The sequence below is a fragment of the Helianthus annuus genome, chromosome 11 (genome assembly GCF_002127325.2).
Source record: "Helianthus annuus cultivar XRQ/B chromosome 11, HanXRQr2.0-SUNRISE, whole genome shotgun sequence".
NCBI lineage: Eukaryota > Viridiplantae > Streptophyta > Magnoliopsida > Asterales > Asteraceae > Helianthus > Helianthus annuus.
Window position 1 is genome coordinate 98989603 of NC_035443.2, and position 72089 is coordinate 99061691.

The 72089-nt window shown below is 39.0% G+C and overlaps 2 protein-coding genes across 3 annotated transcripts; both read right to left on the bottom strand.

Moving 5' to 3' along the window:
- Positions 1–10362: 10362 nt before the first annotated feature.
- LOC110939968 (TLC domain-containing protein 4) lies at positions 10363–26145 on the bottom strand. Of its 2 annotated transcripts, XM_022181534.2 has the most exons (9): positions 25986–26145; positions 25793–25914; positions 12493–12581; positions 12267–12405; positions 11680–11754; positions 11177–11298; positions 11028–11103; positions 10716–10775; positions 10363–10596 (listed from the first exon to the last, which is right to left on the bottom strand). In XM_022181534.2, the coding sequence occupies exons 2-9, from the start codon at positions 25892–25894 to the stop codon at positions 10450–10452; spliced, it is 810 nt and encodes a 269-aa protein (XP_022037226.1). In that variant the 5' UTR covers positions 25895–25914; positions 25986–26145; the 3' UTR covers positions 10363–10449. The 2 variants fall into 2 exon arrangements, with proteins under 2 accessions (XP_022037226.1, XP_022037227.1); XM_022181535.2 differs by lacking the exon at positions 11028–11103 and having other exon boundaries at positions 25986–26144.
- A 2134-nt stretch (positions 26146–28279) lies between these two features.
- Positions 28280–29440, bottom strand: LOC110942675 (uncharacterized mitochondrial protein AtMg00810-like). The gene has a single exon (XM_022184446.1). The coding sequence runs from the start codon at positions 29438–29440 to the stop codon at positions 28280–28282; it is 1161 nt and encodes a 386-aa protein (XP_022040138.1).
- Positions 29441–72089: the final 42649 nt, after the last annotated feature.

Consider the following 72089-nt stretch of genomic DNA (forward strand, 5'->3'; position numbering starts at 1 on the left):
AAAGAAGAACACTTGAGAGCTCTTAGAATGATCAGAGAAGGTGTTTTGAGTTGTGATGTAACTTATGAACAAAGGAGGCCTATTTATAGTCAAAGACAAGGTCCAAGATCATCACACATTGGTCTACAAGTGACCATGGATGAATGGCAGGTGTCACTAGGTGTTATGGGTCGAGTAGGGGGCGTCCATACCTCTGAGAAACCCATTCCCACATGTTTGGCCGTTTAAATCAGCCAACAGCCACATTTCTGTCGCTGGGCATCGCTTACGGACCGTATGGCTTCGGCCTTGCGGTCCGTAAGCCATAGGCGGATCACCAGCAATCATTCCCCTCCTTACGGTCCGTAAGGCATACCCTTTACGGTTCGTAAGGGGTTAAAATTGTATCTTTTTGAAATGATTACTAAATCTTAGTAATTAATATCGAATCTTTGGTAATTAATAACCTGACCTTTCGGGTTTGAAGGGGTAACTTTGCGATATGGTCCTCGATTAATTACAACTAAGGACCTCGCGTTATTTACCCGTATCGTTAAGCCCCCGGTTAATTTATTTATTATTCGGAAAGCCTTAAATTATATTATTGATGCTTTTAACCCTTCTCATACGAATTCGATCGTAACTTTCTCGTTTTAAAACGGAACTTCGCGAAACTTATATATTGCATTCTAGTGAGTGTATTATACTGTTACAAAGCCTTGGGTACGTCAAAGGGTCACTCAGAGGTATAATTAAACATGTTGACACAATTAACCCCTATAGCTTGTAATCTCCCACTCTCTTCCGCGTTTCGCTTCCGTACGATCCATGATTTATTCGTTTGAAGGTACGAGCATCATTCAGGGTTACTATACAGTATATTTACCCTTGGTTGACATTTATAACCCTCAAATTTACATACTTTCAAGGCTTGTCAAAATTAGTCCTTTATTTAATATCAATGCCACGTGTAATCAAATGACACGTGTTAACACATCATTGGACACAAAAATTCGAGGTGTTACATATGGTTATTTTCTGGGTGATCGAGTGGCTTACCCGGTAGTAGAGTATTTTGTTCGGATTGATTGGAAGAAGTTTGGGCTCCAGAAATCCATGATGAACACTAATGGATTTTTCTTTTTCAAATTTGGTGATGAATCGGGTATGATGAATGCCCTGAAAGCTGGCCTATGGATTATCCGTTCTCAACCATTATTTTTAAATGTTTGGTCGGCTTCTACTAAGCTTGAGAAAAAGGAAGTGAAACAATTACAACTCTGGGTAAAGATTCATGATGTACCGATTGCTGCTTATACGGAAGATGGCTTAAGTCTTATTGCAACTTCGATTGGGGAACCAATAATGCTAGATTCGTTTACCACAACTATGTGTATGGATGCTTGGGGGAGGAGTAGTTATGCTCGGGCACTTATTGAGATTTCTGCTGAAAAAGATTTTAAAGAAGAATTAGTCATTGTGGTTCCAGATCTCAATGGAGATGGGTTCATTAAGGAGAAGTTATATGTCGAGTATGAGTGGAGTCCGCACAGATGTAGCCACTGTCGTGTTTTTGGTCACTCTGATGAAGGGTGTCCGAAACAAGTTAGATCTAATCTGAAGCAAGGGAACATGGGAAACAATGGGAAGCAACATAAGGAGGTTATGAATGATCGTGGAAAGGGTAAGAATAAGGTTGATGAAGATGGGTTTTCGATAGTTGATGATAGAAAGACTGCAAAAAGAGCGGGGTTTCCAGTCAAGAAGCAACCACCAAAGTTTGAATATAGGCCAATTGGAAGTAAGACGGCTAGAGGTACCAAAAAACCTGATAAACTGATTAATATAGTGTCTTCTAACCCTTTTGATGTTCTAAGGGATGAGGTGGGGGAATCTAGTAGATCTGGTCGTGATATGGAAGATGAATTCGAAAACTCTGATGATGAGGAGGTGGTTGAAGTGTATAATGAGACAAATGATTTTCTAAAAGCTGACTCGGGCCGTGATGTTCATAAAAAAGGGGCAAGAACTCCTTCTCCCAAGGTTTTAAATGATTAGTCTGGCTATTTGGAATGTTCGGGGCTTGAACCGGCCTCTTAAACAGAATGAGGTTCGTCAGGTTGTTAAAAACAATAAGCTTAGTTTGTGTGCTATTTTAGAATCTCATGTTGACATGGATAATCTTCGTAAAGTCTGTAATGTTGTCTTTAGAAGGTGGGACTGGACTTCTAATGGGAGTTGTTGTAATAAGGGTGCTCGTATTATCTTGGGTTGGGATCCGGTGGAGGTGGATGTTATGGTTCTTGCTCAGTCGGCTCAAGTTTTACACGTCCAAATTAATTGTAAAGACAATAAGAGAATTTTTTTCTGTTCGCTGGTTTATGCAGTAAATTATTATGTTCACCGTCGAGAACTTTGGCAGAATCTTCGTGTGCACAAGGCTTTCATTCATGACAAACCATGGGTCATAATGGGAGACTTCAATTCTGCACTCAATCTTGAAGATAGGTCGATTGGTAGCTCCTCTGTCTCTCCTGGTATGCGTGATTTCAATAATTGTGTTGAGGATATTGAGGTTTTTGATATTAAGCGAATGGGTTTTCAATACACATGGACTCAAAAACCTAAAAAGGGTGTCGGGTTACTAAAGAAGATTGATAGAATTATGGGTAATGTTCCTTTCGTTACTTCTTTTCCTTAATCGGTTGCTGAATTTAAACCGTATGGAGTTTCGGACCATTGTCCGTGTGTTTTGAAATTGTTCTCGGCTGAGAAGCCCAAACCGAGACCATTCAAGTTTGCAAATTTTTTGGTGCTCAAGCCGGGTTTTTTGGATATTGTTATGGCGAAGTGGAATATTAACGTTGAGGGGGTTCACCAGTTCCGAGTTGTTAAGAAACTGTCACTTATGAAGTCTTCTCTTCGTGCTCTTTTATATAAGCAAGGGAACCTACATGAAAAAGTTGTGAATGCTAGAGGTAAGCTTGAGGATATTCAGCGTGCTATAGACAGGGACCCGTTAAATGAGTCGTTACGTTCTCAAGAGGCATCGGTGCTTCGTGATTTTCAGGAGGCGTCGCTTGATGAGGAGAGGTTCCTAAAGCAGAAGTCTAAAGTAGAATGGCTTCGTGCAGGTGATGCTAATACGGCATACTTTCACACGTCGCTAAAGTGTAGAATCACATTAACCGTATTGAGATTATTTCTGATTCGAGTGGTCACGTTTTTGAAGGTGACAAGGTGGCGGAGGCATTTGTTACCCATTATGAACGATTTCTGGGTTGTCAGGGCCAAGTTTCTCTGGTTCCTTCTCCTGATCTATTTTCCAATATGTTGAATCCGGATAGTGCTAATCATATGGTTCGCCCGGTTACTTTGGAGGAAATTAAAGCCGCTATGTTTTCTATTGGGAATAATAAAGCTCCGGGGCCGGATGGTTATACGGCTGCGTTTTTTAAGAGTACTTGGCATATTGTGGGAGGTGATGTTTCGAACGCTATTCTTGATTTTTTTAATACCGGCAACCTGCTTCAACAACTTAATCACACGTTAGTTGTTTTGGTGCCTAAGATGTCGACTCCTTCATGTTTTACTGATTATCGCCCTATTTCATGCTGTAATGTTATTTTTAAGTGCATCAGTAAGTTGTTGGCGGATCGATTGAAGGGTTTTTTGAGTGAGATTGTTAGCGTTAACCAATCAGCTTTTGTTCCTGGTCGGAAAATTTCAGATAATATTCTTCTTACACAGGAATTAATGCATAACTATCATCGTGATTTTGGTCCTCCGAGGTGTGCTTTTAAGGTGGATATCCAAAAAGCTTACGATACGGTAGAGTGGAGTTTTCTTAAAACTGTGTTACTTGGGTTTGGTTTTAATGGTATCATGGTAGACTGGATTATGCTATGTGTTTCTACCGCCTCTTATTCGGTTTGCATAAATGGGAATATTCATGGGTTTTTTAAAGGCAAAAGGGGTTTAAGACAGGGTGACCCCTTATCCCCTTATCTTTTTACTCTAGTCATGGAAATTTTGACCTGCATTCTCAACCATTCTACGAGAATTGATACGTCATTTCGGTTTCATAATAAATGTGAGAAGCAGAAAATCGTCAACCTGTGTTTTGCGGATGATCTATTCCTTTTTGCTAGGGGAGATGTGGCTTCAGCTAGGTGTGTTATGGCTTCTCTCACTAATTTTACGAAGATGTCGGGGTTAGTTCCTAGTGTTCAGAAGAGTACAAGTTTTTTCTGTAATGTCCCAAATCATGTTAAACGAGAAATTTTGACTATTATGTCGTTTGTTGAGGGTACATTGCCTGTCAGATACTTGGGGGTTCCTCTTATTTCTTCTAGATTGCTTTACAAAGATTGTAGCATTCTAGTCGAGCGCCTCGAACGGCGGATTGATAATTGGAAGAATAAAATGCTGTCATTTGCGGGTAGACTTCAGCTAATTATCTCGGTTCTTTCGTCACTCCATGTGTATTGGTCTTCGGTTTTTATTTTACCAGCTAGGGTGGTTAAGGATTTGGAAGCTAAAATGCGGAATTTTCTGTGGGCTCAGTCTTCTTCTAAGCAGGGTAGAGCGAAAGTTTCTTGGAAGTCTGTTTGTGTATCGAAGTGTGAAGGGGGCTTGGGTATCCGCCGGGTCTCTGATTTTAATAAAGCTCTAATGGTTTCGCATGTTTGGAGTATTCTCAGTAACCGTCATTCATTATGGGTTGCTTGGATACACTCTTATCGTTTAAAAGGGCGGAGTTTTTGGGATCATAAGGTGCCGGTTAGTTGTAGTTGGAGCTGGAGGAAGATGGTTCAGATTCGTCCCATGATTCGTCAACACGTCTGGTCTTTGCTTGGAGATGGCAGAAATACTTCAGCTTGGTTTGACACATGGGAGCAACATTGGTCCGCTTTGTTCGTTTTTATCTCCGAGAACCATAACCCGAGAGGGTTTTTCTCTCAAGGCTACAGTTGCAGATATCTATTTGAATGGCTCTTGGATTTGGCCGGATGCATGGAGAGATATGTTCCCAATTCTTATTCAGCTCGACCACATGCAACGGAATTTAAATGCCCAAGATCGTCTTATGTGGAAACATGGAAATAATGTGGCCGAACACTCTTCTTCTAGAGTGTGGGAATCCATTCGAGCAAGGGATCAGGAAGTGGATTGGGCTAATCTCATTTGGTTCTCTCAATGTATCCCACGACATGCTTTTCTGATGTGGCTTATTGTTAGACGAAAGTTGCTAACTCAGGATAAAATCTTGCAATGGAACCATACACTGTCTAACAACATGAACATGATGTGCTGCTTATTGTGTTATGAAGATGTTGACTCGCATGAGCATTTATTTTTTGAGTGCAAGTGTGCCACGCAAGTTTGGGAGGCGATTCGTTCAAAAGCTGGTATGGAAAATCTGGAACCTAAGTGGTGTGATATTCTCGACTGGCTTGGCAGTCATTCGCGTTCAAAACCAGCAAAAAATTTGGTTTGCAGATTGTTAGTTGCGGCCATGGCTTACACTATTTGGCAGGAAAGGAATAACCGGTTGTTCAGAAATCATGCCAGGCCGCCGGATACTTTATGTAAGGTGGTGTTTGAAAGTGTCAGATATATATATCTGATGGGGCTTAGATTCAAGAATACCGCGAGGGTTCGGGAGCTACTTGAGAAGTGGGATGTTCACGGAGCTGATTTGGTCATGGAAAATGGATGAGGCTCGCTTCTCGTGTATCGTTCTAGATTTTTAGTCTAGTGGGTGTTTATTTTGTTTCACTTTTAGTTGTTTTTCTTGTTCTACTTTTATGGGGGTATGTCCCATGTTTGAACTAGTAAGGACTTTACCTTACTACTTGTTTTGATTTTTGTGAATATATAGAATCACCGGGGTAACCCTTTACCCAAAAAATATTTTTATGTTTAGGATAATTTTATCATTTATTATGTGTATTTTTATGATTACATACATGTTAAGAGTAATTTTATCAATTTTTATATGTAATTTTATAATTACACATATGTAAACTAGTTTTTTTTTACATATATGTAATTAGTTATTACACATATATATAATTTGGCTATTAAACATATGTAAACTATTTTTAACATGTATGTAATCATAAAAATACATATAATAGAAGATAAAAAGATCCTAAATACAAAAAAAAAATATGTATAAAATGATTTTTTATTAGGAGAGTTCTGCAATTATTTAGAGTTCTGAAATGAATATATATATATATATATATATATATATATATATTTCGGTTTTAAGAATTTATTATTTTAAAAAGTATAGAGTTAATTCAAAGATAATAATTAAGACATTATATAACAAAAAAACATGCATACTAATTTAAAATTCAATAGTAGATATATAAAACTAGGCTTGAAGTGTCGAAACATGTTCCATCAAATCTACATGAAGTATACTAGTACATGCTAAGCCGTATTTATTTTAAAACCTAATCGGTATTCAAGTACATGCTAAATTCGTACACCAGACTAAAATACTGTATTTTGAAACCTACTCGGTTTACAATGAAATTTATATCGAATTGTTCATAAATAAAGATAAACCACATTATGTAATTAGTTTTTGTTAATTAACGAGCACACGTTATCATCATATAATCAATTGATGTGATTAAGTGATTGTTGTTATTTTTCTCTATGTATATTTACACAAATTGTATAAACGAAATTTTGTACTATCAATATATATGTTGAATAAACAACCAAAGATACATAAACACTTATAGTTAGAGTATTGTACTAAACTAGAAGATCACCCGCGGCGGTGCGGCGTGGTGTTTTGTTTTTATTATGGTCGTCCGACCCGTTGTCGAAAATATAGTCAAAATATATATAGATGATTCGAAATATAATTCACTACCATTATCATTCAACATTCAAGACCATTCTATCACCAATCCTTATAAGTTTACCAGTTATTACTTTTTTTTCTTATATGTATGTATATGACCCCGTACTGATTGTCATTTCATACATAACTACTTTTTACCCATTTAGTAACAAATCGCAGCAACTTTCGACAAAATTTCACAGCAAACACAACAATTTTCAGCACAGTTTCACAACTAATCGCAGCATTATTCTCTTTTGTAACATCTACCTAAATATGTATGCAAAAGAAATGGCATGTGTTTATCTATTAGTGTTGGATTGGTGTGCTCCAGTAAGATAAAGATAATAATGGACGTAACAAATATATCAAGATATATGGATATCTAATAATGTGTTTTTCCACCGATAACAATAAGTTTGAAATAAGCATCCTGAATCTCTTATTAAATATGGTTTATTTCACCATATAATAAACCAATAAACAAAAGTATTTTTCTTCATCCAGACACTAAAAGCGTTTCATTGCTTTCAAAAAATAAGCAGATTGAGATAACTTAGTTCATATAAGCAATCCCAAATAACATTCATAAGAAGAGATAAAGCATTAACAATTTAACACCAATTCAGATGGAAAATGAAGTGTACAATTAATAAATAAGTGACCAATCAACAAACATTACCTAAAACATTACAATCCCAGTAAACCCAACATTGTACACCTAAACAACATCAAAGATTACAAGTTTACAACTTTTCAATCACCAACTTGAACCATTTGATCAAATAACTACCAGAAAAGTTCATGGGTTCCAGACATAGTCATCATACACTAACTTCAACTAAAAATGTGAATTCATCAACTAAATATGAAATGTGAAGAAACCCAGATCCATAAAAGAAAACAAAACCTACTTACAATATCATATTGGCTTTGAGAAACAATTCTAACAACATTTCTGTTTACTAACAGATCACCATCCATAAAAGTCTTAGATTCAGTTTTGCAATATGCATTCAAGATCACCACACCAACATAAAGATTAAAGATTTACAACACACCTAGATGAACTTCTTTATCAATCAAATATATATATATATATATATGTATGTATATATATTAACATATAACATAAATCCCAAAAAAGTATTTCTGTAAGTAGATAATTTTGACCAAATGTATACGAATGTAAAAGAAACTGTAAGTAAGAAGCCTACCGCGCCCGGAAGTCGGCAGTCAGACTTCCTTTAAGGCCGGTGTACTTCGTCATTCCCTCTATTCCTCAAACGCGAGGATGATTTTGATTTTCATCAATCAGTACCTTCATGAAATATGAAATCCCTCTTGGACAGCAAAAGAAAAGCACTGGCGAAGCACTGATGTGAAAAGAAGAAAAAAAAGCAGAGGAGCCATGGGTAGAACTGAAGAACCCTCGATTCCGGTTAGTGAGTTGTTGTAGTATACAAGCTAGGTTGTGATGTCACTGCCTGTGCGCACCGTGAATCCACGGTAAGGATCGGTGGCCGGCCCCCTCTCTCAATCTTCATCGTATTCTCTTACTCCCTTTCCTAGGGCTCTCTCTTCCTTATTCAAAGAGATGGCACAATCGTAATTAAGATTATGTTTTTGTCCAATCTATACACTGTTCCTAAGACCTACGTGAATTGTTATATAGGAATAATATTACATATTAGAGGTTTACGTATCTAGTAACAGATTCATTATCTATCTATGAAGTTTTTTTTATGTATTATATACAAGAGGATTATGTAATCTAGTAACTGATTCATTATGTGTCTATGAAGTTTTTTTTACAGCTTAAATTTCATCAAATCCGTCTTCGGTGAGGCTCGAACCCTTAACCTTAAGGGAAACAACACCTTAACTCCCATGACTTTGCCAATTGGATCTGAAGGGGTATGGTCCCAAATCTCGCACCAGGCTAGACGCGAGTGACCATCACCCATCTCAAATACCCCTATCGATAAGGATCTATCTGCGTTCGTGCGGGCACGCGCGAACCCAGTTGGCTTTTCCAACCGGCCAAGTGATGAGAAGACTTACTTTATGTATGAAAACGGTTGTTTTCGTCACAACAAGGGATGCGGTTACAACCGCGGTTACCGCACATAACGATGCGGCTCGGCACCGCATCCTAACGTCGATGCAAGTGGGACTAACATTTTGACTTAAGTGTCCAAACCAGCAAGTGGCACTGACAGCAGTCACCTGTCCAGCCCACATGTATGCAAAGCTAGTACACAGACTCACAGCCACAGCAGGACGTGGCATCACCCCAGGAAGCGTCCAAGACTTCCGTGACCGGCACTTCTGACACACCTGCAAAGGACTGCGCGTTGTCAGTCTAGCTACTCAATTACCCTCATTCGCTCTTCGGCTATAAATACCTATCCTGGACCAGGTTTGAGGTAACACTAATATGCTCTCTCTCACTTACTACTCAAACACACACTTTGCTCTCAAGAAAATACTGATGCTCACGCCGTAGTGTGGTAACAGGGAGCACCCCCACCCCATCCTCCTTGTTACGAGTCATGGTGTGTTTCCTTGTGCAGGAGACATGTTAGTGGACGGTCCAGCCATCAACCTCGGGAAGAAGGGATTAACCCTACTTGACAGACCAGTGAATTAACATTCCCGGTTAACCACTGTTTCATCACGATCCAACCCCTACCCCGTGTGTGAACTTATTTTACAAATACAACATACAAAATTCTGTATATAAAACTGTTTTTATATTAAGAGGGTGTTTGGGGTTGAGTTTTGAAAATTGATTATGCGTTTTGAAAAATCAGAATCAGATAATTAACCGTAACAAAACGTGATATTAAAAGATAGTGTTTGGATTTGATTATGTTGCTTGATATCACAATAATCAGATAATCAACTATTTGAGTGTTTGGCAAATATATATTTAAAAAAATAAACAAGTGACAATCCTTTTCTAAACGCAAATGATCAATTTTTGGAAAACTGCGTTTTGTTGCAACAGGGGGGAGCTGCTTTTGGAAAAGTGCGTTTTGTAACTTTCTAAACGCAAATAATCAATTTTTTTTTTATTTTTTTACCCAAACACTCAAAACTGATTATTTACGATTTCAAAACTCAATAATCTAAAAATCTCCTTTGAAACTTAACCCCAAACACCCCCTAAATGACCCCATTAGCAATGCTTTTGAAAGTTACTAACCACTTGTATTAAATTTGGAATTCAAAACCAAACCAATCAAGTAAACTTTGGTTTCAATGAAACTACTTTTTTAGCAAAACTATGGCAGTGTTTGTTTTAATTGGTTTACTTGATGTAATTTTTATTGAGATCGTGTTATGATTAATATTACAAGTAACTGAAACAAAAGCGTATATGTTATGGAAGTGGGAAATATTCAGCAACGCGGTCAGGGCTTAAACTAGTTAGAGTATAAAGTATATCAGAGTGAATAGTTCAACCCACCATATTAGTAATTTTCTTTCAATTTCACCATTTAAAATTTCTCTAAACCCAAAATCATTGACTAATATACTTCAGTTTATGTTTTGCAGTTCATTCTTCCAAAGTGAAATAAAAATAAACACAATCAACTACTATGCTTATGGCCTTTCAACTTGATGAGAGTTTTAATCAATCCTTTGAAAATCTTCCAAAACCAAAACAAGTTCATCAAAGCTAGTGCAGGCGGGATTGTGACTGTGCTATAATATCCCATCGGGTAAACTTGCTTCACCTGAAACGACACACAAAAACAGTGGTCAGGCGGTAATGATAGAAGCAGTGATGGCCAACCATGGTGCACCATGGCGGCTGCATCCCTACTTTTGAATCAATGTGGTTTGAACAATTTACCTGATATAAATGTGCATACATGTGGGAGAAAAAGAAAATAAATAAGATGACCCTTGCAGCCTGCATGAACAACAAATAAAACCATACAGAAATATGATAATGAAACATGAAATTAAAGAAAATGAACAAAAAAGTGTTGGCGGGTTTGAAAAGATGACCCTACCCGACCTGGCCCATTTAACCCACACATGGAATTACCCTTTTTCACAAGAACCCATTGTGACTTTGGAAAATACTGATTGTATGTTTGAATTTTTTGTGAGTCAACTTTATATTGTCAGTACAACTATTTTAAGATTCAATGGACATTACCAACCACCCGGCAAACAATGCAACACCATTCAACATGTAAAGTTTCGAGTTCTTCTTCCCAGAAACATCCAAATACCTACATATGCATATCTAATTATTGATTCTCGGGTCAAGCATGAAGATATCGCGTTTGTCTTGTTAATACATACCATCTTAGATTCACAAAGGGTGTTGTGATCTCTGTGAAGAGAACAATAAGGATGTAAAACTGAACTTGGCCACTTAAAAGGGATTGACCAATGGCTAACAAAGAGAGTCCGTGGTGCAAAAACTGTGAAGACAAAAAAGATCAGAATCAACACGAAATCAATAAACTGAAAGAAAACATTATTAATGTCTTTATAAAAAAAAACATTGTAGTTAGAATAGTAATAAAATTCTCTAAAATAAAGAGTTTTAGGATGTTGTAGACGTTTGAATCACTTCAGCGGCTTTTGACCCGTTTAACCCATTTTATAGATTACACCTTTGGCCCATTATCAATAAAACTGGCCCATTTTCATATAAAGTTGGTTGAGGTTGATACCTCCAATCCAAACCTACATGAGCTACCTAATGTAACTTCTTTTGATTGATAATTTTCCAAAGAGGATTTAATTGTTATTTATAAGCCTGGAGAAAAATGGGCAGCGAGAGGCCTAAGTACACTTACATACTCAAAACCACCTAAAGTTGGATAAGTCCAAATAATCATCACCAAGTCTGTCAAGAAGTAACCAATTGATATCTGCCACAATACAAAAACAAATACATACATTAGCATATACTGCTTTCACCATTTCTTTAATATGCAGTACACGGAATTTGTTTTAAGCGAACCGTATTAATAACGAGGCCTCAACCAGTCTTCTTTTTTCTTCTTTTGTCTTCTATTTTATTTTTTACTTTTTGTAATATTTAGCACGACTGGTTTTCTTGTATTTATTTCCTTTTCATATTTTGTTATGAACGGTACTATCCTACATACACATCTATGACTCTATGTAATATGTAAACTTTTTATACATGTTATATTTGATCCACAATTAACATATAAGTTTTACTTCTGTGTCGTCTCTAAGTCCCTTCTAGTTCAGTTTCAAAGTTTTACTACATGTTCGACCTATTAACATAAAAATAAAGCGTGCATGAACTTGTTTTGTTTTGGATTTGATTTACCATCCCTACACATTCCTCATTGCATGGCCCCGTGTACATGTGGTGAAAACAGATATTTTAAGCGAGCTAAAGAAGTCATACCCCAAGTATAGCATCTGATAATGCAGATGACCTGTTGATGATCCACTCTTCTCGGGCATGTTCATCAAAAAGATCTGAAATGACTAGAAGATAGATGGAACCAATGGCTACAACAATAGCATGGAAGGTTGAAAAGCCCCTGCAAATATAAGTGAATACTATTTTAGCTAAGCCAAGCTAATGTAACGATAAAAAGTAAATTAAGATCAAGAAGTTAGGTGATAACCGGTTTTTCCATTCAAGTTTCTGTGCATTCTCGAGTGTGATAAAACCTTTGTAGATTAAGGGGGTAATAATGCCTGTCAATTCATAAACCTTCGAAACGAAAACAAAACTGTCTTACAATTCAAGATGCAATGAGGAAAAGGAAATTGTTGGATATTTATGTCTGGTTCGATAAGTCAACGCTACCGACCGGGTCTTGACCCGTAAGAGTTACACCGTGGGCAACGAACTAAAATCCACTTAACTGGTTACACTGGTAATTACGAACGAAATACGAAACGTATCATAAATATGTTTATGATCATGAGCGGGTTTATATTATTAATATAATTGTTTATCTTTATGACAACTGGCACAAAACCGGTAATTTTCGTACTATTTTAATAATCATTTATTTCCCGCATTTATGTGTTTACACGTCAACATTATATGCTTACCTGTTATGCATTTGAATTCATGCATGTTTCATACATTAATTGTCACATTATACAATACTTTGAGCATCGCTTCAAAACGATTAGTAAACTCACCGGTTAGACGAGCTGTGACAGCACAGCTTCAGAATGCAGTCAAACAATAGATTTAGGACTTAGATGTAGGCCCAACATCAAAAATACATTAAAACCTAAGTGTGTGAACAAGGGTTAACATAAACACTTTCCGGAAGCTAAACTAAGCACTAAAAACTGTCCGAAACACACTTTAAATGCAAAATTCTGCAGAATTCAGCAGAATTCAGCAAAAATAAGTAATTAAACATCAATATAACATGCAAAATTAAGGTTTAAGTGTCCAGAATAACTTGTAAAGTGTCAGGAGTGAAAACTTTCATAGAAGGTACTTCATACCTTGTAAAATTCATAATTTAGCACTTTAACGAACCGACAACCGAACGATTAACCGGACACCACCCAAAACACCAGAAATAGACTAGAAACATAGTTTTTACCTTTTAAAGCTAGTTATGGTGATAAAACACCTTAAAAATCATAAAAGCACTTAAACACATAAACCTTATACTTAACACCCCTAACTTACCTTCTAGTCCTTAAACTTCCAAAACTTTGCACTTTACCCCCTACCATAACCGGCCCCAAGAGAGGCCCCACCACTTTCCCAATTAAAATATTATATTGTGTGTTCTAGATATCCAACACATGAACCCTTGGATTAAACTTATGTTGGAGTTATAAGGACATGAACCATTAGGAGATAAACATAAACTTATCAATTTCAAAACTTCACCATCTTTGTCTCCTCTCTTCTTCTACCTCACGGCCACACCCACATCTCCCCACATCACCATTTTCACTCATAATCAAGGCAATCTAAGGTCATACAAAGGTGCTAGAAGGTGTATAAGTAAGGTGTGAAGCATTGGAAGGTGAAGGACCTTGCTAAGGAGCTTTTATCCACTACATCTTCTTCATTCTACTTCTTCTTGTGTTCTTTGCCACTTCCCTAGCCACAAGAGCTAGTGGTAAGCTTCTTACACACATTTTTACTTCATGTTCATGCTATGTACAAGTTACATAATCTAAGAAACCAAACTTTCAAAGATGAAAACATGTAAATATAACCTAATCAAGGTGAAAACAAGTTGTTATGAAGTTGTTTGATGTATGATATGAAGTTGTGAATGTTGATCTTGTGTTTCTAGTTAGATCCACCACGTGTAAGCTTGTTAGAAGCTTAGATCTAACAAGTTTAAGCATGGATCTTGAAAGATCCACGATGAAACTTGATTATGAACTTAAATGGGTGTAAAGTGGTTTTAAAATATGTTTCTTATGATCTTAGAACCATAAAACTTGTGGATGATTAACTTGGTGAAATTTGTTAAAGTTGAACAAGAATACTTATTTTTGAAAGATCTAAGTATGTAAAGTAAAGATCTAAAAGACTACATGTTTTTAACAATATTCAAGTTCGTCATAAGGTTGAACATGATGATTTTAGTGTATGTTACTTGTAAAATTGTTGAAACTTGAATTTTTAGTGATGAAAAAAAAATAAAAACATGTTTTGAAAACATGGGAAACCTCCATTTTTAGGGGAAACTATGTCAAAATTTTTGTAAAATTTTGACACTTAGAAAAATACAAGTTTTGGTGAAACTTTTTCCCCAAAAATTCACCCAAAAATATTTACTAAGGTTTCCTAAATTTTATACAAAATTACAAGGCAAGCAAATAAGGTTTTCTTCAAGGTTAAAATCAATATTAAGTATGTATATATGTAGGGAAAATATATATATATATATTTAGTGGTCACAAAACTTATGTGCTAAGTGTATATTATGTGTATTATATGTATTAGTGTATATTAGGAACTTGAAAATACACTAAATATTCCAAAAGAGTATAACTACCAACACATACAAATACTTAAGAAATACTCAAAAATATAAGTATATAAAATTACCCATAAAAGGGTATATGGACAAACACAAAAAAACATATATATTAATATAAATATATATCCTACAAATTATGGACTTGGACAAATATTTGGACTTATTGGACAATCTTACATATTTATGGACACACACACACACACACACACACACACACACACACACACACACATATATATATATATATATATATATATATCATTACTACAAGTGATGAAAATTATAAAATTGGACAAATGACAAAAATAAATATATATGTATATTTAACAAAGTATGACAAAATATACATATAAATAACAAATAAACCTTAAAAATATATTATTTTTAAGAAATATAATTCCGGAAAGTATTAAAAATCAAAGAATTGATTTTTGGTAATTAATACAAAATACACATGTATTTACACCTAAATACAAGTATACTTTCCTACGTATACTTATACCAAAAATAATATTAGAAATATTATTTGTCAAAATTACTTATATCTATTTTGAAAAGTAATATAAGTATCATATATTTGGAAAAGTTAAAAATATATTATTTTTAACACATATCATTTTCAAATTCTACTTATACAAATATATATATATATATATATATATATATATATATATTTTTGGGGATAAAAATATATATAACGAATACAACACCAAATATATTGTGGAATATATACATTAATAATACAAGAACATATACATGTAAGACACAATAAGACAAATTAAACAAAATGGTAACTTGTAATTAGAGATTTACAAGTTAGGTGATTAACATACGTAGAACATTTATAGGTTACGGCACCCAAGTAGCGGACGTCGGTGAAGTTCGACGCACAAGACGCAAATTAGTGAGTTCATATCCCCACTTTTAAACATTTTTATTGTTTTCTAAACTTTGGGGAAAATACATGTACATTGGTATGTTTAAAACAAAGGAATCATACATAGATCATGTCACGAATAGGGTATACGTAAGCACCATTAATCTAGTTTAGACCGAAAGAGCAAGGGTTAGATCTAGCAAGTCCGGGCAGCCTCACTCTCTTCGCACCCATGGAGTGCTTTGGGTCACAGTCTAATGGGTAATCGATGTTAAAAGTCGCCTAGGTTTGGATGCTTCCTATGTCGTAACACATGTTAATGTCCCTGCAATACATTAACGATCTCGATTTCCTTTCATTTACAGAATACTAATTACAAATACATTTTTACAATTACATATCATGTTTTATACAATTACAACTCTTACATTTTACACAATCTACATGAATTCACACCAACTTTTGTTGACGATTTTTAAACTTACATGTATTTCAGGAAATTAGTGGAATTGCTCGTGGGCCCTTTTGTTCAAGATGTACTTTCATGTTTCAAGATGTTTAGTGTCCATACTCCATTGCCACCTTTTGATGGATGTGTTTGTTATATCCCGCCTCCTTACGGTGATATAGAAAGCAAAACCTTGATCTTTGATTTGAAATGATGTTGTAAGCTTTCAAACAGTTATCTTTTGTTGTGATGTAAAGTTTAAACTAAAATTGTATTTTGGATGATCAAACTTTGAATGGAAAGTTGGAGTTTGTTTTATATCATGTAGCATGTTTACTTCTCGTATACAATGAGAACCTTTCATGATCACACCTCGTGCTTCCGCCTCTGAAAGGGGTGTGACAATCTTAACTAATAAACTTGTTGCGGGTATTAACTGAGAAACGAGTACATGGACCGGGTGAGACAGGTATACTCATCTCGCCACTTGTCGCACATGTACCCATCCTACGCCACTTATCGCACATGCACCCTTGCATTGCCACTTGTCGCATATGCATGAACTCATAGCCACTTGTCGCGCATGCACTCTTGCATTGCAACTTGTCGCACATGCATTAACTTCTCGCCACTTGTCCAACTTGTGCATGCATGTCCACCACTTTGCAAGAATGCATGCATCTCCATATTGTATATATATGGATGCATAAGGTTGGATTAGAGGTTAGACAACTTGCATAAAAGAACTCTCATAACATCCTTCCGCCGCCGCCGGTCGCCGCCCTGCTACCCGGCATGTACTCGCGTTTCGTTAGTTCGTGTAACTAGCACGTGTTTGTTGAACCTCGGTGTCTCAACCGGTTAATTACTAACCGAAGGTATACCTAAACCCCCTATGGTTTGTGTTTTTATTTCGTGTTTGCATGTCGGTGACCTTGTTCCATTGCGGGTACACCTTGGTATAAAAGTGTTCATATTATTTATATATTGTTACCTATGCTTTCGTTGCTTATATATATATATATATTCCACTAGTTAAAGTTTATTTTAACTAACATATATATATATATATATATATATATATATATATATATATATATATGTATACGTATTTGTCAAAAGTGTTTTGACTAATCTTTGAAACAAATAAATATATACATATATGAACCACCCAAGCATTGCGGTGGGGTCGTGAAACCATGTCAAATAACATCAATGTCACATCATTTCCAGCGACTGAAAACATTTTATACCTCGGATTCCCATCAGTGGTATCTGAGCTGATGTTCACCACATGCAAATCGAAACTAGTCTTTTTCACCGGAATAATAAGTCACAAACTTAAAAAGTCTAAAGTTTTTGATTTATTTTTATTTTGGGCAATATATATATATATTGGTCATATTTTTTAATTGTTAATATTTGGTTGACCAAAACTTGCCCAAACAAACCTTTGGTTACGTTGAATATGTAAACCGGGCCCGACCTTGTGGTTGTGTTTTATGGTTGGTTTTGTTTATGGTTTTGGCCCATTTTGTGGTTCAAAGTTGTAATAGATAGGGTTTTTGTCTTTATTATGTTTACTTGTTTAATATTGTTGATGCGAAGACCCGTAGCAAACCTGAAGCAAAACCGAATGCCAAGAGGAGTCTTGGAGTTAGTGGAAGTCGCTCAAGACAACAAGATGCACTCAAGTCTATCCTTGTGGTTGTTTTGTGTGTTCTGACTGTGACCCATTTGATCTTGCTACTTGGCTCTAGCAAGATCATAACCATGCCCATATGATTTACACATTCATTTTTGCTATTATGGTTGCCATTAATAAATGTTATTACACATCAACCTAATACCAAAACGCATTCTTAAAAGTTTTTTTAAATGAAATCGAGAAAAGAAAGTTCTAGCAACTTGTAAATTTTAATAACCACTAGAGTTTTAAAACCTGTTTTTCCCACATATTTAAAACTCATAAATTTAATACTCTTCATTATTAACTTTAATTGGTTATTTCAAGTCGCGACAAACTTAGTTTTATAGGTTATCTAAAACTAATTATCCCGAGAGGTGAAAGGGTCCTTTTGGTATAGTCACAAATTTTATATCTAAATTAAAACCGATTATAACGACCCTATTTGGTAAAAATTAAAATCAATGGTCTATGACATCCTACTACTAGTAACACTTAGGGCATAATGCGAACCATCAGTGTTGGAGCCACAACATGACACTTGGTGTCTAGTTTATCTTTCCAAGGTGCAAGGGCTTCGTCGACACATCCGACCCTTCCACATGTGACCGTTTTAGGAAGACTATTACTTTTCTTCTCGTGTTACGTGCTACAGCTGTCTTGAGAACAAAAGTGGCATAGATGAGGCCAAACGTATTAATGCAAGGGCAAAAAGTTGTCCTCGCAGCCTCATAAACCCCGGGAGTTGTGCTTTTCTCACAATTGACAATCGTTGTTAGTCCGCTTGAAACTCTTGCTAATGTTGCGTGCTACAGCTGCCTTTAGAAAGAGCCTCGAACCGGATTCTCGTTCCTTATCGTCTCACCTCACTATATAAGGAAAATACATTAAAAATACTAATTAAATAATTTTGCTTAACAGATGTCATCTGAAAACAACTCCTCTTTTGCTCTCAAGTCCATACTTGAGAAAGATAAACTGAATAACACCAATTTTCTTGAATGGCACGACAACTTGAGAATCATTCTCAAAAATCTTTATGTTTTGGAAACCTTGATCCCAACTTCACCCGAAAATAATACTGTGGTTGCGAAGAAGGCTTTCGATAAACATAGAGAAGATGCCCCGGAAGTTGCTTGCCTCATTATGTCTCCAGATCTTCAGAAGAATATGGAAGACATGAATGCCTTTGACATGATTGAGCAACTCAAAGGCATGTTTCAGAAACAAGCCCGTAAGGAACACACTAACACCATGAAACAACTCATAAGCTATAGAATGCAAGAGGGTTCCTCAGATAGTGCTCATGTCCTCAAGATGAAAGGCTACATCGACCAATTAAACAAACTTGGTTATCCTCTCCAAGATGAGGTATCCGTTGACTTCATTCTCAACTCTTTTTTCCAGTCACTATGATCAATTTGCTATGAACTTTAACATGAATGGCTGGGTAAAGACAGTGCCAGAGCTACATAGGATGCTCAAAACGGCAGAGATGAACATTTCCAACAAAATAAACCAAGTGTTAATGGTTCGATCTGGTGGTGTTAAGAAGCCCAAAACAAAGAAGAAGAATTCTAACAGCAAAGGTAAAACTTTCGTTGCTGCCAAACCTGCAACAAACATGAGTAAACAAGTTGTGAGAGCCCCTCCTCTAGAAGAGAGGCAATGCTTTGAGTGTAACAAGATTGGGCATTGGAAATGTCTTGCAACACATGGGTATTTGATACCGGATGTAGTTATCACATCATTAATGTCTTGCAGGAGCCTAAGAAGTGGAGGAAACTGAAACCAAGGGGCATGGAGCTCATTGTGGCGATGGGAAGAGAGTCCCAGTTCTAACAACTGGCACATTTAATCTTACATGTCCTTCTGGTCTTGTTGTTGTTCTGAACAATTGTCTTTTTGTACCTGGTTTGACCAGGAACATCAATTCAGGTTCGTTGCTTTTTGAACAAGGATTTAGATATGTTTTCAATGATGTTGCTATTTCTGCTTATCTAAATGGTATTTACTATTTTAAGGCTAAACCTCGAAACGGTATTTATGAAATTGATGTTCAACCTAGCAGTAACATATATCACCTTTCTAAACATCAGAAAAATGGTACCGGTGATTCATTCCTATGGCATTGTAGACTTGGCCACATAAGTAAGGCACGCGTAAAATGCTCCAATCTGAGGGGATTCTTGAATCCACCGAAGCGGACTCTTTTGATGATTGTGAGTCATGCTTAACTGGTAAACTCACCAAGGATCCCTTCACCCAAACGAGTTAGTGATCTATTAGGACTCATACACTCAGATGTATGTGGTCCTTTTAGAACCATGACTAGGAATCACGAGAGATACTTTGTTACGTTCATCGAGGACTATAGTCGATATGCTTATGTCTATCTCATGAAGCATAAGAATGAAACCTTTGAAAATCAAAGAGTTTCAGAATGAAGTTGAAAACCAACTTAATAGAAAGATTAAAATGTTTTGCTCAGATTGAGGCGGTGAATACCTCAACTTAGAATTTCTCGATCATCTAAAGGAACGTGGAATAGTTTCACAACCCACTCCACTAGGCACACCCCAACTTAATGGCGTGTATGAAAGGAGAAATCGAACCCTACTGAATATGATTCGATCGATGATGTGTAGAACAAATTTGCCTCATTCCTTTTGGGGTTTTGCTCTTATGACTGCTGCTCGACTCGTAAATCTAGCGTCGACCAAAAATGTAAACAAGACTCCATATGAGATATGGCATGGGCGTAAGCCAAGTTTGAGTTACCTAAGAGTGTGGGGGTATGATGCTTACATCACAAATGATTCTGATGACAAGCTCGACCCTTGAGGCGAAAAGGTTGTTTTCGTCAGATACTATAACCAAAGCGGTTATTACTTCTACCATCAAAAAGAAGACTAACAGATTCCTTGAAGATGAACTTCTTAGTCGAGGAACTGGAAGTAACTTAGTGGATCTTGAAGAAGTTCAAGGACCACAAACATCCGTTAAAGAGGTCAGAACGTCTGAACCACAACAAATTGTTGATACTGAATAAGACTTGAACACAAGCCTTCGCAGGAGCATCAGGACTCGAAAAGAACCCGATAGATACATTTGGCATATTGAGGGTTCTGAAGTCCTGACAGTAGCCGAGTCTGAGCCTACTAGTTACCATCTGCTATTTCTAATCCAGATTCTGCGAAATGGCTAGAGGCCATGGAAGCTGAGATGCAATCCACATGTGACAATCAAGTCTAGGACTTGGTTGAGCTACCCCCAAATCTCGGGCAGTAGAGAGCAAATGGGTTTTCAAAAGAAAAACCGACATGCATGGAAATATACAAACCAATAAAGCACGGCTAGTAGCGAAATGTTTCACTCAAACTCAAGGTGTTGACTATGATGAAACCTTCTCGCCCGTTGCTATGATCAAACTGATCAGGATATTACTTGCCATAGCTGTGTATTGTGATTACGAAATTTGGCAAATGGATGTTAAAACCGTCTTTTAATGGACATCTTTCTGAAGATGTTTATATGGTTTAACCTGACGGTTTTATTGATCCAAAATATCCTAATAGGGTATGTAAGCTAAACAAGTCCATTTATGAACTCAAGTAAGCGCCTCGGAGCTGGAATCTTCGTTTTGACCAGAAAGTCAAAGAGTTTGGTTTTGTCAAGAATGAAGATGAACCTTGTGTTTTTACAGAAAGGCTAGTGGGAGTGCTATATCATTTCTCATCTTGTATGTAGATGATATATTGATCATTGGAAATAACATCCCCATGCTTAAGGAAGTTAAACATTGGTTGGGATCTTGTTTTGCAATGAAGGATCTTGGAGAAGCCGCTTACATTCTGGGAATCAAGATCTATAGGAATAGATCTAAGCGACTTCTTGGGCTAACTCAGAGCACATACATAGATCAAGTAATAAGACGCTTTAAGATGGAAAACTCCAAGAAAGGAGGTGTTCCAATGACTAAAGGAACCGTCTTGGACAAATCACAAGCTCCCTCAGAGGACCTGAGATAAAGCAAATGGAAGCAGTTCCGTATGCTTCCGTGATTGGTTCTATCATGTATGCTATGGTATGTACTCGACCGGACGTCGTGTATGCTTTGGGCATGACTAGCCGTTACTAGCAGAGCCCTGGGATTCCCACTGGACTGCAGTTAAGAACATCCTTAAGTACTTGAGAAGGACAAAATATATGTTCTTGATATTTGTATGAGTCAATAAGGAGCTCATTGTAAAATGTTACACTGATGCTAAATTTCAAACTGACCAAGATACCTCTCGCTCACAAACAGGTTTCATGTTCACTCTCAACGGAGGAGCTGTCTCATGGAAAAGCTCCAAGAAGAGTGTCATGGTTGATTCCACCATGGCATCTGAGTAAATTGCTGCATCGGATGCCGCAAAGGAAGTTGCTTGGATGAAGAAGTTCATAACCGATCTCGATGTGGTTCCAAGTATCATGAAACCCATCCAGATATTTTGTGATAACACAGGTGCTATTGCTCAAGCCAAGGAGCCTAGATCTCATCACAAAGCCAAGCACATTTTGAGAAAGTTTCACTACATACGTGAGATTGTGGAACGTGGAGACATCGTTATAAGCAAAATTGATACAGATCAAAACCTAGCTGACCCGTTTACTAAGCCAATGACTCAAGAAAAACATGACCATCACATGGACGGTATTGGGCTTAGATTAGCTAGTGATATGTTTTGATTTAGTATTTGGATGTACGAACATCAAACAGTTGTACTCTTGCATTCATTTTGATTTACTTGTTAAATGCAATTCTTGAATCCTACAACTGTGTTTGAATTTGATACGTTTAATCCATGAATTATGTATTCTAAATTGTCCGAAGCCGATCAGACTCGTGGGAATGATTCTGAATTAAGACTTTTTCTGAATTTGGACTCAAGTGGTTGACTTCCAAATTCACAGGCCTCATTGTGAATGACGTTGGAGGTAACTCACGTCAAATCATCTTCATGGATTCAGTCATAAGATGTTTTGACAAAGGTATACTCATATGGCATCCTCTGACCCGAAATACATATTAGAACTTCTGTTTACAAAGAACCATTCTTTGATTACTGCCAACCGATGTCGTATAACTACCAGTCATAAAGGCTTTAGTTGGGAATGGATCTTAAGTTCAGTGGGAGTTGTATGTAATAAAAAGGAAATTTTGTACTCTTACATTAAAATGTAACAGCTAGGCATCAAGGCGCCCTCGTTTATTCATACTGGAGAAGTGTAAGGCTTTACCCAAACTGACTGTGTGTTTGATTGGGCCAGTATGAATCTGGATCGAGAACAAGAATAATTTAAACACATATGAAAATGAATTGATCCATGTCTCATAGTTTCAAATTGATGTCTTTTACAGAAAGGATAGATGACAACGATTGCCATAAGTCTATTGTCTTCAAGTAGCAAGCCATTGCTAAAGGGAAGATACCTTGATTAGTGACTTTAAAGTGTCATGACTTGTAGGGGGCAGCTATGTGTAGCTAGAGCACCGCTGGCTGTCTGCATTGAGATCTTATCGGAGACCGTCCAAGTGGGAGCTGTTGAATATTTACGTTCGATCCGATAAGTCAACGCTACCAACCGGGTCTTAACCCGTAAGAGTTACACCGTGGGCAACGAACTAAATCCACTTAACTGGTTTAACTGGTAATTATGAACGATATGCGAAACGGATCATAATTATATTTATGATCATGAGCGGGTTTATATTATTAATAATCGTTATTAATAATATAATTGTTTATCTTAACTAATAAACTTGTTGCGGGTATTAACTGAGAAACGGGTATATGGACCGGGTGAGATGAGTGTACTCATCTTGCCACTTGTCGCACATGCACCCATCCTACGCCACTTGTCGCACGTGCACCCTTGCATTGCCACTTGACGCAGATGCTTGAACTCCTAGCTACTTGTCGCGCATGCACTCTTGCATTGCCACTTGTCGCACACGCATGAACTTCTCGCCAATTGTCCAACTTGTGCATGCATGTCTACCATTTGGCAAGCATGCATGCATCTCCATACTCTATATATATGGATGCATAAGGTTGGATTAGGGGTTAGACAACTTGCATATAAAAACTCTCATAACACCCTTCCGCTGCTGCCGCCACCGCCGCCGGCCACCGCCGCTGCCCGGCCTGTACTCGCGTTTCGTTAGTTCGTGTAACTAGCACGTGTTCGTTGAACCTCGGTGTCTCAATCGGTTAATTACTAACCAAAGGTATACCTAAACCCCCTATGGTTTGTGTTTTTATTTTGTGTTTGCATGTCGGTGACCTTGTTCCATTGCGGATACTCCTTGGTATAAAAGTGTTCATATTATTTATATATTGTTACCTATGCTTCTGTTACTTAAATATATATATCTATATATATATATATATATATATATATTTCCACTAGTTAAAGTTTATTTTAACTAACATATCTATATATATATATATATATATATATATATATATTTATACATATTTGTCAAAAGTGTTTTGACTAATCTTTGTAACAAATAAATATATACTTATATGAACCGGATTTCAAAAAAAAAAATATACCCCGGATTCCCATCAGAAATACTAGTTAAAATGTTACAGTTGTAGTTAGTTACAAGAAGAGAACACCATTGGAAGAAAAATTCAGATTATAGGTCCATTCTAATAATGTAACTGTAAAGCCATAAACGATATATTTTATAAGGTCCAGTTAATTATAATGACCTGTTTGCAACCAGCCAACTCATCTACAATCCGTTTGACTAGTTTGGATATATGAATTACATGGTAGTGTTGGGGATACTCTATTTTAAATGTATCCAGGTTAGAATTGATGTCTTTGACACAGCAAATCTGAGGTGCTTGCCACCCCAGTAAATCCTATTTTAAGAAAATCCAGAGTGGATGTAACTAGTATCCCTGTCGTTAAGGAATGATACCCAAATATAAAAACAATGCACCAAGCTAGAATTCAGGAATTAGTCAAGAAGTGACATATGCCATAAGTTGAATTAGTAAGTCAATGTTATTATGTACGTTAACGAGTCAGCCTGTTCGAGCTTGAAAAAACGTTCCCTTAGGCCTTAACGAAATTGGGTATTGGGCTAACTAAAGGTCTCAACCTAATGCCAAAGGGGTTAATAACTAATCTAAACCATAAGATTAGCTTCGTATGGGGCCTATGTTGGTATCTGTATGGGTGTACCCTATTAAAAAATATTTTACACATACATATCGGGTTTTTTTCATAAAAAAAAACGTGCCCTCGAAATATCGGTCCCTGGCCAGTGGTCCTCCTTGCCCACCCCCAGAGCCGGCCATGGAGTCAGGATTACTAATTGCATAAGTGACGGAACCAGAACTTCTTTATTAGGGTCATCATAACGCTTTGTTTTCTGCCGGCTACGACTAGAGGGTCTAATTCATATTTTTTTTCCTCAGATTTCATGTATCCTAAAATCAAAAAAATCCAGGGGATCACGTGCCCATGCTCTGCAATAACAAGTTAGACTTCACAAAAGTGGTCGAAAAACTCACAATTGTAAGGAAGTGTTCGGGATTGTTCATTTAAGCAGCTTATGCAAAGCTAAACTTGTAATTTTGAATCCACATTGAACATATAAAACCTTGGGTAAATCCTACATTGGTTGTGGATGTGGATAAGAGAGGTGTTGGGTATATAAGGAATATCCAACCATCAACGCGTTTCATTTCAGAGACGCTGGTTGTGGATGAGAAGATAACTCCGCTTGAGAACATAAAAATCAGAACCCTCCTAATCATGGTTAATATTGGACAGAGATAACCATTTATCATACACCCCTTTCACAACCTAAAGTTCTAATAGACAAAACGCATACAAAAAGAGAAGAGAAGTGAATACTTACAATTTTACACATGAAAATGCCCCCCAAAACTGAAAACAACCACAAGCTTGGGTTACTTGAACTTGCATGATTAACAATGGTGCTAAATCCAGAAGGGGCCATAAGGTTTGTCTATCTTAAAGCTGCAACAAAAACTCACCACATAAACCATAAACTTAAACCACAATTTAAGATAATAAACCCATAAACTTACTGGGGTTATGTGAATTGTTATAAAGATCTCCAAGAGAGAATAACAAACAGAGTTTTTTGTGAGGGAAAGTATATGAGCAACAAAACCTGCAACCTGGTGGTGACAGCGAAGAAGAGCGGTATAAAATGGTAATACAAAAAATGATAACTCTAATTTTTTAAAGCATTATTATATGAAAGAAGTACTCTTTTCACCATGTGTTCTAATTTTTAAACTTTTTAATTAAACTGAAGTGACAAAAAAAAAAAAAAAAAAAAAACATTAAACTATGGGGTAAACGTGAAGATAAAACTTTATTAAAATACTGACCTAGGTTTTTTTTTTTTTTTTTTTTTTTTTTTTTTTTTTTTTTTTAATTTAAACTGGGAAAAGAACATAATCATTGTATAGTAACCAAAATTGATATATATTTTATTTTTTTTTCACTTAAATTTTTTTACTAACGTTTTATAGAAAAAATTCAAAACATTAGAACATATATTGATAGTTAAGTATCGTGTAAATTTTATTATATCTTGTGAAGTATAGGGATAATATTTTTTAATTAATCGGATTTTCAGAAGGCAAAGAGCTCATCTTTGTTTACTTTACTAAATAAATAATTGAGTTAATTACATAGTTAGTCCTTATGGTTTGCACAAAATAACATATTTAGGTATTAATTAGTTTAAAATCACATTCTAGGGTATTAACTTTTCATTTTATAACGTTTGGAGGTATAAACTTCTAGGGTATTAACATAGTTAGTCCCTATGGTTTGCACAAAATAACATACTTAGGTACTAATAGAATGTGATTTTAAACCTATAAATAACGTTAATACCTCCAAATGTTACAAAATGAAAAATTAATACTCTAGAATGTTATTTTGTGTAAACCATAGGAACTAACTATATAATTAATTCTAAATAATTTTAGTGTATTAAAATAATAAATAAATAATGTTAGTGCATTAAAAGAGAGATGGGAACGTTTGAAGACTTTGGTAGGGGTCTCAATCTTACAAATTCATGTCTCATATCCAAATAAATAAATTAATTTTTGCATATTTTTTTAAAATTACGCTTGTCACGACTGCTCTAAATTTAACTCCCTCTCCTCCATACTTAAATAAAATTCTAATATATGTTGAACTTTTACATATATTATATCTTTTTTGAGATGATTATACAAGTTTTTAACTTATAAATATCTTTTTGAGATGATTATACAAGTTTTTAACTTATAAAATCCTTACAACTACCAGTTTATTTGTATTTATTGTAGCAAAAGTAGAACCACATTAATTGTACCACACTCTAGCATGAATTTAAAGCAATAATTGTTTACCTACTTTTTTTTAATATCAAATTTTTATAATCTATTTGTTTTTTTTTTTTTAGAAAATTGACCCCTTAACCTCAGAGAGAGTAATAATTATGTAAGTGCTATTTATTTTCTTCAGAAAATAGAGAGAATTATGTATTAGAAAAAGATATGAGTATTTAAATAAATTAACTATAATTTTGAATTTAATCGTGTTTGGTATACTAAAATATTGAGACGGGTTCGTAAGGCGTGCGGGCAGTGGATGCGAGTAGAACTACTCGATGAGCGTAGTGTGAGCTAGTTGTTGGTTTTGTGGATTTTGAAATCACAGGGTAGTTTTGGGTGAAAGATCCCCCCCCCCCCCTCTTTAAGGGTACTTCTGAGTTCAAATGAGTTGGTAACTTTTAATTAGGTAATGTTGAGAGTAATTAGGTTATGTGTTGTAGTTTAATTTAAAAAAATGTACAATGCGTTACTACGTCACTGCCACATAGATAATTTAACTGGTCCGTCATTTAACTATCATATTATGGTTTAACTAATAACAAATTAATGATTTAAAAAAATTGTGATTTGTTTGTTTAAATAATAAACAAATTTCAAGTTTAGCGGAATCAAAGATATATAACAGTCATAATATGTTAAACACGATCATAAATATTGTTCATGACATTATAGCCTAGTGACATTTTGTGGGTGAGATAAGGCTTAGGGTATCCGATGTGGTGCGGTAAGGGTGAGCGGCAAGGGGGTTTGCTGCGCGGGAACACCGTCGCCGACCCCCCTTTGCCACTCGGTTTCAATCTTGATCGGTGAAGGGAGGAAGGAGAGAGAGAGGGCTATGGTGAAGGGAGTATAAGATTATGATTCACCTTGATCATCTCATTAATCACAAAGGGTTTATATAATACAAGGAAATCCAACTAAATCTCCTACATTTATGGAGATAATAATTTACATATAATTTACATATATACTATATGCTATTACACCCCCCCAGTTGAAACGTCGGGAGGTCCGATGTTGAGGCTGGTACGAAAATCGTCAAACAGAACCCACGGAAGACCTTTTGTGAAGATATTAGCAATCTGATGACGCGACGGAACATGTAATACTCGAATACGGCCACGTTGCACTTCCTCACGAACGAAGTGAATGTCAAGCTCAATATGTTTAGTCCTCTGATGCTGAACTGGGTTGCCGGAGAGGTAAACATCATTCACATTATCACAGTAGACCAAGGTGGCAGTAGAAAGAGGATGATGAAGCTCGAGAAGAAGATTACGCAACCAACAAATATCCGCAACTACATTGGCAACCCCTCTATATTCGGCCTCGGCACTAGAGCGGGAAATAGTCGGTTGTCGCTTAAAAGACCAGGAAATGAGATTTTCACTCAAATAAACACAATAACCCGATGTAGACCGACGAGTGTCGGGGCATCCAGCCCAATCATCGTCAGTATAAGACACCAGACGTAGATCAGGTACGGGCCCTAAATGAAGACCAAAAGCAGTTGTGCCTTGAAGATAGCGGATAATGCGCTTCAAGGCATTCCAGTTACCAATCGTAGGAGCATGCATATGCATGCAAATCTGCTGAACCGCATAAGAAATGTCTGGTCTGGTAAAAGTAAGATACTGAAGAGCACCTGCAAGACGACGGTAGGTAGTCGGTTCGTCGTATAAAGGCTCGGAGGCAGTAGATAACTTTGACTGTGTGTCGACAGGTGTGGCAACCGATTTGCAGGAGTCCATAGACGCCCGATGAATGATGTCAGTAACATACGCCTGCTGAGATAAAAACATATGATCACCTGTCCTTGTCACATGTATGCCCAACAAATACGAAAGCGGTCCCAAATCTTCCATCGCAAATTCACCAGACAAGGTGTGTAAAAGTCGTGTACGAAGAGCCTCAAAGGAAGTGGTAAGAATAATATCATCCACATAAATAAGAAGATAAGCAATATCAGCACCGTGGTGATAGATAAATAGAGAGTTGTCTGACTTGCTCTGACGAAAACCCTGGACAGTAACAAAATCAGTGAACCACTGATACCAGGCGCGTGGAGCCTGTTTGAGACCATATAACGACTTCCTGAGTAGACAAACATGATCAGGAAAGTCTCTGTGTCGAAATCCCATGTGTCACACCCCCAAAATCCACCTGCGGAGTATCACCGCTTGGGAGCGTGACTGACCAGGATCAAGCCACCAATCATATAGAACAATATATATCGTAAAAGTAATTGCCATAAAACCAAACCAAATCCATATGAAAGGTGTTCCAAAACATAAGTAAGTTATCGTTGTTTAGCGGAAGCGTATAATTAAAACCCATCACAATAAAGTATCAAATGTCGTAAGTGTTTAACAAGACAATCACGATCCAAGCCCACAACGACCAGCTCCTCCCTGTGCAAGCTCCATGTATCTAACGACCTGCAAGGCATGTAACAGAGGATCAACAACTAGTTGAGCGAGTTCACAGAAAGTAAATACGTAATAGTAAGTTCGTTTGTAACATGTGGCTCTACTGGGCCGATAGTACGTTCTATTGGTGGGGGCTTCCCATGTTGTATAACCACTAGACTATTCGTAACCATAAGTGTTCTTCACAACCGAGAACAGTAGTGCGTACAAGCTTTACGTAGGTTTACGTAAGTATCCTTCACAACCGAGGATAGTAGTAAGTATAAATACACGTAGGTTTTACGTGAGTATCCTTCACAACCGAGGATAGTAGTAAGTATAAGTATACGTAGATTTTACGTAAGGGGTCCTGCACAACCGAGGACAGTAAGAAGCATATGCATATGTGGGCTTTACGCATGTGTCCTGCACAACCGAGGACAGTAAGTAGTATAAGCATACGTAGGTTTACGTATGTGTCCTGCACAACCGAGGACGCTGGTATGGTAGTCTAGTAACAGTGTATGTACGAATCTAGTCAATCTCATTCCTTCAATCCCATTCCCAAGCCCTTGAGAATCCCATGCCTTAGTAAGAGTGTGAACTCACCTTGGTTTGCTCGGTATGCTATGCTCTAGGGTTTAACAATTGTCTAAGTCCGTTACACAAGACCTAGGATATGTTGTACATGATACGATGTAAGTGTTTGCATCAACTTAGGGTTTACAAATCCTTGATATTCATGTAACTGTGTTTCGTGTGATTATTGTGTACATGCAATTATCACATAGGATGTTCACGCATGCAGGATCATGCAGTTGCCTTTAGTATTATACAATCACATAAGGAGTCATACAGTTATATGCAGCCATCACAGTAACATGTAGTAATGTACAGACATCATACAATAAGTAGCATTCCATATCATGCATACAGTGGTGATGGACAATCATACAACATTCAATAACAACTTGGTTCTGATAACAAGTCAACATACTCGGACAAAGCATCCTTTACAAGGTCGGACAAGAGGAAGGGCTCCCCCTTCACAAACTCGGACTAACAAATAAGGGGGGGGGGGTCACAAAGGTCGGACTTGGTGTTGGGGGTTAAAACTCAGACTAGTAGCTTGTGTTTATAAAAATTCGGACAAGAGTAAAGCATGTACAAAAAGTCGGACTTCACTATCCAATTACAAAACTTCGGACATGCCATAAGAAAACTCGGACTCATGCTTTTAACTTTCACAAAGTCGGACCAAGGCTTTAAAGCCCAAACTCAGACAAACAAGTAAAAAGGGGGGGGGGGGGCTTCCCACTTAAAAGTCGGACCACCCTTGTTCTATTGCCAAACTCGGACACACACACATGAACAAGAAGCTCGGACTCCCTTTACCCCTCTTAAATCTTCGGACAAGCTTATAGGTTAGGAAACTCGGACCTTTGATGGTTATGCAAAACTCAGACAAGATCTATTGTTACAAAAGAAACTCGGCCATGATGTACAATATCAAAACTCGGATCCAGCATAATGTTATAAAAACTCAGACTTTTATCATTCACAAACTCAGACAATCAATCATGCACAAAACTCAGACAACTAGCATTAGGGTTACGAAACTCTGACAGTAACAATACGTGAATTCCAATACAGAATCAAAAGAATCAAATCAGTTACGTTTCAGTTCTCTATGATCGTGCAACCCTAATTACATACTTGCATTATGTCAAACAACAATTCAATTATCAATTCCATCATCCTAGCATGTCTTGTGTCTTAACATCAGACAATTGATCATACACTAATCAACATCATTTCTAAATCATCAGAACTCAACAAAACCACAGAAGTATCATATAAAAGCTAGGGTTTTCATGAACACATAATCAAGAATCAAGAATTGATAATAATCAAGCAATCAATTAGGGTTTTCATGAACACATAATCAATAAACAATTACCTTGAATGATTCTAGAGAAATGAATCAAAAGTGATGAATGTCTTGTGGCAATGATTTGGTGATGATTGCCAGAGAATAGAATGTGAACTACGTGCTTTGGATTTTTGTGAGAATGATTAGTGAAAAAGGGATTAGGGTTAAGTATCTCTAAGATTTCACTAATTACCCTCTACCTCCCTAAGTATCATATTTTACACATGCACACCATCTCATAACAATTTCATAGTTTCACCACCAAGTTCATATATTTACCAAGTCTTTCACAATTAACAAACAACCATGCACAATCACACAATACAATTCATTGCATCAAAACGTATATAATTCCATAGCAATCAATTGTGCAAATAAACAGCTAAACAATACATGAACGTGCAATAAATGCGAAATAGAAATCTTGGAAATTCGAGTTGTCACATTATCCCCAACTTAAAAGAAATTTCGTCCCGAAATTTGGTACGCACTCACTGAGGAAGCTAGGTAAGCTGTATTGTTCACTGGTTTTCCTGGGGTGTCATATCATCCCCCCGTTGATTTGGAATTTCGTCCCGAAATTACGTAGTACTAGCTTCAGTCTCAGTAGTGGTTGCATTGGTTTCGAACAACTGGGGGTACTTTTCTTTCATCTGGTCTTCGCGTTCCCAGGTGTACTCTGGGCCACGTTTGGAGTTCCAACGAACTCGAACAAGAGGGATTCTCTTGTTTTTGAGGACCTTAACATCCCGGTCCGTGATTTCAACTGTCTCCTCGACGAACTGCAACCGCTCGTCGATAGTGAGTTCCTTAAAAGGAACTATGAGGGTCTCATCTGACAGGCACTTCTTCAGATTCGACACGTGAAATACATTGTGAACTGCACTGAGTTCAGCTAGAAGGTTTAGCTTGTACGGTCCGACATATCGCGGATTTAGTTTGCCCCGCTTGCCAAAACGAACCACACCCTTCCAGGGTGAGACTTTAAGTAAAACCCGGTCCCCGACCTGAAATTCCAAAGGCTTCCTACGCTTGTCCGCGTAGGCTTTCTGACGGTCGCGTGCTGCCGCCATGCGTTGCCGTATTTGTGCTATTCGTTCAGTAGCGTCAACTACCATTTCTGGACCTGTAATCTGACTATCCCCCTCCTCTGCCCAACAGAGAGGTGACCGGCATTTACGTCCGTACAATGCCTCGAATGGTGCGGCTTGTACGCTGGTGTGGTAACTGTTATTGTACGAAAACTCCACTAAAGGGAGGTGCTTTTCCCAGCTGTTGCCGAAATCGATAACACACGCCCGAAGCATGTCTTCTAGAGTTTGAATCGTGCGCTCAGACTGCCCATCCGTCTGAGGGTGATAAGCTGTACTCATGTCCAAACGAGAGCCAAACGCTTCGTGCATTGCTTGCCAAAGTTCTGAGGTGAATCGTGCATCCCGATCCGAAATGATGGAGGTAGGCACCCCGTGCCTCGAAACAACTTCTTTAAGATAAACGTCTGCGAGAGTGGAGAACTTATCCGTTTCCTTTATAGCCAGGAAGTGTGCAGACTTGGTGGATCGATCCACGATCACCCATATGGTATCATTCCCACGCTGGGATCTGGGTAGGCCTGTAACAAAATCCATGGAAATTATTTCCCATTTCCATTGCGGTATCTTGGGTTGCTGAAGTAGGCCCGCTGGTTTCTGATACTCCACTTTGACTTTTGCACAAGTCAAACACTTGCCGACGTAAGTAGCGATGTGGGCTTTCATGCTAGGCCACCAATATGTTGTTCTGATGTCGTGGTACATTTTATCCGAACCTGGATGTACCGAGTAGCGAGACTTATGAGCTTCATCCATCACAAGTTCGCGTAAACCGCCAAAAAGTGGGACCCAAATACGCCCCGTTACATAGTAGGCGCCGTCTTCCTTTTGTTCCATTCGTTGCCTTGAGCCGCGTAAGGCTTCAGCTTTGACGTTTTCGGGCTTTAATGCTTCCATCTGAGCAGTTCGTATCTGTGCAGGAAGACTGGACTGAATAGTGAGCTGCAAGGCTCGTACGCGTCTAGGTATAGTGTCTTTCCGACTGAGAGCGTCAGCCACAACATTGGCCTTGCCTGGATGGTACTTGATGGTGCATTCGTAATCGTTAAGCAGCTCGACCCATTGTCGTTGACGCATGTTCAATTCCTTCTGCTTGAAGATATGCTCGAGACTCCTGTGATCGGTGTAAATTGTGCACTTGGTACCGTACAGGTAGTGCCGCCATATCTTGAGCGCGAAAACAACAGCTCCCAGCTCTAAATCGTGCGTCGTGTGGTTCCGTTCATAAACCTTGAGTTGACGAGAAGCGTAGGCAATAACTTTATCACGCTGCATCAATACACAACCAAGACCCTGTATCGACGCGTCACAATAAACCACAAAATCATCCGTGCCCTCTGGCAATGAGAGAATAGGTGCGCTGCAAAGCCTATTCTTTAGGTACTGGAAAGCAGTTTCCTGATTGTTGCCCCAGCGGTAGGTGACACCCTTCTGTGTCAGTAGTGTAAGTGGCTGAGCAATCTTTGAGAAATCTTTGATAAACCGTCTGTAGTAACCCGCCAAACCCAAGAATTGGCATATTTCCGTTGGTGTACGTGGTGCAGGCCAGTTCCTGATCGAATCTACCTTGGATGGATCAATATGGATCCCGTCCTTATTTACTACGTGGCCTAGAAAGTGGACTTTACGAAGCCAGAAGTCACATTTCGAAAACTTAGCGTACAGCTGTTCCTTTCGAAGGAGTTCCAAAATAAGTCGTAGATGCTGTTCGTGCTCCTCCTGACTCTTGGAGTAGATCATGATATCGTCAATAAACATTATCACAAATTTGTCTAGGTAGGGTTTGCACACCCTGTTCATAAGATCCATAAATACGGCAGGCGCGTTCGTTAACCCGAACGGCATGACAAGAGACTCGTAGTGGCCGTAGCGAGTTCTGAATGCGATTTTGGAGACGTCCTCGTCCCGGACGCCCAGCTGATGGTAACCTAACCTCAAGTCTATCTTGGAGTAGTAGCACGACCCTTGCAACTGGTCGAATAAGTTGTCACTTCGTGGAAGAGGATAACGATTCTTCACCGTCACCTTGTTGAGTTCCCGGTAGTCTATGCACATCCCGAAGGTACCGTCCTTCTTTTTCACAAATAACACTGGAGCTCCCCAGGCGAAGAGCTAGGACGAAAAAGCCCTTTTCCAAGAGCTCTTGTAGCTGCTTTGACAGTTCTTCCAGTTCAGTTGGAGTGAAACGATACGGTGCGCGAGCTATAGGTGCTGTCCAGAACTATAGGAATGAGGTCGAAAGGAAGCGTCTGACCAGCGAGGATAAGATTACAACCCTGAACTATGTACGGCCTCTAGACCTTTACCATTAACTAACACTACGACACGTTGGGTGTTCAAGGGAGTTGGTGTACGTTTTAACATTCGACTAACTTTCAAAGACATATAATTGGTATTCACACCCGAATCAGACAATATAGTAACATAGAAGTCGACAAGAAGAAACTTACCCATTATTACGTTTGGATCGTTCCTTGCGTCACCCTGACCAATCACGTACATGCGGCCCAGGCGTCATTGTTTCCATTGTTTTCCCCAACGTTATCCCCATTGTCGTCCCTGTTGCCATGGTCATGGTTCTGAGTCTGGTCCTGGTTTAATTGAGAGCAATCGCGTTTAAAATGACCTTCAGCCCCACACTGGAAACATCCCTGGTTTCCACGCTGTGGCTGCTGCTGTGTGTTCTGTGGAGCTGGTAGTTGCAGTTGCTGGTTCTGTGAAGATTGAGGCGGTCGTTGTTGTTCTTGAGTTACAGGACGTGAGTTTCGACAATCCTTAGCTTCATGACCAATCTTGAGACACCGCTGGCAATGACCCTTGTTGCACTGGCCACCGTGGTGTCTGTTACAATTGTTGCACCATGGGTGAATTCCTCGATATCTTTTCTGCCCATGACTACTAGAAAACTGCTGTCTGGGGCTCTAGTAGTTATCTATCTCTTGCTGCTGCGCCAGAGGCTGGACCAAAATTAATTCCTTGCTCAGGCTTTCATCCCACTTGCGTTTGTTATCACTAGAAGCACATGCAGTATCAGCTTTAGCACGTTTCGGTAGCTTGTTTTGGTCTACTGCCTGGTCTGTGAGACGATGAACAAGCCGAGTGACTTGCTGGATAGTGCCAAGGTTAGCTGCAGTCACATGACTCTGAATTTCTGGCACCAGACCCTTGAGATACAGCTCGATACGTTTGGTGGGAGGGTCTACCATAGTAGGACAAAATGTGGCTAATTCGTTTGATCTCTTTGTATAAGCTTCAATTTCAGACCCCACCATCTGTAGGTCGAGGAACTCTATCTCTAGTTTGTGGATGTCTTCTCGACTGCAAAACTCTTCCTTAATTAGGTCCTTGAATTCGTTCCAGGGGGTGGCATTAGCAGCTGCCAGCCCTAACATCTGAACCTGTGCTTCCCACCAGGTTAATGCAGCACCCTCAAGTGTTCCAGTAGCAAAGTTTACTCTACGAGACTCAGAACAATCATGCACCTCAAAGTCAGTTTCGAGCCTTTCGAACCAGTGGAGGAGGCCTTCAACTCCCTCAGTTCCACTGAAGGTACTAGGTTGGTAATCCTTGAGATTTTTGAAGGTGCAAGCAGGTAACTGAGCGTGTTGACCTCCTGCTTGTATGGCTGCAAGTGCCGCAGCAATTCGTTCGTTAATGAGAGCCATCAACTGGGCTTGTGTCATGTTGATATGTCCGGCCATGATCTTCATAGCAAAAGTAGTGTAAGTGAGGATGGTTCGCGAGTAGTGCGATGACAGAAGAGTGTAAGCACATAGGTGTTCTCATGTAATAACGAATAGCAAGTAATGTAATCTAAGCATACCACGAGCAAAGTTCTATATATTTCTAGCAAGCAGATAATAAACATAAACCTTATTACCTAGGATGTTGAGTCTTGCACGTGGAGCGAAGCGTCGTTGTGGATCGTTGAGAGCACTGTTCCGGTTATAGTCTGGTTTTAATAAAAACGTTTTCCCATATTAAAACCAAGTTCTCTATAACCAATGGCTCTGATACCAATCTGTCACACCCCCAAAATCCACCTGCGGAGTATCACCGCTTGGGAGCGTGACTGACCAGGATCAAGCCACCAATCATATAGAACAATATATATCGTAAAAGTAATTGCCATAAAACCAAACCAAATCCATATGAAAGGTGTTCCAAAACATAAGTAAGTTATCGTTGTTTAGCGGAAGCGTATAATTAAAACCCATCACAATAAAGTATCAAATGTCGTAAGTGTTTAACAAGACAATCACGATCCAAGCCCACAACGACCAGCTCCTCCCTGTGCAAGCTCCATGTATCTAACGACCTGCAAGGCATGTAACAGAGGATCAACAACTAGTTGAGCGAGTTCACAGAAAGTAAATACGTAATAGTAAGTTCGTTTGTAACATGTGGCTCTACTGGGCCGATAGTACGTTCTATTGGTGGGGGCTTCCCATGTTGTATAACCACTAGACTATTCGTAACCATAAGTGTTCTTCACAACCGAGAACAGTAGTGCGTACAAGCTTTACGTAGGTTTACGTAAGTATCCTTCACAACCGAGGATAGTAGTAAGTATAAATACACGTAGGTTTTACGTGAGTGTCCTTCACAACCGAGGATAGTAGTAAGTATAAGTATACGTAGATTTTATGTAAGGGGTCCTGCACAACCGAGGACAGTAAGAAGCATATGCATATGTGGGCTTTACGCATGTGTCCTGCACAACCGAGGACAGTAAGTAGTATAAGCATACGTAGGTTTACGTATGTGTCCTGCACAACCGAGGACGCTGGTATGGCAGTCTAGTAACAGTGTATGTACGAATCTAGTCAATCTCATTCCTTCAATCCCATTCCCAAGCCCTTGAGAATCCCATGCCTTAGTAAGAGTGTGAACTCACCTTGGTTTGCTCGGTATGCTATGCTCTAGGGTTTAACAATTGTCTAAGTCCGTTACACAAGACCTAGGATATGTTGTACATGATACGATGTAAGTGTTTGCATCAACTTAGGGTTTACAAATCCGTGATATTCATGCAACTGTGTTTCGTATGATTATTTTGTACATGCAATTATCACATAGGATGTTCACGCATGCAGGATCATGCAGTTGCCTTCAGTATTATACAATCACATAAGGAGTCATACAGTTATATGCAGCCATCACAGTAACATGTAGTAATGTAAAGACATCATACAATAAGTAGCATTCCATATCATGCATACAGTGGTGATGGACAATCATACAACATTCAATAACAACTTGGTTCTGATAACAAGTCAACATACTCGGACAAAGCATCCTTTACAAGGTCGGACAAGAGGAAGGGCTCCCCCTTCACAAACTCGGACTAACAAATAGGGGGGGGGGGTCACAAAGGTCGGACTTGGTGTTGGGGGTTAAAACTCGGACTAGTAGCTTGTGTTTATAAAAATTCGGACAAGAGTAAAGCATGTACAAAAAGTCGGACTTCACTATCCAATTACAAAACTTCGGACATGCCATAAGAAAACTCGGACTCATGCTTTTAACTTTCACAAAGTCGGACCAAGGCTTTAAAGCCCAAACTCGGACAAACAAGTAAAAAGGGGGGGGGGCTTCCCACTTAAAAGTCGGACCACCCTTGTTCTATTGCCAAACTCGGACACACACACATGAACAAGAAGCTCGGACTCCCTTTACCCCTCTTAAATCTTCGGACAAGCTTATAGGTTAGGAAACTCGGACCTTTGATGGTTATGCAAAACTCAGACAAGATCTATTGTTACAAAAGAAACTCGGCCATGATGTACAATATCAAAACTCGGATCCAGCATAATGTTATAAAAACTCAGACTTTTATCATTCACAAACTCAGACAATCAATCATGCACAAAACTCAGACAACTAGCATTAAGGTTACGAAACTCTGACAGTAACAATACGTGAATTCCAATACAGAATCAAAAGAATCAAATCAGTTACGTTTCAGTTCTCCATGATCGTGCAACCCTAATTACATACTTGCATTCTGTCAAACAACAATTCAATTATCAATTCCATCATCCTAGCATGTCTTGTGTCTTAACATCAGACAATTGATCATACACTAATCAACATCATTTCTAAATCATCAGAACTCAACAAAACCACAGAAGTATCATATGAAAGCTAGGGTTTTCATGAACACATAATCAAGAATCAAGAATTGATAATAATCAAGCAATCAATTAGGGTTTTCATGAACACATAATCAATAAACAATTACCTTGAATGATTCTAGAGAAATGAATCAAAAGTGATGAATGTCTTGTGCCAATGATTTGGTGATGATTGCCAGAGAATAGAATGTGAACTACGTGCTTTGGATTTTTGTGAGAATGATTAGTGAAAAAGGGATCAGGGTTAAGTATCTCTAAGATTTCACTAATTACTCTCTACCTCCCTAAGTATCATATTTTACACATGCACACCATCTCATAACAATTTCATAGTTTCACCACCAAGTTCATATATTTACCAAGTCTTTCACAATTAACAAACAACCATGCACAATCACACAATACGATTCATTGCATCAAAACGTATATAATTCCATAGCAATCAATTGTGCAAATAAACAGCTAAACTGTGACAACTCGAATTTCCAAGATTTCTATTTCGCATTTATTGCACGTTTATTGATGGTTTAATTGTTTGCTTGCACAATTAGTTTGCTGTGAAACTGTAACGTTTTTGATTCAGTTAAGTATATGTGTTAATTGTGATAGACTTGTCAAATGCATAAACTTGGTGGTGAAACTGTGAAACTGTTTGTGATGGTGTACTATTGTAAAATCTATTAATTAAGGGTGTAAAGAGTTATTAGTGAAATCTAAATCATACTTAACCCTAATCTCATTCCCTAATCATTCACTAATCATCACAAGAATCAAAACACGTACCCTCACATTCCCTAATCCTCTCTACAATCATCTTCTCATCATTTTTGGCTTCACAAGTCTCTTGCAACAAGTTTAATCTTCTAATCCATTTAGAATCAATCAAGGTAATTGTTTAATCATTGTTTGATGTTAATTGTTGATTGATTGATTGATATTAAAACCCTAGTTCTTCATGTGATAGGCTGTGATTATTGATTTGATTCTGAATCATTGAAATTACGATGATGATTAGTTGTATGTTTGATGGATCGCTCATTTTATGATAGTTGTTGTAATCATCGATTGACCTTATGATTCCTGTAATATGTAAGATCGATTAGGGTTTTGATCATATGAAATGTGCTATTACGTTACGTATATTACGTTTTCTGTGCAACTAGAGTTTGCTTTAAGTTTTGTTGATTAGTCCGACCTTTAACAATAGCATATGGTCCGAGTTTTATCCCCACATGCTGTCCGATCTTTGTGACATAATGTATTAGATCCGAGTTTCTTATTATTGTGAATGTCCGAGTTTTATTAGATGAAAGGATCTGAGTTTCTTAATCATGATGTGGTCCGAACTCTTATTATATCAGATCATAGCCCGAAGTTTTATATAAAACATAAAAGGTCCGAACTTTGTAAAAAGAATTAAGGTCCGAGCTTTAATCTCCATTATGTGGTCCGACTTTTGTGTTATGTGTGTTGATGTCCGAATTTTACAAGGACTAAAACTAGTCCGAGTTTTGTATATGGATTGCATGGGTCCGACTTTTATGAACATGATACATGGTCCGATCTTTTTAATGGTAATGTGTCCGAATTTTTGATAGTGAAGAGCCTTGTCCGAGTTTTATAAGGGGAAACCCCCCCTGTGGTCCGAGTTTGTAAGTAGGAAACCCCCTACTTCTTGTCCGAGTTTTGTTTATGCCTTATTAGTGGCCCGAGTTCTTTTAAGCCTTGAGTTTTAAGATTTAGTGGATATGGTCGGACCTTGTAAAGGATGCTTTGTCCGGGTATGTTGACTTGTATTCAGAACTAAGCTGATATTGAATGATGTATGATTGTCTCCCACCACTGTATGCATATTATTGGATGCTATTTACTGTATGATGTCCGTATATTACTGCATGTTACTGTAATTGCTGCATATAACTGTACGACTCCTTATGTGATTGTATAATACTGAAGGCAACTGCATGATCCTGCATACGTGAACATCCTATGTGATATTTGCATGTACACAATAAACACACAAAAACACAGTTGCTTGATTTCTCATGACTTGCAAACCCTAATTTGATGCAAACACTTACATTGTATCATGTGCAACATATCCTAGGTCGTGTGTAACGTACTTAGACATTTGATAAACCCTAGAGCATAGCATACCGAGCAAACCAAGGTGAGTTCACACTCTTACTAAGGCATGGGATTCCCAGGGCTTGGGAATGGGATTGAAGGAATAAGATTGAATAGATTCGTACTGACACTAATACTAGACTACCATACCATTGTCCTCGGTTGTGCAGGACACATACATTTGCTACTCACTGTCCTCGGTTGTGCAGGACACATACTTTTGCTACTCACTGTCCTCGCTTGTGCAGGACACATACTTATGCTATTCACTGTCCTCGGTTGTGCAGGACACATACTTACAATCTACGTAGATTTATACTTACTACTATCCTCGGTTGTGAAGGATACTCACGTAAAACCTACGTGTATTTATACTTACTACTATCCTCGGTTGTGAAGGATACTTATGGTTACGAATAGTCTAGTGGATATACAACATGGGAAGCCCCCACCAATAGAACGCACTATCGGCCCAGTAGAGCCACATGTTACATACGAACTTACTGTTACGCATTTACTTTCTGTGAACTCGCTCAACTAGTTGTTGATCCTCTGTTACATGCCTTGCAGGTCGTTAGATACATGGAGCTTGCACAGGGAGGAGCAGGTCGTTGTGGGCTTGGATCGTGATTATCTTATTAAACACTTATGACATTTCGTACTTAATTATGTTGGGTTTTGATTATACGCTTCCGCTAAACAATAATAACTTACTTATGTTTTGGAACACCTTTCATATGGATTTGGTTTGGTTTAATGGCAATTACTTTTACTATATATATTGTTCTATATGATTGGTGGCTTGATCCTGGTCAGTCACGCTCCCAAGCGGTGATACTCCGCAGGTGGATTTTGGGGGTGTGACAGATTGATATCAGAGCCATTGGTTATAGAGAACTTGGTTTTAATATGGGAAAACGTTTTTATTAAAACCAGACTATAACCAGAACAGTGCTCTCAACGATCCACAACGACGCTTCGCTCCACGTGCAAGACTCAATATCCTAGGTAATAAGGTTTATGTTTATTGCCTACATGCTAGAATTGCATAGAACTTTGCTCGTAGTATGCTTAGATTACATTGCTCACTACTTGTTATTGCTTGAAAACACCTATGTGCTTACACTCTTCTGTCATCGCACTATTCGCGAACCTTTCTCACTTATGTTGCCTTTGATGTGAAGATCAATAGCCGGACGAATTAACATGACACAAGCCCAGCTGACGGCTTTCGTTAATGAACAAGTTGCTGCGGCACTTGCAGCTGCTCAAGCAGGTCAATACGCTCAGCAGCCCGTCTGCACTTTCAAGAACTTTATGGATTGTCGTCCTAGCACATTCAGTGGCACTGAAGGAGCAGTTGGACTCCTCCACTGGTTTGAAAAGCTCGAGTCTGTGTTCGAGATGTGTGAATGCCCTGAGGCTCGCAGGGTCAAGTATGCCACTGGTACTTTGGAAGGGATCGCGTTAACTTGGTGGAACGCGCAAGTGCAGATCTTAGGGTTGGCAGCTGCTAACGCCACCCCATGGAATGATTTCAAGGAACTGATAAAAAGGGAATACTGCACTCGGGAAGACATCCACAAGCTGGAGGATGAGTTTTATCATTTGAAAATGACTGGGTCAGAGATCGAAGCATATACTAAACGATCAAACGAGCTGGCCGTGCTATGTCCAACTATGGTGGACCCTCCATACAAGCGCATCGAGTTGTACCTCAAGGGTTTGGTGCCAGAAATCCAGAGCCACGTAACATCGGCCAATCTTGACAACATTCAGGCTATTCAGCGCCTCGCTCACCGCATCACAGATCAGGCAGTGGATCAGAACAGACTGCCAAAACGTGTCAGCGCTACTGCTACCGCTACTACTTCAGCTACACTTGCTACTCCCAGTGACAACAAGAGAAAATGGGATGGGGAGTCCAGCAAGGGATCAGCTTCAGTTCAGTCACAAGTTCAGCAGCGAAAGACTGACAGTTATCAGAGTCCCAGTCAGCACTCTTCAGGTAGCCACAGACAGGGCGGATATCGAGGGAACCTCCCAAAGTGTAACAACTGCAACAGACACCACAGTGGCCAGTGTAACAAGGGTCGCTGTCAAAGATGCCTCAAGATGGGTCATGAGGCCAAAGATTGTAGAAGCCCTCGGCCTGCGAACCAGAATCAGCAGCAGCCACCAGCACAGCAGAATCAGCAGCAGGGCAACAAAGGGTGTTTTCATTGCGGTGCAGAGGGTCACTTCAAAAGGCACTGCCGTCAGCTGAACAGGAACCAGAACAACAACAACAATAACAACAATCAGGGTAATGGCAACAACAACAACAATGGTGGGAACAACAACGGCAATGAAGCAAGGGGTCGTGCGTTTGTGTTGGGGCAGGGTGATGCCAGAAATGATCCCAACGTCGTTATGGGTAAGTTTCTTCTCGACGATATTTATGTTACTGTTTTATTTGATTCGGGTGCGGATACGAGTTATATGTCTTTGAAAATGAGTAAATTGTTAAAACGTGCACCCACACCCCTAAACACCAAACATGTCGTAGAACTAGCAAATGGTAAAAGTGTAGAAGCCACGCATGTAGTCAAAGGTTGTAACATCGTTCTAGTGGGTCAGACCTTCTCGATTGATCTTATTCCTATAGTTCTGGGTAGTTTCGACATCGTCATCGGCATGGATTGGTTATCCAAGCAGCAGGCGGAGATCCTATGTAAGGAGAAAATCATTCGTATTCCTCGTGCGGGAAAGGAACCTCTCGAAGTTCAAGGCGACAAGAGTGGTGCTGTGGTTGGCATCATCTCTTTCTTGAAGGCTCAGAAATGTTTACGAAAGGGGCATACTGCCATTTTGGCACTTGTTACTGATGCATCGACGAAAGAGAAAAGAATAGAGGATATTCCAGTTGTACGCGACTTTCCTCAAGTGTTTCCTGAAGATTTACCTGGTCTACCGCCTCATCGCCAGGTCGAGTTTCAAATCGAGCTAGCTCCAGGAGCAGCACCTATAGCTCGCGCACCATATCGTTTAGCTCCATCGGAACTGGAAGAACTATCAAAGCAACTACAAAAGCTCTTGGATAAGGGCTTTATTTGTCCAAGCTCTTCGCCTTGGGGAGCTCTAGTACTATTCGTGAAGAAGAAGGATGGCACATTCAGGATGTGCATCGATTACCGCGAACTGAACAAAGTCACAGTGAAGAACCGCTATCCTCTTCCACGCATTGACGATTTATTCGACCAGTTACAAGGGTCGAGTTACTATTCCAAGATTGATCTAAGGTCAGGGTATCATCAGCTGAGAGTCCGGGATGAGGACGTCTCCAAGACAGCTTTCAGAACTCGCTACGGTCACTACGAGTTTCTCGTCATGCCGTTTGGGTTAACGAACGCGCCTGCAGTATTTATGGATCTTATGAACAGGGTGTGCAAACCCTATCTTGACAAGTTCGTCATTGTCTTCATCGACGACATTCTGATCTACTCCAAGAGTCAGGAGGAACATGAGCAGCACTTACGCCTTATCTTGGAACTTCTTCGAAAGGAGCAATTGTACGCCAAGTTTTCTAAATGCGACTTCTGGCTTCGTGAAGTCCACTTTCTAGGCCATGTGGTGAACAGGGATGGGATTCATGTCGATCCATCCAAGGTAGATTCGATCAGGAACTGGCCTGCACCGCGTACACCAACGGAAATACGCCAATTCTTGGGTTTGGCGGGGTATTACAGACGATTCATCAAAGACTTTTCGAAGATCGCACAGCCGCTTACAATGTTAACACAGAAAGGTGTTACCTATCGTTGGGGTAATACACAAGAAACGGCTTTTCAGTACTTAAAGGATAGGCTTTGCAGCGCACCTATTCTCTCATTGCCAGCGGGATAAAGTTATTGCCTACGCTTCTCGTCAACTCAAGGTTCATGAACGGAACTACACGACGCACGATTTAGAGCTGGGAGCTGTTGTTTTCGCGCTCAAGATATGGCGACACTACCTGTACGGTACCAAGTGCACAATTTACACCGATCACAGGAGTCTCGAGCATATCTTCAAGCAGAAGGAATTGAACATGCGTCAACGACGATGGGTCGAGCTACTTAATGATTATGAATGCGCCATCAAGTACCATCCAGGCAAAGCCAATGTTGTGGCTGACGCCCTCAGTCGAAAAGATACTTTACCTAGACGCGTACGAGCCTTGCAACTCACTATTCAGTCCAGTCTTCCCGCACAGATACGAACTGCTCAGATGGAAGCATTAAAGCCTGAAAACGTCAAAGCTGAAGCCTTATGCGGCTCAAGGCAACGAATGGAACAAAAGGAAGACGGCGCCTACTATGTAACGGGGCGTATTTGGGTCCCACTTTTTGGCGGTTTACGCGAGCTGGTAATGGACGAAGCTCACAAGTCCCGCTACTCGGTACATCCAGGGTCGGATAAAATGTACCACGATCTCAAAACAACATATTGGTGGCCTAGCATGAAAGCCCACATCGCTACTTACGTCGGCAAGTGTTTAACATGTGCAAAGGTCAAAGTGGAGTATCAGAAACCAGCGGGCCTACTTCAACAACCCAGGATACCACAGTGGAAATGGGAAGAAATTTCCATGGATTTTGTTACAGGCCTACCCAGATCCCAGCGTGGGAATGATACCATATGGGTGATCGTGGATCGAATCACCAAGTCTGCACACTTCCTGGCTATAAAGGAAACGGATAAGTTCTCCACTCTCGCAGACATCTATCTTAAAGAAGTTGTTTCGAGGCACGGGGTGCCCACCTCCATCATTTCGGATCGGGATGCACGATTCACGTCAGAGCTATGGCAAGCGATGCATAAATCTTTTGGCTCACGATTAGACATGAGCACAGCATATCATCCTCAGACGGATGGGCAGTCTGAGCGAACGATCCAAACTCTTGAAGACATGCTTCGGGCATGTGTTATTGATTTCGGCAACGGCTGGGAAAAGCACCTCCCTTTGGTGGAGTTCTCATACAATAACAGCTATCACACCAGCATACAAGCCGCTCCATTCGAGGCATTGTACGGACGTAAATGCCGGTCACCTCTCTGTTGGGCAGAGGTGGGGCATAGTCAGATCACGGGTCCAGAGATTGTAGTGAACGCCACGGAAAAGATTGCACAGATACGACAACGCATGGCGGCAGCACGCGACCGTCAGAAAGCATACGCGGATAAGCGTAGGAAACCGTTGGAATTTCAGGTCGGGGACCGGGTTTTACTTAAAGTCTCACCCTGGAAGGGTGTGGTTCGTTTTGGCAAACGGGGCAAATTAAATCCGCGGTATGTCGGACCGTTCGAGATCATAGAAAGAATAGGCAAAGTGGCCTACAAGCTAAACCTACCAGCTGAACTCGGTGCAGTTCACAATGTATTTCACGTGTCGAATCTGAAGAAGTGCCTGGCAGATGAGACCCTCATAGTTCCTTTTAAGGAACTCACTATCGACGAGCGGTTGCAGTTCGTCGAGGAGCCAGTTGAAATTACGGACCGGGATGTTAAGGTCCTCAAAAGCAAGAGAATCCCTCTTGTTCGAGTTCGTTGGAACTCCCGACGTGGCCCAGAGTACACCTGGGAACGCGAAGACCAAATGAAAGAAAAGTACCCCCAGTAATTCGGAACCAATGCATCCACTACTGAGACTGAAGCTACTACTGCGGAATTTCGGGACGAAATTCCAAATCAACGGGGGGATGATGTGACACCCCAGGAAAACCAGTGAACAATACAGCTTACCTAGCTTCCTCACTGAGTGCGTACCAAATTTCGGGACGAAATTTCTTTTAAGTTGGGGATAATGTGACAACTCGAATTTCCAAGATTTCTATTTCGCATTTATTGCACGTTTATTGATGGTTTAATTGTTTGCTTGCACAATTAGTTTGCTGTGAAACTGTAACGTTTTTTATTCAGTTAAGTAGATGTGTTAATTGTGATAGACTTGTCAAAAGCATAAACTTGGTGGTGAAACTGTGAAACTGTTTGTGATGGTGTACTATTGTAAAATCTATTAATTAAGGGTGTAAAGAGTTATTAGTGAAATCTAAATCATACTTAACCCTAATCTCATTCCCTAATCATTCACTAATCATCACAAGAATCAAAACACGTACCCTCACATTCCCTAATCCTCTCTACAATCATCTTCTCATCATTTTTGGCTTCACAAGTCTCTTGCAACAAGTTTAATCTTCTAATCCATTTAGAATCAATCAAGGTAATTGTTTAATCATTGTTTGATGTTAATTGTTGATTGATTGATTGATATTAAAACCCTAGTTCTTCATGTGATAGGCTGATTATTGATTTGATTCTGAATCATTGAAATTACGATGATGATTAGTTGTATGTTTGATGGATCGCTCATTTTATGATAGTTGTTGTAATCATCGATTGACCTTATGATTCCTGTAATATGTAAGATCGATTAGGGTTTTGATCATATGAAATGTGCTGTTACGTTATGTATATTACGTTTTCTGTGCAACTAGAGTTTGCTTTAAGTTTTGTTGATTAGTCCGACCTTTAACAATAGCATATGGTCCGAGTTTTATCCCCACATGCTGTCCGATCTTTGTGACATAATGTATTAGATCCGAGTTTCTTATTATTGTGAATGTCCGAGTTTTATTAGATGAAAGGATCTGAGTTTCTTAATCATGAATGTGGTCTGGACTCTTATTATATCAGATCATAGCCCGAAGTTTTATATAAAACATAAAAGGTCCGAACTTTGTAAAAAGAATTAAGGTCCGAGCTTTAATCTCCATTATGTGGTCCGACTTTTGTGTTATGTGTGTTGATGTCCGAATTTTACAAGGACTAAAACTAGTCCGAGTTTTGTATATGGATTGCATGGAGTCCGACTTTTATGAACATGATACATGGTCCGATCTTTTTAATGGTAATGTGTCCGAATTTTTGATAGTGAAGAGCCTTGTCCGAGTTTTATAAGGGGAAACCCCCCCTGTGGTCCGAGTTTGTAAATAGGAAACCCCCTACTTCTTGTCCGAGTTTTGTTTATGCCTTATTAGTGGCCCGAGTTCTTTTAAGCCTTGAGTTTTAAGATTTAGTGGATATGGTCGGACCTTGTAAAGGATGCTTTGTCCGGGTATGTTGACTTGTATTCAGAACTAAGCTGATATTGAATGATGTATGATTGTCTCCCACCACTGTATGCATATTATTGGATGCTATTTACTGTATGATGTCCGTATATTACTGCTTGTTACTGTAATTGCTGCATATAACTGTACGACTCCTTATGTGATTGTATAATACTGAAGGCAACTGCATGATCCTGCATACGTGAACATCCTATGTGATATTTGCATGTACACAATAAACACACAAAAACACAGTTGCTTGATTTCTTATGACTTGCAAACCCTAATTTGATGCAAACACTTACATCGTATCATGTGCAACATATCCTAGGTCGTGTGTAACGTACTTAGACATTTGATAAACCCTAGAGCATAGCATACCGAGCAAACCAAGGTGAGTTCACACTCTTACTAAGGCATGGGATTCCCAGGGCTTGGGAATGGGATTGAAGGAATAAGATTGAATAGATTCGTACTGACACTAATACTAGACTACCATACCATTGTCCTCGGTTGTGCAGGACACATACATTTGCTACTCACTGCCCTCGGTTGTGCAGGACACATACTTTTGCTACTCACTGTCCTCGCTTGTGCAGGACACATACTTATGCTATTCACTGTCCTCGGTTGTGCAGGACACATACTTACAATCTACGTAGATTTATACTTACTACTATCCTCGGTTGTGAAGGATACTCACGTAAAACCTACGTGTATTTATACTTACTACTATCCTCGGTTGTGAAGGATACTTATGGTTACGAATAGTCTAGTGGATATACAACATGGGAAGCCCCCACCAATAGAACGCACTATCGGCCCAGTAGAGCCACATGTTACATACGAACTTACTGTTACGCATTTACTTTCTGTGAACTCGCTCAACTAGTTGTTGATCCTCTGTTACATGCCTTGCAGGTCGTTAGATACATGGAGCTTGCACAGGGAGGAGCAGGTCGTTGTGGGCTTGGATCGTGATTATCTTATTAAACACTTATGACATTTCATACTTAATTATGTTGGGTTTTGATTATACGCTTCCGCTAAACAATAATAACTTACTTATGTTTTGGAACACCTTTCATATGGATTTGGTTTGGTTTAATGGCAATTACTTTTACTATATATATTGTTCTATATGATTGGTGGCTTGATCCTGGTCAGTCACGCTCCCAAGCGGTGATACTCCGCAGGTGGATTTTGGGGGTGTGACATAAACAATACATGAACGTGCAATAAATGCGAAATAGAAATCTTGGAAATTCGAGTTGTCACACCCTGGGTTGGTGCATCTAAATCGTTTCCTCTAAGTTCCCATGTAAGAACGTATTAGTGACATCCACCTGGTGAATGGGCCATGACTTGGACAATGCAAGAGAGAACCAGTCGAATCGTGGACGGTTTGACAACCGGACTAAACATCTCACCACAGTCTATACCCATCTGCTGCTTATGACCATCACAAACCAATCTGGCCTTGTAACGTTCCAAACTACCGTCAGACTTGTATTTGGTTAAACAACCACAAGCTACGTATAATATTCATGTTAGGTGTCCTAGGTACAAGCTCCCAGGTCTTATTTTTAATAAGTGCACTAAATTCATTGGACATGGCATCGTACCATTCTGGAGAGGACAAGGCAACCTTTGGGGTTTTTGGAAGGGGAACAACAGCGGACGCGATAAGATTAAAGATTTGTTTGGGCTTTATGATACCACTCATGGAGCGAGTGTGTATGGTGCGGTTGGAGGGAAGGGGATTGATCGGCTGAGGTGAGAGTGGCGGGGCTGGCATATCGGGTTGGGCTGAAAGATGAGAGGCGGTAGATTGAGCTGAAGGAGGTAGGGCAGTAGATTGGGCTGAAGATGAGGTGAGGTGGGGCGTATCGGCAAGTTGGGCCGAAGAGGGGGGGCGATGTGGGCCGGTGAAGGTTGTGGGCCAAGGGATGGTGAAGAAGGAGTGTAGGAGTGATCAACAGTTGTTGGGCCGGAGCTTTGGGTGTGTTGAGGGCCGAGAGGAGTAGAGACAGATGGAGTAGGGGTTTGGGTATTGGGTTGGGTATTGTGTAACACCTCGCTAAATCATGGCCAATATAGCGGTAACACGTGTCATAAACACTAATCAAGTAGAAAGTTAACTTTGAAGGACTAAAGTTGACAAATGATGAAAAGATGCATGTGGAAGGACCAAAAGTGTCAACATGCCAAACTTGTGCCTCTGATTGACTTTACATGATGTTCGTATTCTTTAATGGATAAATTGTCGAACACAAGAAGCCATTTGTGCTTAAAATCAAGAGTTTACAAAGCATAGGGGTTAAACGTGTCAACATGTTAATTCTTACCTCTGAGTGACCTTTTAAATGATCCCGAGACTTTGTAATATTTTATTATATTCTCATGTATATTGGATTATGATTTCGTGAAGTTTCAATGCAAATAAATGATTAAAGTTGTAAATTCCAAGAAATAGGGATTAAAAGCATCAACGTTTGAAAATAAGACTTTTCGGTTGATCCCGTAACTGATCGGAAGCTTAACGATGTTTATTTTATGACCCAAGACACTTAAAATTTAACTATGGGGGTTAATAGTACAATAAACTAACGTTATTTAAACTAAATAAGGACCAGGGACAGAAAATGCAAAGTTTGGAAAGTTTTCACTGGAATCAGGGGTTGTCGCGGGGCACGTAAGCTCCCTCTGAAGTCTTCACGGGCCGCGACAAAGCTGCCAACGACAGTTCTTTGGACAGCTGCATGTTTCAGCTCTTCCACCGCCTTTGCATGCAGGTTTTCGATACCAGGGACTGTGTTAATGGTTTTTACTGCCATGGAGACACTTGTAAACATCTGGTGACTCCCTATAACATCTGCAATGATCCTAGAACTCTCAAATTCTTATATAAAGGGCCATGTTTTGTTCATTTGTTCTTGCACACTTCAAGTTTTCACTCTCAACTCTTCTCTGGAGCATCCTGGTCTCTAAGGAAGCTCTCCTAAGTTTAATTTTCGTGCTAAGGACCTTTGTAAGTGTTCTTAGCTTCTGTAGTTAAGTTTTTATTAGTATAATGACCGAAAGTCAAAGATATCGTAATTATACTTTGACTTTGTGATTAATCATCAACGGTCCAGCCATGATTCGAATTGAAAGTGGCTATGTGATGGTAATTAAGTAGGTGATAATCCCTCAAAAGGCACCTCCTAATTATCACGTTTACTTATTTAATTGTCGGGTCAAAGTAATTAAAATAAAAGTCAAACGGGTCAGTTTTTAAATAAAATTCATAACTGATAATGTAGAAGCTATAAAATCAGTTTTATCACTTTAATAACTTGGTAAAAATTATAAGAACATGTTTAGACATGTTCAACCCGACAATTCTGAGTTTAGGCTCGGTTCGCAACCGAAAGTCGCAAGAGTAGACTTTTGCTTTGACTTTCAATTCTGACCAGAATTAGCTTAGTTTAGTTATACCTTAGGGTTCCTTTGTGACCATATTATATGTTAGTATAACCATCTGAGGTTATACTATATGGTCCCTTAGAAATAAGAGTTCATATGCATGTATCCGTTATTTGCTTAAAAGTTGACTATTATGCCCTTATGTTATAAAAAGGAGATTTTTGGATATATGAACATACAAATACCTTTGTTGCTGATATATATATATACATGTCAAATAAATTTGACATCCTTTTCTGGTCTCAAACTAAAGATATGCTAGATATCATAAAATGAAACTTTTTATTAATTAAACTACGTTTTTAGCATAAATCATGTTTTAACCCAAATTTTGACACCAAACTCATTACCTACTGTTTTAATATTATTTTTAGGGATTTTTGGAATTTTTGGTCAGATTATAAACTGACCATATCATTGAGTTCTCGTATAAATCGGTAAATGACGATAATACCCTTTTTGTTAATAAAATGAGTTTAACATATGATTTGCATACCAAACCTTTTCCTACTGATGTTATATGTTAAATAAAATATTTTAAACATTTAAGGCTGATCATAATCTCAGAATTCCTTAAACATCTCAAATATCGTCAATTATCGACTTTTACGATAATTAGGTGCATAGTATGGTTTAATACCATATTTAACACCTAAGACTTGTTACCTATTGATTTTATAAATAAATTTTAATACTTTAATAGGAAGTATAAGTCTTGAACTCAGACTTCCAATTTTGTCCTTAAAAGCATATGTGAAATGACCAAAATGCCCATACGATGCATAGTTTGGCCATAAATGATAAACCTCACATATGTATGATATCTTACTGATGTGACATGATAAAATAAATATTTATACTGAAGGTTTTAGACCAGAACCTCAGTTTACTATTAAACCTCTTTTATAAACTTTAAAATGACCAAAATACCCTTACGGGACTTAAATTGGTTTAAAAATCTTTTTGGGCATAATTGATGATATCCTACTGATATCATAACATATTTATAGCATAATAACTTATGGAACTTGTACATGACTCATCCGGTTACCCGTTATGCATATACGTGTTCGGTACGGTTTATGTAACCAGTTTGCATAAATTAGCCGAAACAGGTCAAACCTTGTCATTTTTACTTCAAAATCCATAATGTATTTAGTTTACCCATTTTATACAAGTCTTCATACTTGTCGGGTCTAAATTACATTCCAATCCGGTCATCGCTTAATCTTGTGTTTCGTACCGTAAACCTTTCTTTAAACTAACCGGTCCAAGTTTATAACTTAATTAAGACCCGTTAGTAATCTAATAGGTTAATATAACCTTCGTTCTAGATTAGGAGCCCGGTAAAAGCTACCTACACTTGTTGAGTAGAATATACGGTTGAGTATAATTTACATTTTTAGCTCAGGTAAATACTTTTAACTTATTTTCCCTTATACGGGCTTGGGATACGGTAAATTATTACCGCTTGGTCGGGTATTGAATATTTAATCGATTGAATCATTGAGATAACCCATTTTAATCTGTTTTGTTTGATACATAAACATTTGGGGGTTAATATGACCGTGTCCTGGATATCCTCGGCTCATTTCATTTGAAAATGGCCACGACTTAAGCACGGGGTGTAGGCATACACTTGACAGCTGCGTATGTAAAATGATATACCCACTCGTGAGGATAACTTCTTGTGGGTTTATATTAGTGGTGTGTCTATTAATCTTGTCTCGGCTTCTATCCCGGGCCCTGAACGTACGACAAATATGTAAATCTGTATACAAGATTATTTTATATAATTATGCCAAGTTATAAAAGAATATTTGTGCCTTGTGCATTTAAATCAATTTTCATAAATGTTTTCAAAAGAGTCAGTTAATTGTATTTACCAGTGTAAACTAACGTATTTTTCAAAAAGACTAAGTGGCAGGTACTACGCGAAATTGGCTGGAAGCTCCTGAGTATTTGTTAAAGAATCTTGCAAGTTCTTAATACTTAAAGTCTGTTGAACAATATTTTGCATTTTCTTTTAGATCCGCATGTGGATCATTTTATAGCCGTCTGTATAATATTTTATTATACTTTGCATTTTGGTTTGTAATAATAATTTCCTCCAAGACTTCCGCTGTGCAGTAAACTGTGTATATTTGACTATGATGTTATCAACTACGTCACGGTACTCCCCGACGCGCCCACCGGTAATACGTGGAAATATCGGGGTGTGACAGGTTGGTATCAGAGCCAACATTGAGTGAATTAAACACTAGCCTTTTGTGTTTAATCTCAATGACACAGTTGCACATTCCTTGAGTTTCGAGTCTAGGCAAATGACCTAGGATTAATCCTAATCTTATTTGGTTTATATCTTTTGCTTGTTTTTCTTGTTTTGACATGGTTACTTAAATCATGCCGCCAAGAGTACGAGGATGTGGAGGTTGAGGCAAGGCACCGATGGGAACAAGGAATGATCACGAAGCAGGACCGTCACACAGACGTACACCCTCAGCGTCCTTTAGCTCCAACCCACATGAGGATTGGAGGACCTATCTTCAACCCGCGAGGCGTTCTATCTCGCTTAGCTCTTCGCCCTCATACCACCACTCATTCGGGCCACAGCAGGAAGATGAGCCCAATGACTCAGACCATTCATACATTCCTTTGCAGCGTTCGGGCTCTCACCACTCCTTTCAGAACCCCACGCCCTACTTCCAAAGCAGGTTCAATCCAATGAACCAAGTTGAAGAACCAGAGGGTCAAAACCTTTTGGGACCAGCAGGCAATTTTCCCGAATACCAAGACATGGAGATGGATGATGATCCAGATCCCGAGATGCCGCCATCAGGGACGCCGACGCATCCCATCGAGATTTCAAGCGGATCATCTTTTCATGGTTCGCCATACAGGGGCCTTGATATATGGGCCGAAAGGTGGAGCACATATAAGTGGGAGTTTACTCCCCCTCACCGCAACTCACCTCCATATCAGTGGGTTTCCTCTGAGGACCCACATTTTCAGGCGGTCACGCCACCGCCTCCAGAACCATCGAGGCGAAGAAGAAGTGCATGGATGTCCGTGTGTGGGGGTTTTCATTTCAGCACCCCCCAACACTCCAGCAACTACCCTCCGCTCTATGAAGACCCGCAGATAGGTGGGCCTTTAAATGCCATTTCTGAAGTTGACTCTGCACCAGTCGCACCTGCACCACCCATGGGTTATGAAAACCCAATTCCATCTTACCCAGATGTAGCTGGGTATAACCCGTTTGAGCAACAAGCTTGTTCGGGTTATAACTACAACAATGCACATGCCGTCGACTCATACGTCGAGGCAGCAAACTTCAATGCTCTCTACCCCTCGCCCTTTCCACCTGCGTACCCAACTAGGTACCTTGCATATGGGTATCAATACCCACCACCTCCTCAACCTCAGCAGTAGCAGCCGCCGCAGCCACCACTTCAACAGCCTCAACAACAAGAAATTCTCCAAAGGTTGCATGAGGTGGAATAAAGGGTAGAACAAGAGCAAAGAAGTCGCCGCGGTCTTCTAAAGGGTTTGGCAAACTTCATTAAGGGGAAAACGAAGAGGGATTATTAGAAGCCCTTAATTATTGTATTGTAATTTTATTTCAATTAAGTCCCTGTGTGGACATTTCATTTATGTATTTGGTCCCTGCGTGGACTTGTCTTTTCTTATTTTAGTCCCTGCGTGGACAAGTTATTTGTTAAAGACCCGTTTAGGGCAACTATTATAATTCTTAGGATTTTTTTATGAGAAATTTCCTTTAAATTTACATTTGGCATTATACATATACATATACATTGTACCATTGATTAAAGTATCATTTCAATATATAATTGATCCGCCATTAAATTTTAAAAGAAAATCTTAAAGGTATAACCTAGCCTATATGTCATTTTAGACATGGCCATGATGGTAAAGCCTTTTTAAGATAATAAATCCTTGTTAACACCTAAGAACGTGTTAAACTCTTGGCAAATGTGATTCGATAAAGTCACACTAGTCATCCTAATATTGGGTTCTTCCAATTTCTTATCTAGCCTAATGATCCAGAAATCATGGCTTACATCATCAATACGATGAACACATTATAAACATCCATTAGTGATGAGGTGCCTACGGGCTATGCTTATTGTCCTATAAGACAAATGACAGTTGTAGTCTACGACTCCCTGTCAAGAAAGGTAATGAACTATGTTCAAACCTAAATGCCTCGATCTTATAAGATTAGGGCTTATAAATTAAAACTGTCCTTGTGACAAGGCCTTTTTGTGCAACTTTAATATCCTTAATAGTTTATAACTGGGTGTAACTATAATGAAGAATTTAAATAAATCTAATTAACAAATTAACCAATATGGTCTATGTTTACCATGGTTAATGAATCATCGAAAATGATGATTCCATATTAAACTTCTGAATAAATTGTTGTCAATTATTTTATAGCATTCAAGCTTCAGCATGCCTAAATCAGAAGAAGTTAATAGTCATCCCAATGTGAGGAATGATAACACCAGAATGAATGTAACTGGTGCAAATCTACAAGCATTGATAGACAATGCTGTCACTAAAGCCGTTGGCAGAATGTTCAAGGAACGAAGTGATATTCGCACCAAGACACAGTCAGTGGCTCATTTGAAGCCCCTTTCCAAAACACATACATCTCATAAAGACGATTCTCGGCATTCGTCGAATCAGAAAAGTCTACCGTCTAAGCAAATTGTGCTTAATTAGGAACCGTGTGTCAAGACTTGTTCCTACAAATACTTCGTCTCTTGCAAGCCAATGGATTTTGTAGGTGAAAAGGGTGCCATAGATTGTATGACATGGCTTGATGAAATGGATACTGTAGTGGATATCAGTGGATGTGCAGAATAGGATATTGTGAAGTTTGTTTCACAGTCGTTTAAAGGGGAAGCATTGGCTTGGTGGAGATCGTTAATCCAAGCCACGGGGAAAATTCCACTCTATAACTTGTCGTGGGAGTAATTTGTGGCACTGATCAAAGAAAACTTTTGTCCTCAGCATGAGGTAGAGAAAACTGAAACTGACTTCTTGACTATGGTCCTGAAGAATTTGGATTGCCAAGCTTATGTTACAAGTTTCAACACCATGTCTAGGCTTGTCCCTTATCTGGTTACATCTGAACCCAAGCGCATAACGCGCTTCATTGAAGGTCTGGCCCCGGAAGTTAAAGGAAACGCTAAAGCTTCCGGGCCTACCACTTATAGGTCTGTGGTGGATTTGATGCAATAAGAAATAAGTCTGTTAAGACTTCTGAGGAGGGAAAAAGGAAAAGGGAAGATGAGAACTCACGTCACTCTGACAAAAAGAGGAAAGGTAACTCCGAGCATAAGAAGAGTTCTGGGTTTAAGAAGGACTCCCAGCGGCCAGGTGAGAAGCCCAAGTGTAAAACCTGCAAGAAACACCATTTTGGGAAATGCAGACTTGACTCGCAGTCGCAGCCTAAAGCTTGTGGAATCTGCAAGTCAAAGTTGCATAAAACTTTGGAATGCAAGAATATGAAGAATGCTACCTATTATGGTTGCTATGAGAAGGGGCACATAAGTACCAACTGCCCAAAAAACCCAAAGATGCCTGAAGAGGCCAAGAAGAGAAATGCTCGAGTTTTCCAGATGAATGCTCAGGAGGCAGTGCAGAATGATAATGTTATAACAGGTACTTTCCTCATCAATGATGTTTATGCTAGAGTTTTATTTGATTCTGGCATAGATAAGTCCTTTGTAGACAATAAATTTTGTAAACTGTTAAATCTGTCTGTTAAAACTCTAGACATAAAATATGAAGTAGAATTGGCTGATGGTACCTTAGAGACTGCTTCAACAATTTGAGATGGATGTTTCATATCCATTAGGAACCACTCTTTTCCGTTATCTTTGTTGCCAATGAAATTGGCAGGATTCGATATAGTTATAGGCATGGTTTGGTTATCTCTTAACCAAGCTCAAATTGCCTATGATAAGAAGCAAGTGGTTATCAAAACTCCTTATGGTGAATCACTTACAATACAAGGAGATACACAGTATGAAGTATCTATGCTTAAAGCATCTAAGTGTTTGAAGAAAGGTTGTGTCATTTACATGGCACAGGTGACCATAGATGAGCCAAAGCCCAAGATCGAAGATATCCCTGTTATTTCTGATTACTCAGACGTATTCCCTGAAGAACTACCTGGTTTACCACTCGACAGACAAGTGGAATTCATAATTGATATTATTCTAGGAGCAACCCCAGTAGCACGAGCTCCTTATCGTTTGGCACCGACAGAAATGAAAGAATTAAGGACCCAGTTGGATGATTTATCGGAGAAAGGTTTCATTCAACCAAGTTTGTCTCCTTGGGGATCGCCTATTCTATTTGTGAAAAAGAAAGATGGTTCAATGCGTCTATGCATTGATTATCGCGAGCTGAAAAAAGTTACAATCAAGAACCGATATCCATTGCCCAGGATCGACGATCTGTTCGATCAGCTTCAAGGGGCAAGTTACTTCTGAAAGATCGATCTGAGGTCGGGGTATCATCAGTTGAAGGTCAGAACCGAAGATGTACACAAGACCGCATTCAGAACACGATATGGCCACTACAAGTTCTTAGTTATGCCTTTCGGGCTCACTAATGCACCTGTAGCATTCATGGATCTCATGAATCGTGTCTGCAAACCGTATCTAGACAAGTTTATCATTGTCTGCATTGATGACGTACTTATTTATTCAAAGAGTCAAGCCGATCATGAAAGACATCTATGATGTATCCTTAAACTCCTGCAACAAGAGAAGCTCTACGCAAAGTTCTCTAAATGTGAATTCTGGCTTCGAGAATTCCAATTTCTTGGACATGTGGTAAGTGAACGTGGTATCCAGGTGGATCCCGCTAAGATTGAAGCGATTATGAGTTGGCAAGCACCTAAGACGCCCATAGAAATACACAGCTTCTTAGGTTTGGCAGGTTACTACAAGCGTTTCATTGAAAACTTTTCAAGGATTGTTGTATCTTTAACTTCCTTAACTCGCAAGAATATCAAGTTTGATTGGGGACCCAAACAACAAGAATCCTTTGAGATTCTCAAGCAGAAATTAAGCAATGCTCCTGTGTTGACATTGCCATAAGGGATAGAAGAGTTTGTTGTTTATTGCGACGCATCGCACACTGGTATGGGCTGTGTGCTTATGCAAAGAGGCAAGGTGATTGCCTATGCATCTCGTCAATTGAAGGTGCACGAAAAGAATTACACCACCCATGATTTGGAATTGGGTGTCGTTGTATTTGCACTAATGCTTTGGGGGCATTACCTATATGGAACCAAGTGTGTAATTTATTCAGATCACAAAATCCTTCAACATTTGTTTAACCAGAAAGATCTCAATATGAGGCAACGTCGTTGGGTGGAAACATTAAACGACTGTGATTGTGAAATTTGTTATCACCTGGGCAAAGCGAATGTTGTTGCCGACGCACTAAGCAGGAAAGAAAGGATAAAACCCATTAGGATCAACGCTACAAGCATTGAACTAAAGAATAGCTTGAATGAAAGACTGTTAGCTGCCCAAAAGGAAGCATTACTGGAACCTAACTTTCCAAATGAGAAGTTAGGTGTAACTGCTGATCAATTGTCTTTTGGCAAAGATGGAATCCTTAGATTGAATGGTCGAATCTGGGTTCCAATTCATGGAGGACTTAGAGATGTAATCCTCCAAGAAGCGCATAGTTCTAAATATTCAGTTCATCCGGGCAATGATAAGATGTACCAGGACCTGAAGGCAAATTATTGTTGGATAGGTTTGAAGAAATCTATAGCCACATATGTGGCTAAGTGTCTGACGTGCGCACAGGTTAAAGCCGAGCACCAAAAGCCGTCAGGTTTACTGCAACAGCCTGAACTTCCCACTTGGAAGTGGGAAATGGTAACTATGGATTTTATTACCAAGTTACCAAAGACGAAACATGGAAATGATACAATATGGGTTATCGTCGACAGACTGACGAAGTCAGCTCATTTCATACCCATAAAGGAGACGCATAGCTCCGATAAACTAGCCCAGCTTTATGTGGATGAGATTGTATCTCTCCATGGAGTGCCAATATCTATTATCTCTGATAGGGATACAAGATACACATCTCATTTTTGGAAAAGCTTTCAGCAATCTCTAGGCACTCGTTTGAATTTCAGTACTGCTTATCATCCTCAGACGGATGGGCAAAGTGAGTGTACGATTCAAACACTTGAAGACATGCTCAGGGCTTGTGTTATTGATTTGGGTGGAAGTTGGGATAACCATCTTCCTTTGATTGAATTTTCATACAACAATAGTTTTCATTCGAGTCTCCAAGCCACGCCTTTTGAAGCCTTGTATGGAAGAAAGTGCAGAACGCCTGTGTGTTGGGCGAAAGTTGGAGAAACCTAACTATCAGGACCTGAGATAGTCCTTGAGACGACGGATAAGATTGTTCAGATCCGTGATCATCTAAAAGCTGCCAGGAATAGGTAGTAAAGCTACGCATACAAGAGGCGCAAACCTCTAAAATTTGAGGTAGGTGATAAAGTATTACTCAAGGTGTCACCCTGGAAAGGGGTGATGCGATTTGGCAAAAAGGGCAAGCTGAGCCCAAGATATATAGGACCATTTGAGATCATTGTATGTATCGGAAGCGTGGCCTACAAAATTAATCTACCTGAAGAACTTAGTGGAATACACAATGTGTTCCACATCTGCAATTTAAAGAAATGTCTAGTTGATGAATCGCTAGCAATGTCTCAGAAGGATGTGCAGATTGATGAAAGCTTGAAGTTTCTTGAAAATCCTTTGTCGATCGACGATCGACAGGTTAAAAAGCTTCGAAGAAAGAATGTGCCAATTGTAACGGTGAAATGGGATGCCTCTAGAGGCCCAGAATATACATGGGAAGTTGAATCCAGGATGAAATAGAAATACCCTCATTTGTTTCAGTAAATCTCGAGGTCAAGATTTCTTTTAAGGGGTGAGGATGTAACACCTCGCTAAATCATGGCCAATATAGTGGTAACACGTGTCATAAACACTAATCAAGTAGAAAGTTAACTTTGAAGGACTAAAGTTGACAAACAATGAAAAGATGTATGTGGAAGGACCAAAAGTGTCAACATGCCAAACTTGTGCCTCTGATTGACTTCACACGATGTTTGTATTCTTTAATGGATAAATTATCGAACACAAGAAGCCGTTTGTGCTTAAAATCAAGAGTTTACAAAGCATAGGGGTTAAACCTGTCAACATGTTAATTCTTACCTCTGAGTGACCTTTTAAATAATCCAGAGACTTTGTAATATTTTATTATATTCTCACATATGTCGGATTATGATTTCGTGGAGTTTCAATGCAAATAAATGATTAAAGTTGTAAATTCCAAGAAATAGGGATTAAAAGTGTCAACGTTTGAAAATAAGACTTTTCGGGTGATCCCGTAGTTGATCAGAAGCTTAACGATGTTTATTTTATGACCCCAGACACTTAAAAGTTAACTATGGGGGTTAATAGTGCAATAAACGAAAGTTATTTAAACTAAATAAGGACCAGGGACTGAAAATGTAGAGTTTGGAAAGTTTTAACTGGAATTAGGGGTTGTCGCGGGGCGCGTAAGCTCCCTCTAAAGTCTTCATGGGCCGCAACAGCTGCCAGCGACAGTTCTCTGGACAGCTGCATATTGCAGCTCTTCCACCGCCTTTGTGTTGGTGCACTGAATGTCTGTTATCTACGTCTTTATCGAGTCTTAGGTCTAGATAGGTTAGATTGGAGCTCGGAAATCAAGAATAGGGTTTTAGTGAGTGATTTCGCTCCAAATGACACTCATGTCATTTGAAGCGAAATCAGATTAATTATGTAATTCCGCTCCTAGCATTAACTTAGTGATTTCGCTCCTAGGGTAACTAGGTGATTCCGCTCCAAAGTAACCTGGTGATTTCGCTCCTGATGAACACTTGGGGTTTCGCTCGTACCGTTTCGAGTGAAATCAGCTCAACTATAAATAGCTAGTGTGTGAGTTCATTCTGTAACTTTTGGAGCGGAATTAGAGTCGAGGTGCTGCCGGATTTTTGTCAGAATTCTTGTAAACGACTCAGAAAACGTTAATAGAAAAGGAAATTAAGAGGATAAAGCTGTGTGACTTCATTTACTTTGATTCCGCCTCTGTATATGTAGATGAACTGCCTTATACTGACTGTTTAGGGTCACAACACGGTCAAACAAGTGGTATCAGAGCTCGGGACGAGGAGTTCATACCATAGCAGCTTGATTCTACTGGATTTTCTCATTTCTACTCTCTTCTTCTCATATTTTTCTGATTTGAACTAGTTCCAAAGGTTGAAATGGACTGAATTTCGAGTATATTGTGTAAAACATAGAATTAACAAACCCTAGAAAGAATTAGGTTAAAATTCGAAGTAAAAATGGTAAAAATGGCTTAATAACCTGATTCCGCTCGAAAAGTTTGTTCGGTGATTTCGCTCGTACAATCATAAAATTCTAATTTCGCTCGAAATTTTGCATGTGATTTCGCTCGAAATCAGATTATTTCTGATTCCGCCTGAAAGTTATTCTCTGATTTCGCTCGAAAACATTTCAAGTCTAATTCCGCTCATGAGACACTTTCTGATTCCGCTCGAAATCAGAATTTTTCTGATTCCGCCCGAAATTGACCATCTGATTCCGCTCGAAATCAGAATACATCTGATTTCGCTCGAACTGCTCCTGTTTGATTTCGCTCAAAAAGCTGATTTCGCTCGAATCAGCTGATTTTCAAAATTTTGAAAAATTTTTCTAAGTGTTTGCTGATTTTTCAGGAACGTTCAAGATGGATGATATTTTCATGAACCCGTTTTGCAACATGTATGCATTTGCTGGAAATTCTGGAGACGACACTTCTTCAAGCAACACAAATGAGAATCCTCCTAATGCAAAGAAAAAGTTATCAGATGCTTTGGAAGTTGAAAGCGCGTTTGGAACCTATAACAAACCCCCCAAGTTAATGGCTATCGAAGAATACAATCGGTGGGCAAAGAAGTTTGAAGATTGGTTGATGGCTTTTGCATTTCCTAGCTGGAAGAGTCTCAAAAATGGATACGATAATGGAGGCAAACGTGGCGAAACCTTATCATCATCTGAAGAAATAGAATCGTTTGTTGCTGAGTAGAAATGTGTTGCGTTACTGTTTCAATCAGTTCGAGAAGATATAACTTCTTTGATCGAATACTCTAGTGCTAAAGATCTCTGGAAAAAGTTAGAAACAAAATGTCTAGGAAGTACAGAAATAGTGAAGAACAAAAAGAAACTACTTAGAAAAGAGTTTGACATGTTTGGGTGTTTAAAGAATGAATCAGTTTGTAAAATGATTGAGAGGTTTGGGCACCTGAAGCTGAAGATGAGATAGTTGATAAATTGTTTGATTTGTTGCCAGACGAGATGGATTGGCAATATTATGCGTTGATGCTGAAAAATACTATCAAACCGCCAGAAGTGTTGACTGTAGATTTGCTGATTGGGAGACTTGAAAGTCATGAGCTGGAGCTAAAGAAGACACATAAAGTCAATCATTCATCATACCAGCAGAATTTGGATTTGTATTATCCAAAGAGCATGATGCCAAAAAGTACATCTCCCAAGACAACATTTTCTGCTGAGAGTACTAACACTTCAAACAAAGAAAGTCAAAGCAGTGGATTTCACAGTGGATCTTCGTCATCTGCAAATCATTCTGATGCAAAGAATCTTTTCCAATGCAACATCGCTGTAGATTTAAAGAACGCTCAGAATTTCAGTGACGATTCTGCTAAACAACAGATGGTTTTCTTAGCATCTGTGTTAGAATCTTATGAAAGTCTTGTAGCAGAGAAGATAGGCAACACCAACCTGACAAAGGAAGATTATGATCAGATTGATCCTGAGGAGATGGAACTGATCGCCATAAGGTGGTGTATGGCCAGTGCAGTTCGTCGAGCACAACGTTTTATGGAGATCACGGGGAGGAAGTCAATTGGTGGACCATCTACCAAGTTGGGGTTTGACAAGTCCAAGGTGACGTGCTTCATGTGCAAGCAGAAAGGTCACTTTAAACGTGAATGCCGGAATGCGTATGCTGATGAATCTGAGAACCCATTCAGAGAAGATTACTACAAGAAGGTGATTTATCATCAGAATAAATCTGAGCTGCCAAGATTGAAGCAGCTTGAGGAGAACAAAGAGAAATCTAGAGCTCTTGCTATAATTCACGACGATGGAGGTTACGCCTATAGTGAGTTGTTACCTGAAGAAGATGCGGTTGGATATGCTTTCATGGCAAAATCTGAACCTATTCCTTGGAAAGACAACAGAACTGAAGAACAGAAGTATAATTACAGAAAGATGTTGGCCACGAACAGATTGATCAGAATATCTGGTATCTATTCGGAAGCAAAAAGAGCAAAGAGATGGGATCCAGACAGGGAATGTTATCTTGACCCATATGGAAACATTGCTGTTGACCATAACACTCTTGATATAGAAGCCATAATCAAAGAGTTTAAAGATGATGATGATTATTGGCAGAAGAAATAGTGGGGAAGCGGAGACGAGAAAGAGAAAGAAGAGAAGGAGAAAGCAGAGAAAGAGAAATCAAAGAAGGTTGATACTGGAATCATTGACACGACACAGGAGTTGAATGCTGAAAACATGGGAAAGATGGCTGAAAAGGTGCTGGCAGCTAAGGCACTTGAGGTAGATTCTAAATCCGTCTCTGAGTCTAAAAGCCAGGTCAGTTCAAACACGTCAACGACTGAGTCAGGTAAGAAAGTCAATGGTGATGTTGACTGCAAAATTGCATCAAGGAATGCAAAGTTTGTAGGACAGTCACTTATCTCAATGATAAGAGAATTGAGGATCTGACTGCTAGAGTCAGAAGCGTTGAGGATCAAATTCTTGATCGTGATAAAAGGGTGAAAGCTTCAACTGAACGAATAAGAGAATTAACTAACAAAATTGAAAATGATAAAATTGATCATGAAAAGGTTAGGCAAGAAAATGAAAGGTTAGTTCTTGAAAATCGTCAGATCACTGAAAAGTTTGAGAAGCTTAAAAGCACAATGAAAATGATGACAGAAATGGTAAAACTTATAAAGAAAATGTTCAACTAACAACAGTGCTTCGATTAAAAGAAGAATTAATCAATCAACAACTGGATGAAATCGCAAAATTGAAACTTAAACTTCAAGAAGCTGAAATTGAAAATGAGAGAATCCAGTTGAAGCTTAAGAGTTACAACTCCGCAAGCTTTGTTTTGCAACACATTGTTCCCAAACCCATCGGGAAAAACAAAGCAGGTGAAGATGTTTACTCAGATGGAACCGGGGTGGGTTTTCATCAAGTTCCACCACCAGTTCTTGACAATTATTCGAAAAAGCAATCTGGGTTGGTTGAAATTGAGGAAGAGAATGAAGTTAAACTTCCTGATACCATTGATGTTACTTTTACATCTTCCGATGATGATAGTGTCCAAACTGATGTTGTAAAAAGTGTTGTTGAAAATGTTCTAAAAACGGACAGTGACACTACTGAGGAAGATGGATGTTTCTTGGACGAATACATTCCGAAACAAAAGTCCAAGAACAACTTAAATGATGAACATACTCTTGTCATGTACAAGATGTCGGGATCGGATAAGTTGTTTTCGGATTCTGAGTTTCCCATTGAGAATGTTAATGTGAAAAAGTTAACAAATGTTTTCAAATTGGTGGAAATTGAATTGTGAGAAGTGAACAGTTTGAGTCAAACAAAGAGACAAATGAATTTTGAGAAAGATAAAACTTACTATAAGAACCGGTTGTTCCACCACGTTTTTATAACAATAACCGAAACAATTGGTCGGGTGGTTATCAGGGTGGTAAGTCTTATCAGAAAAGAAATGGTCAAAACAAGAAGTTTGTCGAAAAGAAAGTGTTTGTGAATAGTTCGAGTTCATTGTCTGATGAAGAGAAAAATATTTTTTCGAAATCGAATGAAGAATTCTTTGAGAGGAAAGCTTCACAACCTCAGTCTGAAGGCACCAGTCGGGTAGCTGACACCCGAACATGCTTCAGATGCAATCAAGTTGGGCATATTGCACGAAAATGTACCAACGTGAAGCCTAAGACTGAAGTTGTGAAAATTCAAAAGAAGAAAGTTGATGTGAAGGAAAAAGCTCCATTGGTTGTTGAGAAAAAGAGTTTGAAAAATGACAACACCAAAGTCAAAATTGAATCTGTAAAGAAGTCGGTAATTAAAAATGACAAGTTTTACAAACTGGTTGCATCATCTCAACAAACATGGAAGCCAAAAGTTGCTGAAAAGAAAGCAAGTGGTTCAAAACCAAAGGTTTCTGAGACTGAAAAACAATCATCTTCTACCACACCGGTAAAGATGGATGTACCTTTCGATTATTATGAAAAACTTGAAAAATTTATGGTTTCTGAAAAGAAAAATGTTCAAAAGAAAGACCAACCATCTGGTCAACCACAAAAAGATGAATTTTTCATAAATAAAAAGGTTGAGGTTGGATCTGAAGACAGTTTGAAAATGAATGATAAGAATTTTCCGCCACTTTACACCACAAAATCTCACATTCCAATTGAGTTACCTGAGTCAAAACAGGCTTGGGTAGTTTCCAAATCTAAATAAGTGTGTATAATGTTTGCTGGAGCTTCCTTGATCATGAAGCATGAATCGACATCTTTATTGAAATGAGTTTTTAAGTCATGTTGTGATATGTGCAGGATCTTCCGAGATTAGTTTCACGTTGGATTATGGACAGTGGAGCGTCTCGACATATGACAGGGAAGACTGCATTGCAGTATGATGTGAAGAATATCAATGGAGATTATGTTGGTTTTGCATGTAATCAAGGTGGAAGGATTATTGGTGAAGGAACGTTATCCAATGGGATTGTAACGTTTGAGAGAGTTAACTACATTGCTGAGCTGGAGAACAATCTGCTGAGTATCTCGCAGATTTGTGACAGGATGTATATACCACTCACTTCACTGACAAAGAATGTTTGATCTTGAAGCCAGGATTTGTTATCCCTGAGGAATGGATTATCATGAGGGCACCAAGAGTCAATGATCTGTACGTGTTGGACATGAGCGTAGCTACTACAACCACGGGTCAGGCTTATTGTTTTGTGTCCAGAGCAACTGAGAAAGAATCGAGATTGTGGCACCGGAAAATGGGTCACATTCACCTACGGAAGATGAATCACCTGGTACATAACGATTTAGTGTTAGGTGTTCATGTGAAAGGTTTTCATCTGGAAGGAGAGTGCATTAGCTGTGTCAAAGGCAAGCAGAAGAAAAAGTCACACCCTACAAAGCAAGTCAATTCAGTTTCAAGACATCTGGAAAGACTTCACATGGATTTGTTCGGTCCTGTGAATGTCAAAAGTATTACAGGAGACTATTACTGTTTGGTCGTTACTGATGATTATTCCAAATTTTCGTGGGTAATGTTTTTGAAGTCAACAGATGAAACTTATGACAGTTTGATGGCGTTGTTCAAGAAGATTGAGAATCTGTACCAAAGGCGTATCAAAAGAATTCGAAGTGATAATGGTGTTGAATTCAAGAACAACAGGATGGAAGAATTTTGTGATGAAAGAGGTATATTGCACGAGTTTAGTGCTCCGTACACTCCGCAACAGAATGGAGTTGCAGAACGCAAAAACCAGACACTAATCGAGACGGCTAGAACAATGCTCGCAGATTCAAAGTTACCGATAAATTTTTGGGCTGAAGTTGTTTCCGCCGCATGCTATACGCTCAACAGAGTTCTCACTGTCAAGAGGTTCAACAAAACATGCTTTGTGTTGATCAATAACCGCAAACCTAATTTGAAGTATCTAGAACCGTTCGGGTCACCCTGTACTGTTATAGAGCCTCATGGAAAGTTTGGTCCGAAGTGCATAGAGGGTATATTTGTTGGTTATGCAAGTCCTATGCGACATGTCTTCGTTCCAAGTGAGAAGCAGATTATTGAAGCTACAAATGTTGAATGTCAAGGTTATACAATGCCGCCGCAGAATCCAGGAGATTCATGGCGTTATCATTATGACAAATTGTGGGATTCGTTTGACATGATGGAAGAACAACAAGAAGAAGAAGATTTCTTTGACGAGTTGGATATTTTGCGAGAGTACGAGTCGTAGCAAAGGTTCCTAACTGAGTATTCTAGAAGACCACGGGAAACTTCGAATGACGATGAAGCAGGTCCTAGTAATGCTGGTGAACATGACGATGTCCAACAAAATGAAGTTGCTCAAGATAATCAGTCGGATCAGAATGAAAATCAGGAATCTGAGAATATGCCGATATTTGATCATGGTGATACAGATTCTGAGGGGGAGCAGATTCAGATTCAAGTCAAACAAACCAAATTAGTGAACAAGGTGCAGATCAAAATGTTACTAATCTGGAAGGCGATGTGGATGTTCCAAGCGAAGTAATGCCACGAACTCTTTCATACCATCCAGAGGAGTTGATCATTGGAGAGTTGCAATCGGGCGTTCGCACGAGACGTCAATTTGACAAGGGCCTTACATGTTTTTACTCTACAGTAGCACCTCTACAAACTGATTTTTCACTAAGTTGTTTTATTTCGCAGATCGAACCAAGAACTTACAAAGAGGCGCTTACTGAAGACTCTTGGGTCAACGCGATGCAAGAAGAGTTGAGTCAGTTTGAAAAGTTGGGAGTGTGGAAGCTAGTGGATTTGCCGGATGGTCACAGGAAAATCAATACAAAATGGGTATTTAAGTGTAAGAGAGATGATAGAGGAGTTGTTGTACGGAACAAAGCTCGACTCGTTGTTTAGGGCTTTAGTCAACAGGAGGGGATTGATTTTACTGAAGTATACGCGCCTGTGGCTCGACTAGAAGCAATCAGAATTTTCTTGGCATTTGCATCTTGGAAGAACTTCAAAGTATATCAGCTAGATGTAAAATCGGCGTTTCTTTATGGGAAGGTTAAAGAGGAGGTTTATGTCGGACAGCCGTCGGGCTTCACCGACCCGATCCACAAGAACAAGGTCTACTTATTGGACAAAGCGCTGTATGGTTTACACCAGGCCCCGAGAGCTTGGTACGAGACTTTGTCTCAACACCTACTAGCCAACAGTTTTATTCGTGGAAAAGTGGATGCCACTCTCTTCACTAAAGAGGTCGACGGACATCTTCTTATCGTACAGATTTATGTGGATGATATAATTTTTGGGTCAACAAATAAGGATCTGTGCAAAGATTTTTAATCAGTGATGAAGCAGAAATTCGAAATGTCATCAATGGGGGAGATGAAATTCTTTTTGGGACTACAAGTTGAACAACTACCTGAGGGAATTTTCATTCACCAGACGAAGTACGTTCGTGATATTCTAGAGAAATTTAGGATGTCAAGTTCTACTCTAGCTGCTACCCCTCTAGCAACAAATCATGGGATTCACCCAGATCTCACGGGAGACAGGGTTGATGAGACGTTTTATCGATCCATGATAGGTTCATTGATGTACTTAACTGCTTCACGTCCTGATATCATGTACCCAACGTGCCTCGCAGCAAGATATCAATCTAACCCGAGAGCTTCGCACATGTTTATTGTGAAGAGGATATTACGCTACCTGAAAGGAACTCCTACATTGGGGTTGTGGTATCCTAGAAAAGGCGACTTTATGCTCGAAGGGTATTCCGACACGGAATTCGGATGCTGCAAAGTCAATGCAAAATCAACAACTGCAGGATGCCAGTTCTTTGGACCTCGCTTGGTTACCTGGCAGTGTAAGAAACAAACGTCTGTGGCGCTATCTACATGTGAAGCGGAGTATGTGTCTGCTAGCAGTTGCTGCTCTCAGATCCTGTGGATACAGCAACAGATGCGCGACTACGGTTTGCAGTTTCTTAACACACCTCATTTTGTTGATAATGAGGCCGCAATAAACATAACAAAGAATCCAGTACATCACGCTAAAACTAAACATATAGAAATTTGACATCACTTCATTCGAGATTGCTTCGAGAAGAAGTTGATTCGAATTGAGAAAATCCACACTGACGAACAGAAAGCTGATTTACATACCAAAGCTTTTGACAAAACACGTTTTAAATATCTTTTAAAACTGAATGGTATGAAGCTTCTTTCGGTGTCGGATGACATTATTGGCGTTGATGAAGGTACTGTTGTAGATGAAGATGAGAAACAATCTGCAATGGTTTGTCGATTTTTTACTTGTTTTGGTATTTAGGGGGAGTAGATAGATATAAATTCAAAAATACAAAAACAGTAAAAAATTCAAAAATCCAAAAACATGATAAAATCTCAAAATCCAAAAACATTAAAAATCTGAAAAAGAGCTTGTGTAAAAAAGGGAAAATGATAGTACATCGGCTTGACAGTTACAGTACGCTAAAGATTTGTAAAGATTAAATGCGTTAAACAGTCTCACTGATGATGTGTCGATAGGTTTTCGCACATTTAGTAGATTTGGTCGGGATATAAACCTAAAATTTCAAAACGAAAATTATTTCGTGGGGAACACTACTTGGATATATAGGTAACCCCTGAAATCTCGTTTGAAAGGTCCCTTATTCTGAGATACTAAGTCTTTATACTCAGTGATATCTGGGGTATTATTCCGGGACTTCTGCTGAATGGAAGTTCTGACCTAGTCCCCGAATAATACTTTCTGCAAATGCTTGAAACATAGCATCACCCTCAGCAACTTGATTAAACAATAAAATTGATAATCATTGCTATTGTAACAAAAGATCCTCTAAAGGGGACACACCGAAAGTCGAAGCCGTCATCTCTTTGCGTATACGGAAGTATCGACCTGAGCTCTCACGGCCCTCACATTTAACCCCTTACAGATATCATCTGTGGTATACTCACCTGTAAGACTGAATATTGGGATTCTGGATATGGGAGTATATTCAAGAGGTGGGACACATGAATGAGTTAAGTTGCTAAAACATCTAACTCGTATCCTGAGTAGATTGAAAATTGTGTGAGAATTTAAAAATGGATCAGTATATCGACAATCGACGTGTATTGTTTAGTTCTGAGTATGAAATTAAGCTTAATGGTACTAGTAACTTGTCTGATAAGCTGATATGATTCCCTGACACGCTCGCCAAAAATATGTTTGTAAATAGTTTAATTTCTTTACATTCTGCAATTTAAGTTTCTGTATTTCATTTCCTAGTTTAGAAACTTTATTAAAATCCAAAAAGATTTTATTTCTGCTTTATTTTTCCGACAAACCAAAGTGGAGAGTTGATCGTTGGATTCTCGAAGGTTGAAGCAGATGCAGAAAAAGTTCTGAACTAGAGAATGAGGAGAGCTTATCTTGATGAAGATTGGATTGTTAAAAGTCTAAAACAAGTTCATTAACTTGATACTTGTTATTTTCAGAAAATGTTTGAAAATGTTAAACGAAAATCAGTTTGTTTGTCAAAAAGATCAACCAAGGTCATTAAGTTGGACTTGGTAGATTAATTGAGTAATCAGGGTCATTAACTTGGACCTGAATACTTGAGTGGATTTCTAAACTGATAGATATTGTGATTTATTGTTGAAAATCAATAGATTGTAATGTTATTTGTTTGAGTAACAGGTTGTGGATTTCATTATCTTCATGGCTCAAAAAGTCAAAGTTTGAACCAGACCAAGATCTTAGATCCTAGTATATCGAGAGGGGGAGTCTGTGAAAGGGGGAGTCTAGAGTTCTAGATCATTAGTCGAAGGGGAGACTGAAGATAGAGCCTGGAAAAGATCCTGAACCTGTGAAGAAAGAGTTGCTACAATGAAGAGACAGAGTTGGAGAAAAGACCAAGACTGAAGACTCAACGCCGAAGACTTCGTCAACATCCAAGGGGGAGTCTGTTGGTGCACTGAATGTCTGTTATCTACGTCTTTATCGAGTCTTAGGTCTAGATAGGTTAGATTGGAGCTCGGAAATCAAGAATAGGGTTTTAGTGAGTGATTTCGCTCCAAATGACACTCATGTCATTTGAAGCGAAATCAGATTAATTATGTAATTCCGCTCCTAGCATTAACTTAGTGATTTCGCTCCTAGGGTAACTAGGTGATTCCGCTCCAAAGTAACCTGGTGATTTCGCTCCTGATGAACACATGGGGTTTTGCTCGTACCATTTCGAGCGAAATCAGCTCAACTATAAATAGCTAGTGTGTAATTTCATACAAAGGTCCTTCGCACGAAAATTAAACTTGAGAGAGCTTCCTTAGAGACCAGGATGCTCCAGAGAAGAGTTGAGAGTAAAAACTTGAAGTGTGCAAGAACAAATGAACAAAACATGGCCCTTTATATAGGAATTTGAGAGTTCTAGGATCATTACGGCTGTTATAGGAGGGAGTCACCAGATGTTTACAAGTGTCCCCATGGCAGTAAAAACCATTAACACAGTCCCTGGTATCGA

Bases quoted from the DNA above. Each gene is read 5' to 3' on its own strand.
- LOC110939968 (XM_022181534.2), bottom strand. From the start codon at position 25,894: ATGGCCCCTTCTGGATTTAGCACCATTGTTAATCATGCAAGTTCAAGT. The intron at 11,104-11,176 runs GTATGTATTAAC...ATGCATATGTAG, and splicing joins CCCTTTGTGAATCTAAGATG to GTATTTGGATGTTTCTGGGA. The intron at 10,597-10,715 runs GTAAATTGTTCA...GTGTCGTTTCAG, and splicing joins TGTATGCACATTTATATCAG to GTGAAGCAAGTTTACCCGAT.
- LOC110942675 (XM_022184446.1), bottom strand. From the start codon at position 29,440: ATGGGATTTCGACACAGAGACTTTCCTGATCATGTTTGTCTACTCAGG.